The sequence below is a fragment of the Bidens hawaiensis genome, unplaced genomic scaffold (genome assembly GCF_021521415.1).
Source record: "Bidens hawaiensis isolate Kalapana, Puna unplaced genomic scaffold, B.hawaiensis_p1.1 tig00014036_1, whole genome shotgun sequence".
NCBI lineage: Eukaryota > Viridiplantae > Streptophyta > Magnoliopsida > Asterales > Asteraceae > Bidens > Bidens hawaiensis.
Window position 1 is genome coordinate 258,846 of NW_027492207.1, and position 72,089 is coordinate 330,934.

At 39.4% G+C, this 72,089-nt stretch overlaps 3 protein-coding genes and 1 pseudogene across 3 annotated transcripts in view; 2 read left to right on the forward strand and 2 right to left on the reverse strand.

The window, feature by feature from the left end:
- Window positions 1–20,248: 20,248 nt before the first annotated feature.
- Window positions 20,249–33,903, reverse strand: LOC143545775 (uncharacterized; annotated as a pseudogene).
- Window positions 33,904–34,078: 175 nt separating this feature from the next.
- On the forward strand, window positions 34,079–34,991 carry LOC143545776 (uncharacterized). The gene is made up of 3 exons (XM_077037596.1): window positions 34,079–34,108; window positions 34,224–34,427; window positions 34,494–34,991. Exons 1-3 carry the CDS (start codon window positions 34,079–34,081, stop codon window positions 34,989–34,991), a joined length of 732 nt encoding a protein of 243 aa, XP_076893711.1.
- A 28,105-nt stretch (window positions 34,992–63,096) lies between these two features.
- LOC143545777 (uncharacterized) lies at window positions 63,097–64,662 on the forward strand. Its single transcript, XM_077037597.1, has one exon. It carries the CDS (start codon window positions 63,097–63,099, stop codon window positions 64,660–64,662), a length of 1,566 nt encoding a protein of 521 aa, XP_076893712.1.
- Window positions 64,663–71,404: 6,742 nt separating this feature from the next.
- LOC143545785 (heat stress transcription factor A-4c-like) overlaps window positions 71,405–72,089 on the reverse strand; it is a 3,963-nt gene continuing 3,278 nt past the window's right edge. The window contains exon 3 of the mRNA XM_077037606.1: window positions 71,405–72,089. This exon is cut by the window's right edge and continues 236 nt beyond it. Coding sequence (XP_076893721.1) covers window positions 71,600–72,089 — 490 coding nt within the window. The 3' untranslated portion in view covers window positions 71,405–71,599.

The following is a 72,089-nucleotide window of genomic DNA, read 5'->3' on the forward strand; positions in this document are numbered from 1 at the left end:
TGTATTTAGAATTAAGCGAAGTTGTCTCACAAGTTCGCCTGATATAGGCGAACTTGTGGAACAAGCGAAGTTAGTGACAACTTCGCCTAAACATGTTAGGCGAAGTTGTCGTATGTTATAAATGTTTAGCTGCGGCTAGGTTTTGGAGAAGGGGTTCAGTTTTGTGTAATCGATGATTGATATATCACGTGTTATCAGTTGCAATACAACGTGTTCTTTGTTTATTGTAACGTGTGTTTGATTGTGTTTAACGTGTTTCGTCTTCTACGCTCGTATCGTCTTACGTAGGGATTCCGCACCTACGTAGAACGAGATATTCCGTGTAGATCCGGCTGGGAACCTACAATTGGTATCAGAGCATTTGCTCGTGATTGTGTGGTTTGGGATTATCACACGTGTGTAGAAATCGTTCCGTTCGACTATTCGCGGGACGAGTTTACGTTAATATACCGAGTTTTTGTGTCTTACTCACCTACCACCATCAAATACAACCCATTACACCATCGCATACCTCGCAAAACGTCAAAGTCAAACCCGCAAAAACAATTGTTCATCAGGCGAAGTTGCCGCTACTGCTTGTAGGGTTTAGGCGAAGCTATAAGGTTAAGCGAAGTTATTTACAACTTCACCTACCTCACAAGTTCGCTTAACTTAAGCGAAGTTATCTACAACTTCGTCTAATCAGGCAAATTTAAAAAGGAGAAAAGTTAAGAATTCAAGCGAAGTTAAGACTTAAGCGAAGTTAAGTTTAACTTCGCCTACAGTACTGTTCAGAATAAAATTTTTTTTTTAGTTTCTTTGAGTGCTCATTTGTATTTTTCCAAAGATGACTTCTATAAATATTACGGAACTGGTGAAAATGGAGGTGGAAGCAGGTTCAGCTACTAAGGCACCGAAAATGCTTAAGGGTACCGATTTCGTGGCTTGGAAAGATCGGTTTGAGCAGTATGTTAAATATCAAGATGCTAAGTTGTGGGTGTGCATTCAAGATGGATACATTCCACCAACGGCTTTGTATGAGGGTCGTGAACAAATTAAGAAATACAATAAGATGGAAGAGGAAGAAAATAAGATGTATGAGGCTGAAAGCAAAGCTCATGCTGCGATAACAATGGCTCTTCCACAAGAGATTCTTCACACCTTCAGGAAATATAAAACCGCTAGAGAGCTATGGGAAGCACTTGAAAACCGATTTGAAGGTAATGTGGGGATACGTGCATCCAAGATTAAGCTACTCAAAACCCAATTCTCGGTGTTCAAGTATTTGAAGAATGAATCACTTGATGATATCATCACAAGATATTATCACCTGATGACCGAACTCAGCCATTATTCCATTGTTTACAAAGAAGAGGAGATCGTAGAAAAACTCCTTGATGCTCTCCCACCGAAATGGGAGATGTACACTGTCTTGATGAGAGAAGATAAAGAGTTTGCCAACATTGACTTGGAAACAGCAGTCAACAAACTACGAACTTTTGAACTTAACATGGTTCGAAAAGAGACACCAACTGATCAGGTTCAGGATCCGGGAATGTATGGTGCGAAAGTTAATTCAAGTTCAAGTTCGAAGTCAGAATCATCTGCTTACTACTCAAAGGGAGACTCGAGCTCTAACTCAACTCATGATGGTCATGTAACTCTCAACATGGATGGTGATGTGTGTTTCGTAGCTGGTGGAACAAATTCTTCTAAACCTCAAACAACAAAGGGTAGTTTTTCTTCAAGTGTTCCGAACAACAACTACTCTCAGATGCCCATGAGTATTAAATCTGCTGAACAGCAGTTTGCCCTCTATGCATCTTTCATTGCTTCTTACGAAAATTACATTAAAGGTAAAATCGTTGATCCTGCAACTTTAGACGAAGACTATGATCAGATCGATGCTGATGATCTGGAGGAGATGGATCTGCAGTGGCAGATGACAATGATAGTAAGAAGAGTTAAAAGGTTTATGAAGAAGACTGGTAGAAAGTTTGTTGGCGAAAGACCAGGGTTTAATAAGTCAAAGGTTCGGTGTTATAACTGTCAACAGAATGGACACTTTGCTAAAGAATGCACAAATGAACGAGTAGAACGTAGTCAGAACAGGACAACACAATCGAATGGGGGAAGTAATGAAAATAAGGCTATGATATCCAGACAGAACGGGGAATACAATTGGAATCTGCAAGTTGAGGAAGTGTTAAAACAGGACAATTTGGTGAACATCGAAACTGCAGGAAGTGAGAAAGTAACTGGAGAAAATCAAGCTTACATGGCAGAAGTGACAGATCAGCTTTCTGAGGTAAATCCTAAACTCCCTTGTACGAAATGTGAAAATCTGTCTGAACAATTGAAAACAATAACTGATCAGTTTGTTAGTTTGGATGCACAATTTAGAACATTAAAAGAAGATCATTATTACACTAAAACTAGAGAAAAAAAATTACACTGTAAAAATAAAAGCTAGTGAGAAAGATATCTGAAGTCTTAAAGCCAGTCTAGCTGAAAATATACAAGTAATTGATCTTAGCTATGAAGTGTTAGAAGAGAAAACCAAACTAATTGCTGAAAGGGATAAACAGATAGCTGATTACCAGGTGAAAGTGGTGGAACTAAACAGAAAGCTTGAGCAATTTAGAAATTCCCCAGTTAAAAGGGGAGGAATTGGATATTCTGAAGTTCCACCACCTTATAATCATAACTATACTTATGATCCTAGTAATCAGAAATCTGTTGATGTTGAAATTGGTCAGACAGTTCCTGTTAAAGTTACGATTAAAGATCCAGAAGTTAGTAAAAGCGAAACGAGTAAGCCTGTTTCGAATGTTAAGATTTCTGTTCCTAGTTCTGTCTCATCAAATTCGGACAAGACATCCGAGTCTAGTGAGACAAAAGAAGAGGCAGTGTTACTAAAACGTGGAGAGGAACATAAACCAACTGAAAAGAATTCTCCACTAAACCCGTATGTCCCACCATATGTTAGACAAATGGGCAGTAATGCAACCTCAACATCTAAAACAACTGTTGAGACGAAAGTTGAACACATGAGCTGTTTCAGATGCAATCAAATAGGACACCTGATAGCTGATTGCCCTCTGAATCAGAGATTCAGAGGTATGAGGCCTTCGAAAACTGAGAATAGAACTAACAGTAATTACTATAATGGTAAGAATGAAAACTCATCAAAGTTCAAATATTGGACTAATCCAGGTTTTCAAAGAAGTCGATCTCAGTTTTTCCCTGTTAACAACCAAATCATTAGTAATAATTCATTTAATTCACGAAGGTTTGGATGGCCTCATAGTCAATCTACTAGAAGGTATCCTTTTAGGACTTACAGAAATCATTCTAATACTAACTTTGGACAGCCAAAGTACGGGATGCCTTTTAACAGATTTAATCGACCCAAGACCAATAGGTCTTGGGTCCCCAGATTTTAATCCTTTGCTTTAATCGTGCAGGAACAGTTGAACAGGGCTGCAAACAATCTATGGCTTGTGGATAGCGGCTGTTCCCGGCACATGACGGGTAACAAGAATTTGTTACACGAATGGAAACCTGTTCAGGGAGGTAGAGTAAGTTTTGCTGGAGTGAGTGGTGGTAGAATTACTGGAATTGGGACAGTGACTAATGGTAAAATGAAGTTAGAAAAGGTGAATTTCGTTGAAGAGCTGAAGCATAATTTGTTGAGTGTGTCTCAGATCTGTGACAAAGATTACACTGTGCACTTTACCAAAAATGAAGCGATTGTACTGTATCCTGGTTTTAAGATACCAGAGGCATGGATAGTGATGAAGGCTCCAAGGGAATAGAACACATACGTAATGGATATGAGGTCGACAGAGATGGCAACAGATGAGTCATGTCTTTGTCAAAAGCAACTGAATCAGAGTCCGAGTTATGGCATCGAAGAATGGGGCATATACATCTTCGAAAATGAACTACATTGTCAAGAATGGGCTGGTACTTGGTGTTCCCTTAAAAAATTTCAACTTTGAAGACCAATGCTTATCGTGCAAAAAGGGAAAGCAACACAAGAAACATCATCACACCAAGAAGATCAATTCAATAGTCAGTACCCTAGCCTACTTCACATGGATCTCTTCGGTCCCTTGAATGTAAAAAGCCTAGGTGGAACATCGTACTGCTTGGTGATAACTGATGATTTCTCTCGATATTCTTGGGTATATTTCCTGAAGACAAAAGATGAAACGGTTCAGTTGGTAATTAAGTTGATTACCAAGGTTGAGAACATCGTGGGGAGAAAGGTTAAATACATCAGGAGTGACAATGGGACAGAGTTCAAAAACTACCAGATGGAGATGTTCTGCCTACAGAAAGGGATAGACCACCAGTACAGCGCCCCGTATACTCCGCAACAAAATGGGGTGGCTGAGAGGAAGAACAGGACGCTAATTGAAGGAGCCAGAACAATGTTGGCTGATGCTAAACTTCCTGTGGTGTTCTGGGCTGAAGCTGTTGCAACCCCCTGTTATATCCTTAATCGAGTTTTAACTAAGTTGATGAGAGAAGTGCTACGCAGATTCTTTATGATGAGGAAGAAAGTTTTGTGCAACGACCGCAGTACGATGAATGTCAAAAATGAAGCAATCGTGCTGTATCCTGGTTTCAAGATACCAGAGGAATGGATAGTAATGAAGGCTCCAAGGGAAAAGAATACATATGTTATGGACATGAGGTCGACTAAGATGGCAACAGAAGAATTATGTCTTCTGTCAAAAGCAACTGAATCGGAGTCCGAGTTATGGCATCGAAGAATGGGGCATATTCATCTTCGAAAAATGAACTAGATTGTCCAGAATGGGCTGGTGCTGGGTGTTCCCTTGAAAAATTTCAACTTTGAAGACCAATGCTTATCGTGCAAAAAGGGAAAGCAACACAAGAAATCTCATCACACCAAGAAGGTTAATTCAATAGTCAGTACCCTAGACCTACTTCACATGGATCTCTTCGGTCCCGTGAATGTATAAAGCCTAGGTGGAACATCATACTGCTTGGTGATAACTGATGATTTCTCTCGATATTCTTGGGTATATTTTCTGAAGACAAAGGATGAAACGGTTCAGTTGGTAATGAATTTGATTACCAAGGTTGAGAATATTATGGGGAAAAAGGTTAAATACATCAGGAGTGACAATGGGACAGAGTTCAAAAACTACCAGATGGAGATGTTCTGCCTACAGAAAGGGATAGACCACCAGTACAGCGCCCCGTATACTCCGCAACAAAATGGGGTGGCTGAGAGGAAGAACAGGACGCTAATTGAAGGAGCCAGAACAATGTTGGCTGATGCTAAACTTCCTGTGGTGTTCTGGGCTGAAGCTGTTGCAACCCCCTGTTATATCCTTAATCGAGTTTTAACTAAGTTGATGAGAGAAGTGCTACGCAGATTCTTTATGATGAGGAAGAAAGTTTTGTGCAACGACCGCAGTACGATGAATGTCAAAAATGAAGCAATCGTGCTGTATCCTGGTTTCAAGATACCAGAGGAATGGATAGTAATGAAGGCTCCAAGGGAAAAGAATACATATGTTATGGACATGAGGTCGACTAAGATGGCAACAGAAGAATCATGTCTTCTTTCAAAAGCAACTGAATCGGAGTCCGAGTTATGGCATCGAAGAATGGGGCATATTCATCTTCGAAAAATGAACTAGATTGTCAAGAATGGGCTGGTGCTGGGTGTTCCCTTGAAAAATTTCAACTTTGAAGACCAATGCTTATCGTGCAAAAAGGGAAAGCAACACAAGAAATCTCATCACACCAAGAAGGTTAATTCAATAGTCAGTACCCTAGACCTACTTCACATGGATCTCTTCGGTCCCGTGAATGTATAAAGCCTAGGTGGAACATCATACTGCTTGGTGATAACTGATGATTTCTCTCGATATTCTTGGGTATATTTTCTGAAGACAAAGGATGAAACGGTTCAGTTGGTAATGAATTTGATTACCAAGGTTGAGAATATTATGGGGAAAAAGGTTAAATACATCAGGAGTGACAATGGGACAGAGTTCAAAAACTACCAGATGGAGATGTTCTGCCTACAGAAAGGGATAGACCACCAGTACAGCGCTCCGTATACTCCGCAACAAAATGGGGTGGCTGAGAGGAAGAACAGAACGCTAATTGAAGGAGCCAGAACCATGCTGGCTGATTCTAAACTTCCTGTGGTGTTCTGGGCTGAAGCTGTTGCAACAGCCTGTTATATCCTTAATAGAGTTTTAACTGTTAAAAGATTGAATAAAACATGTTATGAACTTATGCATGGTATAAAGCCTAACTTGAGTGGTCTCGAACCATTCGGGTCCCCGTGTTCGATATTAAAGACGAACTCAAAATTTGGTGAGATAGCCGACGAAGGTATTTTAGTCGGATATGTTGTTGGGACACCCAACAGACGAGTCTTTAATCTATCGACCAGCAAGGTTGAGGTGGTGTGTAACACTGACATCACAAGTTACAAATCACCAAAACCAAGCACGGGACCCGCTGGGGCTTTCGACTATGATAGGCTTTTTAAATCTTTTAATTTGCCTTACTTGGATTGTGCAGAAGTTGATGAGAGAATAGCTATGAAGATGCTTTATGATGAGGAAGAAAATTTTATGCAACGACCGCAGTACGATGAATGTCAACCTTCCTCGTCAAATTCTGTCGATACCCCTGCTACTTCTACAGAAGAGGAATTCTTCAATCCTTTCCATTCTCAACAACAATCACCCATTGATGAACTATCTTCGAACCTGCAAGTCAGTTTGGTTCCGACTACGAGTGTTCACAAAAATCACCCTTTGGAGAACGTGATAGGTGATCTGTCCGACGGTGTACAAACAAGACGAAGCTTGAATGAGCACACTTGTGTTTACGCAAGCATTAAAGATACAGGCATCATTAACGAATGCTTGTACACCTGCTTCATCAGCCAGATTGAACCAAAGAACTATCAAATGGCTCTCAAGGACAGCTCGTGGGTCGAAGCCATGCAAGAAGAGTTAGCCCAGTTCAAGAAGATGGAGGTATGGAATTTGGTTGCAAAACCGAAGAATGTACATGTGATTGGCACCAAATGGGTTTTCAAATGTAAGAGAGATGAGAAAGGAATAATCATAAGGAACAAGGCAAGGCTGGTTGTAAAAGGTTTTAATCAGCAAGAAGGGATCGACTACAATGAAGTGTTTGCTCCTGTGGCGAGATTGGAAGCGATTCGATTGTTTTTGGCATTTGCTGCACACAAGGAGATGAAGGTGTTCCAGTTAGACGTGAAAAGTGCGTTTCTTAACGGTAAAGTCGATGAGGTTGTGTACGTTGAGCAACCTCCGGGTTTTCCTAACCCAGACTTTCCTGATCACGTGTACAAGCTAAGTAAAGCGCTATATGGGCTACATCAGGCCCCTCGTGCCTGGTACGCGACTCTATCCGATTACTTGCTTGAGAATGAATTTGAAAGGGGAAAGATCGATAGCACACTGTTCGTTAAGAGAAAAGGAAGGGACTTTCTTCTGGTTCAAGTCTACGTGGACGACATCATCTTTGCTGCATCAAAAGTCGCCATGTGTCAGGAATTTGAAGCCGTCATGAAAAAGAAGTTTGAAAAGAGTGCTATGGGTGAACTAACTTTCTTTTTAGGACTGCAGGTTGATCAGAAGAAAGATGGCATGTTCATTCATCAGACTAAATATGTCCAAGACGTTCTCAAACGCTTCAAGATGGAGGACAGCACTCCATTTGATACTCCAGTTTGCGTCAACCATAAACTGGGTGCTGATTCAGACAGTGATGCAGACGTGGACCCCACCCAATATCGGGCAATAATAGGTTCTTTAATGTACTTAACTACATCTAGACCTGATATTATGTTTGCAGTTTGTCTTTGTGCTCGTTTTCAGGCAAACCCAAAGGAATCTCACATGAAAGGTGTGAAGAGGATATTGCGTTATATCAAAGACAAGCCTAAGCTAGGGTTGTGGTACACGAAAGGGGGAGGCTTGGAGTTAGTCGCCTACACAGATTCTGATTATGGAGGATGCAATCAGAATCGGAAGTCAACAACAGGTGGATGTCAGTTTCTTGGAGGCAGATTAGTGTCATGGCAGTGCAAGAAGCAGACCTCAGTCGCCATTTCTACCTGTGAAGCAGAATACATGGCAGCATCGAACTGCTGCTCCCAGGTTCTTTGGATACAACAGCAATTGCGCGATTACGGTCTGAATTTCACTCATACTCCTATTTGCATAGATAACACTGCTGCTATCTCAGTAACTAACAATCCCGTAAAGCATAGCAAAACAAACACATTGACATCCGTCATCATTTTATACGGATTGTGCTGAGAAGAAATTGATAGTGCTCGAAAAAGTTGATTTGTTAGATAATTTCGCTGATTTGTTTACTAAAGCGTTTGACAAAACTCGTTTTCAAAACCTTGTTGAGCTAAATGGGATGATAAATCCCGAGTAACCATGTTTTTCGTTTTTACTTTCAAAAAAAAAACGTCACTATCGCTTAGAATTATGTCGGTTGCTTCAGTTTGAAGGACATATCTTCGGATATGTTTGGTCCTCATTTCTACCTGTAGAGTATGAGGATTGCCATTAACCAGATGACTGAAAGTGACCGGGGCGGTTTATGATGTGTTTTTATTCTTTCGCTGAAAATTAGTCGTTCATACTTAGTTAGAAGGACACATACTCGTATGTGGTCGGTCCAGCTGATCCATTGGATCTTCAGGATAGCCGTTTACCTGAAGACTTCGACTTGATCGGGGCGATAGAAGTTAAAAATTTTTTAATAGGGAGATGAAATAATTTTTCAAGTCTACTGCTTCGTAAGAAGTAGCTATACAATGTTTAAAAGAAAATTGATCCAACCTTGGAAAGTGATGGACAAACTGATTCTGTGTGCTTAACTAGTGAAGTTATTAGACCTAAAAGACTTTAGAACAGTCATTGTATGTCATGGTAGCTTTTTATGGTGCGTAAAAGTAGAAGTGATACTAACTAAATCTCCTCGATTTTACGTGGAAACTCCTTAAGAGCTGTGCATGTCTCCATATATATCTTTCCGAATGATAGGCAGAAAAGCGATTACCCAGTCATACACGAGCCCGTGAGTGTTCTGAGTCCCGAGAAGATGGTGTGTCAAGAAACTGCAGTGATCCAGATTCGGGACTTGCAGTAGTTTACTTGAAGCTGTGTAAATCTTATTATTTAAAAAAAAATAAAAAAAAATTATTATGTGTTACTAAGACATACTAGAGCTTATAATGTTAATACTTCTCAATCAAGATGCAAGAAAGAGAACGGGAAGAAGACTCTACAGATCGGCGTGTACTTACAATTTAATCAGACACTACGGGTCGAGGTTAACTCGGGGTGACTTGGGGAAAGCCAAATACGCTTTGAGAATAGATAGGAGGCATCACAATCTCTGATGTGTTGCCCATTTAAGTTTTGAGCTTAATTGAACCTAACCCGTATCACAGAAGCGATGAAAACCATTTTAAGTTATTTACCTGCTTACAACCTGTTTCTTTATGTCATAATACAGCTGAACATGGATCTATGTGACAATCACTTAATTAGTATGATTCCTGTTCGGATCTTTTCTAAAACATGTTGGTCCCCGACTAGACTGAAATTTGATCCCGTGTACTTTATTTTTAAAATTTATTTTTTATGTAGTTGTATGATTTTATACCTGGTTACTTGGTTCTTGATCGGATCAGTTAACTCTTTAAAGGAAGTTTTAAAAGTTAATGGCATAATGTTCAATTTATAAGGGTTTGTTTGGTAAAGTTTCATATTGAGCGAAGTTGAGGAAAGAGGCGAAGTTGTTTAAACAGGCGAAGTTATGGGACAGGCGAAGTTAACCCTAACTTCGCATGTATAACCTTGACCCTATATAAAGAAATTTTTGGTCAAAGCTCAGTATTATTTTTCAAAACCCGGCGAACTTATTCTCAGTTAACCCTAAGCGAAGTTACTCTTTGAATCAATCTGTGTTATTTTTCTCGATTTCAACTCGTGTTAAAGGTGTGTAGGGTTGTTGTATCTTATAATCTATGTTAATGGCGTTAATCAAAGGTCGTTTCGACCCGATTTGTGACCCCGTTCTTTCAAAACATCCAACACCCGCTTTTCAAACTTGTTTTAACGTAGTCGTATTCAACTTGATCGTGTTGATCTCCGTCAAAACATGTTTGGTTGAGTCCGCAATCTCCAAATTGACCAAATTCACTTCGTTTGATCGTCTAAACTGTTGCCGATTCATATTCTGGCGAAGTTACAGTTTAGGCGAAGTTATCCTTAACTTCGCCTAAGGTTTAACTTCGCCTGATATTTAATTATTTAACAGTATATGAGGCGAAGTTCAAGTTAAGGCGAAGTTATTACCAACTTCGCTCCACCCCTAACTTCGCCTATACAGAATAAATCATAACTTCGCACATGGTAACGGGCGAACTTGTGATTTGAATCGACGATTCTCTAACTTAGACTGTTTTTGTTGCAGAAATGGCAGCTGTAGCTGGAGCAGGTGGTGCAGGTGGTGACGAAGGAGGAGATAACAATCGGCAGTTTTTCCCGGGGCATAACATGTACATAACTTTGGACCCGGATGCGAGCGGTGTTGATGATTTCCGCGAGATCATCACGTTTCTTATCCGCTCGCGTATCTTCCACGCTATTACCACAACACTGCCTATATCTTTGCCAAACATAGAAGATTTCTGGCAGACAGTGGAGTATGATTGTCGAGTCGAGCCCCCGGTTATGCGTGCAACGGTTAACAATCAGATAGTGCAGTTCTCATCTGAGCAGATCAGGGTAGCTTTGCAGTTTGGGGATGAAACGAGAGACGATCCTACAGACTTCGTGGCTCCATTCATAGATGGTGCTTTTCTGAGAATGGGATATTCTGGTCCATTGGGAGATACTCAAAGACGAAAGGGATTCTTGTTAGACCAATGGCGATTTCTTATGCACGTGTTGATCGTGTGTATGTCAGGGAGAAAGGCTGGTACAGATGGAATGGGTGCGACCATGCAGTCGGCAATGACATCACTGACTTACAATAAGCGTTATAGCTTTAGTCAGATGGTGTTCTACGAGATAGACCGTCAAAGACGAGCGGTGGCGCTTGAGAGATTTCTGATGTATCCAAGATTCCTTCAAATGATCTTGAATCACGTTGCTCCCACGTTACCTCAGCGCCGCCCAATTAGATATGTGGAGAGTGTAAGCAAGAGAATCTTCGCCCCGTGCAGATCATCAAGTGCAAGAAGTAAACCTGAGCTCCGTCCTCGACATACTCCATTATTTGGGTATTTGATCAATCCAGAGTATGTTGCAGCTCGTGGGGACGAGTTTCGGGATCCGGCACCACAACAGGCTGGAGCACCTCAACCACCACCTGAGGTACAACAAGCTTTACCTGCTGCTCCTGTTGTGGCACCGGAGGAAAATGTAAACCTTGAAGCTGCTTTTGGCGGTCAAGGTTTCTTCGATATGGAACGTGTTGATCCTGAGGAAGAGGTGCAAGTCTCGGTTGCACGGGTTATTAGTGTGGATGTTGCTATGGCAGCTACGACGGAGGCTGGTTCTGATTCTTCAGATGATGATGTGGCTGAAGCTAGACGGATATTAGTTACACAAGAAAGGATTCATGGGAAGAGGAAGAGAGACAACGATGACAGTGATTCGGACTTTGAGGAAGATTTACATCAGTTGGTCCGTAGATCGAGAAGGGAAATGGCAGGTGCAGGTTCGGGAGCTGGTGAGAGCTCAAGGGTGGTTCGTTTCACTCCACCCGCACTGTCTGGTATGACTATAGTCTCTACACCATTGCCAGTTACAGGGCCAATCGCCACGGATGTTCCTGTGGTGACTACCTCATCTTCCTTCGGCATCCCACCCACTACATTCCAGCTCTCGGCTCCGGAGATTGTGTCCTTGCCACCTCCAACTCTTACTCCATCGGAGGTCGTAGCAAGGTTTGTTGAGTCGACAGTTGTTGCTACTGCAGAGTTGTCAGTTACGATACCTCCTGCGGTTATGTTTCCACCTGTTTCTGAGGTGCCGGTTACATTGGGAATCCCTCCTCCGTACGCTCAAGACATATCACATCTGAGGTTTGATTTCGATGCAACCTTATCCGACTCGGAAAGAATAGCAGCGCTTGAAAGGGTCGTGGCAGAACAATCAAGAGTAAATCTTATCCAGACTCATGCTATTCAGCGCCTCGTTGCGGAGAATCAGATTCAGTCGTCCCTCCTGATCGAGCATGGTAAAATAATTGATGCATTGAAACAGTTCTTGGCATCTCAGGGGGAGACGAGCTGTAAGGGTGACGAGCTGAGGACAAAAAAGAGCAACGATCGAGACGATGATCCCAATGCATCGAAAGGTGCAGGTGGAGAGTTGCCAAGAACTGAACAAGCTCTTGGGACTTCCACATCTCAGGGGGAGTCAACGAGTGCAGCTGGCGGTTCAGGGGGTGATGATGTGGTGGTTGTGGATGCTGAGGAGGTGTTAGATGATGTTATAGGTGATGAGGATGTGTTACCGCTGGAGGAGATAGAGAAGATAGGGGCTGAGATCGTGATTGATAGCGAAGTCGAAGAGGGAGAGATTGTGGAGGACAATGTTGAACATGAAATTCCAGAGGTTGAAAAGTCAGATTTGGGTCAAGATACGGGATGTGATGAGACAGAATGGGAGGAGCAGCCAAGATGGAAAGAAGGCTACGCTCAGTGGTTCGTAAAGACTAAGAAACCGGCGGTCCCTACTATGTTCAAGAAAAGTTACAACATCAGGGGTTATGCTGAATCGAAAAAGGGGATTATATGCTGGTTATATGATGAGCAGTTGAGGCTTTTTGTGATTAAACGGTATGATGGGGTTCAGTATTTCAAGAGGTTGTTGAGATCGTTGAATACGTTGCCTGAGTGTGAAGTGAAGGACTTAGCCAGGTTGGGGTTGATAAACAGGAGTGATGATAACATGGCTAGGATCATTGGAAAGATAGTCTGGAAGGAAAGCATAAAGGAGAAAAAGTTCGAGCTGTTGAAACCACAGAAAGGAAAGCTCGTTGAAGACAAAGACAGAGGAATGAGAGCAGATGGCAAGCCTTTGATGATAATGAAGTATAAGCCGATCCGGTGTCTAAAAGAAGTGCCGATGAAACAAATGCCCAAGGATGTGCTCAAAGATCTGAAATGGTGGTACGTTGATTGTGAAACAGTTGAAGCAGTAATGGAAGATGAAGATGAACAAGAGCTGATGAGAGTATATGATCCTATGCATTTAGTAAATTTGTCTCAAGCTGATCTGCAGGTGCTGAACGAGAAAAAGATATTTTACATTCCTGCTTGGAAAGAAGAAGCAAAGAAATATCAAAGAGTAGTTTCAGTTTGTGTACGAGAAGGCGTTCATGCTTGAAGACGAAAGATACAAGATTTTTGGGATTACGAGACACGTGTTTGAAGATAGAGATATGAAGCTACTGCCAAGGGGGAGTCTGTTGGTACATGATGTCAGTAGTTCAGTATCGAGTGTCTGTAATCAAGTTAGTATGTTTTGTATTTAGAATTAAGCGAAGTTGTCTCACAAGTTCGCCTGATATAGGCGAACTTGTGGAACAAGCGAAGTTAGTGACAACTTCGCCTAAACATGTTAGGCGAAGTTGTCGTATGTTATAAATGTTTAGCTGCGGCTAGGTTTTGGAGAAGGGGTTCAGTTTTGTGTAATCGGTGATTGATATATCACGTGTTATCAGTTGCAATACAACGTGTTCTTTGTTTATTGTAACGTGTGTTTGATTGTGTTTAACGTGTTTCGTCTTCTACGCCCGTATCGTCTTACGTAGGGATTCCGCACCTACGTAGAACGAGATATTCCGTGTAGATCCGGCTGGGAACCTACACACTGTCCAAGGGTCTTTCCCGTTGCTATCTCGCACCTATAGTACGAGTATAACCTTTTGTTAGTCGGATATACAATCCGGCTTAAGACCTTTAGTCTTGTTTTATAATCTTTACCTCGATTATATAGTTTCTTTACTTTAAAACATTTAGTTAAAAAGTATGTCTTTTTTTTCTTTTATAATAAACCTTCAGTTTACTATTTCTTTTAAAACCCTACGTTTCTTCTTCTTTAAGAAACGTTTTCTTTTCTTTTCTTTATTATTTAAGAATATTACTTAAATAATATCTATAACAAAAAATTATATAAATATCACATTTATACATATACTTATACTCATATTACTTTCTTTTCTTTTCTTTGTTATAATTTCTTTTATTTTATCGAGGTATCGAGTATTTTCTTGACTTTGGGTTTTAAACCTTTACAATATTTTATCATTATTTTATTCGGGCATTATGCCTACCTTGGTTGGCTTATAACACCCTAAGGAAATCGAGCAGCACTTCGACGTCGTCTCGTTTTCTCGAACTTTTTGATCAACACTTTTGCACGCTTATCGAGGTACACCAAAACTTCGTTTCTTGATTAGAACACTTTACGAGGCGGGTCGTTGGAATGTCGGGATGGCAACACCTTCTTCGTTGATACGTCTTTGATATGTGGCACGAACTTCGATAAACGTTGGTATTTTGGCACGGTTTACGAGGAATCGAGGGCACGAACTTCGAGGTAATCGAGGGTATACTTTTATGGGTCTAGAGAGATGTTTTAGAGAGAGAAATGTATGTGAAATGGAGTGTGAAGAATGAGATGATCTTGTTATAGACAAAACCAGAGACATCATCGCGATACGCGATGGCTATTGACAAGCTTGTCGCGTATCGCGACGTAGCCCATCGCAGTCTGCCACATGGCAGGCGTTGTGCCACGTGTTGGCACATGGCGACATGTGGTGGACGTGCTGCCACCTGGTGACATGTGGCGAACGTTGTGCCACGTGTGGACACGTGGCACGCCACGTGCTTCATGTGTCAGACAACCCATCGCGATACGCGATGGGTTTCTCTTCTAATCCATCACGTATCGCGATGGGTCAGGAAACCTGAATTTTCATTTTTTAACCCTAAAGTTTAGAATTTGATATTTTTGGTCCCTTGACTTTGGAAACTTGGTATTTTTGACCCAATATTTTCATGGGGTTACAACAGAAATCAACCTACTTCTTGTAGACTCATCGCATTTTGTTTTAAGTCTGAAACGGTAACAAATGTAATGAAAACCAACTGAATGACAATGTTTTTTTTTTGTTTTAGCTCCGGTAACATAACGAACATGACGGAAACCAATCGAATTTGCGTACAAGTATCGTCTCAACGCCCATGATCAACAACGCTCGCGTCTTTCAGCGTACGGGTTTTACCGGCCGACGCCACCCATTAGTCCACCTCATTTTTTATGTATTTTTTGTTTTTAGTTACGATATCATAACACACGAAACCGAAACCGATCGAATTTGCGCCGACTTATCGTCTCAATGCCCGGGACCAACAACACTTGGGTTTTACAAACCTGTCTGGCGCAATGCTCCAGGTAAAACTCTAGTTAACAATAAAGAAATAATAAAACTCAAAAGGTGGCTATAAAAACCAAAGAGATTAGAGTCCTTGCAGACGGACTTTTCATTCAGATTAACGCTATTTCGGACATAATTATTTCGGACGCACCAAAGATAGTCTAAGTGTTAAAAAAAACAAAGTTAGACTAACCATATCAAAGAACACTATTTCATATCGTTAAATATATGCCACATTTGGGTTGTTGAAAAGATCACATACGATATCTCAAGACTCAGAATATGCAAGTTGTCCACATATAAGAGGGATTGTCTGTAGAGGTTTTAACAATGATGGCATTAATAGTTATAGAACTTGGTATCAACGTTACGTTTTTTTAGTTTCGTTACTGTAACGAACACAATTTAAACTGATTGAATTTGTGTTGACTCAACGCCACAAAGCCCCAGACTAATAACGCCGAAGTTTTACCGACCTTTTTATTTTAGTTCAATACCGTGACGAACGTAACCGAGACCGATTGAATTAACGACGACTCACCGTTGCAACGCCCGGGACCAACAACGATATGGTTTTACTGTCCTTTTGTTTTAGCTATGTTACCACAAGAAACATAACCTGGACCGGCTAAATTCATGTCGACACACCACCACAATGCGCCACATTCTAAATGTATAAAGTTTATCTCAAATGTTGTATAGTAATGTGTCTTTCCTCTATACATAGACTTAAGTCGTAGATCTATGCGGCTAATATGACTTAATTATGAGTATATTACGAGTCGTTCTAGTAAATAAAAATAAAAAGCTAAATACATAAAAAGGTAAAAAGCCATATATTGTATAACATATTATTTTAAGCTTTTGGTTGCTATCACGTGTTTCTACAACTAACTTGATTCTCTGCAAATATATTTTGAGGATGGACCACCTAGCGTACAACACACATATTTCACAGCTCTCAAAGGGTTGTAGGTACTAAACATGCTAGAATTGCTCAATCGTCCATCTATTCACAATAATTTTGGCCTAAAATGTTTTAACCATTTTGAGTCTTGGCTTCCATTACCGTAACAAACCGGTTTAAAACTCAAAACCGGTTTGGGTTGAAACCGGTTCGGTTTGGTCAACAAAAGTTAAAATCGGTTTTAGATCGGTTACGGTTCGGGTTGAAACTGGTTTCTTGACCAGGTTATAATCGGTTTCGGTTAGGGTTTTGATCGATTTCGGTTCGGTTTTTGGCCGGTTTTAAACCGGTTTTGGTGGAGAAAATTACAAACCGGTTCCAAACCAACGGTTTCAATCGGTTACAAACCGGTTTCTATATAATCGGTTTCAAACCGATTTGGTTTCGGTTCGTTTTTCGGGTTGGTTCGATTAATCGGTTTATTTAACCACCTGAACTAGTTCAGTGACCATTTATGTAATTACTCAAAAGATAAAAGTGAATAACCTATGGGTCGTTCTCTCTCTCTCAATATAACTATACGATGAGTCTCTAGATCTATTCTTATTATTATTATTCTCTACCTTTGTATTTCAAACTCATACTCTCAAAACTCTCTTCCTCTAAACATAACCTCTTAGATCTCTCTATACAGTTTACACAACCATGAGCCTCCAACTACCAAGCAACATCTCGTCGTGTAGTATGGGTCAGGCAGAATCAGTTAGCTCTGGTTATCGATCAAGCTTACATCCATATATATTCGAACCAAATTTCGGCTGATTAACGTATCAATAGATCCAAGTCAGCTTCGCTTACTAGATCTAGCTCAGATCAAGATATATTCAAACCAAACCAAATTTATAGTTTTTTAACAATTTTTAAAATATGGTTTAACTAAATTTCTAGGTTTACATATCAAAGAGTTAAAAAGTTTACATTTTTCTTTACTTATTTAAATTTTTTTAAAAAAATTAAAACTTGTTTTTCTTTTAAATGAACTTTCTTTAGAACTGTAAAGAGGTTTTTGTTCTAAAGAAAATAATTAATTTTCTTAACCATTTTAAGAAACATGAAGGGTTATTGTTATATTGTTAAAAACATGAATGGTCATTTGTTAGAAATTTCGAATATAACAGTTTCTCCGTCAATATTTGTTCATATATTCAAATCCTTTTCTTCATAACACATCAACTGTGAAAACCCTGGTTTCTATTCATTCATCCCTCTCAAAACATTACTAATAATCTTCAAAATGTCTTCAAGTTCTAAACAATCTTCTTCACTTGCAGCACCAAATGATCCTTTTGATGAAGGTTATAATCAAGAACATGTTAATAATCAAGAACCCGCTGTTAATAATTAAGAACCCGTTGTTAATCAAGAACCTATGATTAATTAAGACTTCCCTCTTCCCCTTTTTCCCCTGTTTATATATACAAATGTGAAAACCCTAGTTGCATTATCATCTGAATTAATATTCACAACCCCATATCAGTCATTTCATATCATTTCTTTCTTCAACTGTCTGTATTGTTCAATTTTTTTCATTTCAAAACCCATTACATCTTATAGCCCAATTATGGTTATGGAAAAAGGTGGTAGTAGTAACAATCGAGAAATAGACCCGACTGACATATAGGGCATGTTATCCGCATAGAGACTAAAAGTCGTAGAGAGTCCTATAAGTTCAAGTTATGTGGTTTCTTGATTTCTAATGCATATCCCAAAAAGGTTTTCTTGGCAGCTGACGCCGGTGGGGACAGTGTGGTTATGAATGAAGCCATTAATGAGGCCGAGGTTGTGGGCGTTAAGGGTTTGGCGGCTAACGCTAATGGTGGCGGTGTGGTTGGTGACGGTGTGGCCGCTAACGCGAGTGTTGAAGCTGCTGTGGTTAATGTTGGGCAGGAGGACTGGGCCCATTGAATAGGGAAGATGAGTTTATTCCAGACAATTCCGAGTTTTTCACCATTGATGAGTTGATTGCTGCAGAAGCTTTGTTGCTCTTGGCAACCCCAAGGTGAAGTGAAGGTAGTGAAGGTGACTGACAACTCTTTTACATAAATATAGATAATACAAATTAAAACTTTAGTATGATATTAGTGTTGTAGGCTATTTTGTTTTGTCCAATTTGCAGTTTTGTGTAAATGTTGTTTTGTTTAGAATGATGTAATCAAAGGTAATAACACTAGTGTGGGTGTGCATTTTGGAACATTGTTTGTGTAAATGTTGATTTTTAGAAGAGTGTTTTTTTTTACAATACTAAATTAAAGTATGGGGAATTATGGGGTGTAATTCTCAAAAAGATCCAAATGAATAGAGAGAAAAAAAAAGATGTAAAAAGTCATCAAATTTTCAAAATAGCACAACGAATTTGTATTGAGGCGACGCTTTGAACTATAACCGACGGGATTGTAGAACCAATTAAAACGTGACACTTGGCATGAGTCTGACAAAACCGACCATATTTTTGAAAATATGGGGGTTTTCGTCCAAATCTAATATTTAAATCCTTTTGTAAAAAACAGTCTCTCAAGACGGTGTTTTTTATGTTTCTTATCTGGTTCGTTCAAATTGTGATTATACCTAACTTCTTCTCCATCTTCATCCACATCTTCATCTTCGTCACATTCATATTCATATTCATCATCTTTATCTTCGGTGGCCGGAAAGACTACCACCGGCGTGGTTCCTCAGCCGCTTAAGATGAATATGACTCAGAATGCTTACAACCGAGGGCAATGCTTGAATGTACACGCCCCTTAACTTTTTGAATTTACTATCTTGTACTACTACAAGTAGTCTGTCCGTCGCTGTAAATTCATGACTCCGAAACTTAAATATTTCGAGTGGCAGGGGAGTGATGTCTCGAAGTTGACGGGCAATCTCCCTATTCTTGAGACGGTGGTCATAGACTACAATGGTTATTGCCGCCAAGAGAAAGAGAGGACGACGTTTGATGATTTTCTGATGTTGTTTAATCCCTTACGCAATGCCAGATCGCTTACTCTATTCTCGCATGTTGTCCATATGCTCACACTATTTCCATTGAATGAATCTTCACCACCGTTTCCCAAGTTGCAGCGTTTGAAGTTGGATCTTGTAGCTTTTCGCAATCAAGGATTTTTTCAACGCCTGTGCGGGTCATTGATGGATTTGTTAGAGCTTGTTCCGGATTTGAAAGCTTACTTGCTACCCAAGTCGCAAGATGCCGTCTATAAAGTAATGGTGCCAGAAGACCTCGCTGCTAAAACAATAAAGATGCTAGAGGAGGAGTTTTATTTCTTTCTTATGAACCTACCTAAACCTTAAGTATTCAAGTGTTAACTTATTTCTTTTTGCTTCATGTTTAGCTATTTCATGAATAATAATATTGTGATGTCTACTATATTATCTACGAGCCCGAAAGATGTTTCTTTGATCTCAACCTCATGTGGCTACGTTCATTAATTAACATGTCTTATCGTGTCTTAAAAATGTATCCAGATGAAACCCTACATAGAAGACAACTCTTACCGATACTTGCAGAAGGGAACACAGCGATTACTGATAAGGAGATATATGGACAAAGCTCCATGACAACATTACTTGAAACCTGAATTGTATTCATAATCGGATCGGTCATTGAACCGGCCTACGCAGACCGATTTTAAAATTAGACGATGTCATAAATAATTTAAAAATAAGTAATATAGATATGTTACTTTATAGTTAGATCACATATGCATATTTACACAAAAATTGAAGTCCAAGAATAAAAAAAATTAGCAATCTTTCAATTTCCATTGTCGATAATGGTCAAACTTTTGACTTTTCACCCGAGTCTAACTCAGACGCAAAAGCTAAAGTTGACCGAAGCAACTTATATGATGTACTTGACATGAATGACATCATAGGAATTGGGTTCTTCGAATAACTCATTTTATTAGTTAAAAAGTCAACTTTGACCTCGTTGACCACATTGACCGTTGGACCGGACCACGAACCCTCACCAACCACTGTCGCTTATCCGAGGCTTTTCAACTCGGTTGCTGATTCTAAACAAATATCCACTATTTGAGTTATCCAAACCAGGTTTTTTACCAAACGACAGAAAATAATACCACGAGGGACTACGGAGGGCATTTTGGTCATTTGACTAATGTCTTCAGAATCATGTACCACCACTCACAAGGGGGGCTTTCATTTTCTCTTCAGATTCTTGAACTAGAAGGGGCATTTTGGTAATTTCCTTGATCTCGGAATCTACCTTAGGAGATGAGTCGGATTCTAAACCAGTTTTTTTACCAAATGAAAGAAAATTTATACCATGAGGGACTACCGTGGGCGTTTTGGTCATTTTTTCAGAATCATGTATCACCGCGGGCCCTTTCGGTTTTTCTTTGGAATCTTGATTTAGCAGGGGCATTTTGGTAATTTCCTTGACCGCAAAATCTACCTTTGGTGTAACATCAACAAATTTCGGTACTAAGCAAGATTTTGCTTCTACTTTTTTAGAACCCGAATTTGAAGAAGTTTTTTTCGGGCTTTGACTTGTTTGACTCGTTTAAGGAGTCTTTGTTCGGTAGTACCTGAAACAGATAATAAAAGAGCATTAACTTCATATATAGTATTCTTCAAAATATAATATTTACACTTCTAAAACACGATTATCATATTTACGAACTTCACAGTGAATAAAAATAAAATATATTCATTTTTTATTGCATAAACAGATAATGTTCTCTTTGCTAATTCAATAAAACAAATTGTTGCATATAAATAACTTTTATTTTATTTACTATAAAATGGATCATATATGATAATTTTACTGTTTTGAAAGGGTAAATATGATACATATAACAAATTTTTACAAGAAAATATAAATTTTACTTTCATTAGTTAATAGTTACTTACAAAAAAAATAAAAAAATTAGTTACCTCATGAGAAAACATACAATCTGTACCTCGATTGCACGACCCTTTTGTTTGATAATTATTGCATGGATATTTGGAGAGATCGTGATCGTATGGGCAATCGTCACCTTTCATGCATGCTTGTCGAGCAAAATGACAACATGGCTGCAGAATCAATCACAAAAATAGGTTAGTTACTCAAAGATGCTAGACAGAATTACAAATTTTGTCCTTTAAACATATGCAGTTTATTTACAGGCGGTGTTCTTTACATGTCATGTTTGTTTGATTTTCGTCCTTTTGACTAACTGACATCCAAAAACCCCGTTAAGTCTTGGCATGTGAGGGCATTTAAGTCTTTTTACACATACTATTAAGTACATATAATTAAAAATCAAATCAAATATATTATTAGAAAAGAAACTAAATAAAATATGTTAAACAAAAACCCCGTTAAGTCATGGCATGTTTGGATTTAACTGAGTTTTTTGATGACAGTCAGTCATCATCATCATTGTACTCAGTATATCCCACCAATAGCAAAGCTATGGTAGGGTCTGAGGAGGATAAGATGTAGGAAGCCTTACCTCTACCCCATAGGGATAGAGAGGCTGCTTCCGGTGAAACCCTCGGCTCAATAGTAGTTTTGCATCAAGCCTTAGACATAAGACACATAACATTCAACCATCGGGACACAGACCGATTAGTGCATGTACCCTTGTCTTTTGGCTATCAACGCCACCACATGATGCCTGATTAACCTTCCGCCACTTTTAACGTTATTTTCACGAGATTAGTAAAATAACGTCAAAATTAGTGCAAATTCATTTTTGCCCACCCGATGGTTCACACATATATACATTATATACGCGCACCGCAAGCATGACGATTATGTAAGAAGTAAAGGTTTTTAAAAAATATCAACCAGTGATTAGGAAAAAAAAACTCAATATTTAGGTTTCTTCTTTATCTTCTAGTTAGCAGCAATTTAGTCTATCGTAATTATTGTAACTAACCTCTCCCTATATATACATACACACAGAGTGAGAATACATACACACACAGAGTGAGAGCATGGTTACCGAAGCTCCTCTTTTGAAGGATCATAGAGCTTGAAAAAAAGTAGAATCTCATTCTTAGTTTTCACAAGTGGATGACAGTCAGTGTAAAGGACAAAAAGTCAAAAAACGAATGTATTTTGTCATATAAAGGACCTGATTCATAAATCGCATATACTTAAAGGACAATTTGTAATTCTGTCCAGATACTAAGATAAGATATTTGTTAACAAGACAATACTACCTTGGATTTTGTCAAGGGGATCGTATCATGTGAGAATTTACACTTCTAGCCCTGTAATTAATAATTAGATTTGTAGTGTTATATAAATACTAGACGAGTGCCCGCGCGATGCAGCGGGAAATACAAGCCTTAATAATCACGTAAGAGATTTTTGGATGCTCATCGTTCCATTTGAAACCGTGGATCAAGAATTCTTATTTTAAACTCAATTTAATAGCGAAGTACAAATGAAACCGACATCTAACCATTGTTAATGGTTAATTTGTATTTGTTGGGTTTTATTTTTCAACGGTTTGGTTTCAGTTTTCGATGACAAAAAACGGTTTGGCTCACGGCTTAGTTTAAAACCATCAAAACCGGACCATAAACGCCTATACGTAAGATATTTTTTTAACTGAAAACAAACTATGACAATATCATACTCAAATTAAAGAGAATTAAATACTCGTTTTTATGGTGCAATTTTTTAAAAAAAATATTAACGTATGAAAAATTTATGACCGTTTAAAAGTTGAGGGGGAATTTGGGTTAAAAATGAAATTATAAATAATATATAGTTAAAAGATGGGGGATCAAAGTTGTAACTATTCTTTAAATTTCCAAATGTTTATTAAAGTTGAGGGGGCAATATTGTAAATAATTTGAAGAAATATGAAAGAAACGTTAAATTTAGTGTTAGAATTACTACTATACCCCTATTTTAAGTTATACCATGTGTTTAAAAATTTTAAATTACTTAAAATTAAGTGTCTTAATTTGTCCATGGGTGGTGCATTATATATAGTATAGATAAGTATCAGATAAATAAATATTAATTATGAAAATGAAGAAGAAAATAATAAAAATTATAAATTAACCTCATGGCATCTTCCGTTCATATAGTGTCAATCTCTTGACACCAAGTTTCCTGTTCTTTTCGGCTCGTTTAAGTTTAGTTGGATTAATTCATATAATGGGAAATAAACTTAACAGATAAATATAACTAACTTTCCCATTTTACCCCCATTGTCAAGCGCAGTCTTGTGAAATCGTCAGGTATAATGTTTGCTAATTGATCTTTTTGACGCGACCTGATATTCTCTAAATTCGTTTGTTTATTGTTTCAGGCGCGCTGGCGATTTCTTCATCAACTGTTTCTCCCGCACCTTCTTGTGTCACATCTTCTCTGGCGGCCCTTTTTGCCCGTTTGCCAGTGATGACAAGTGTTGGCAGCTTGTCGGAAGCGGCGCCTGCTGTACAGATGCTGAGTTTGCCAATGATGGCGGGTGTGGTTGGCCTGTCTGAGGCCGAAACCATTGTGACGACTGTTCGTGCATCAACTGGGTCAATTACTGCGCGAGAACCGTGCCCTTCATGAAGAGAAAATTGATGCTGGTGTTCGCATGAGGGAGATGGAACAATTGGTGAAGGATGCTGAGGCCGGCGCCTGGAAAGCGGTTAAAGAATCGTCTGATCATCGCCAACCTTTGAGCGATGTCGAGGCGAAGTTGGCGAAGGCTGAGGCAGAACTGGCAGAATCTACCCGTGAGCGTGCCGCCCGCTATAAGGATTTTGAGACTGCGTGCAAGAAGTCTAACGCTGATCTTGCGGATGCACGCAGTCGCGTTGTTGCTGCCAATGAGGCTTCCGCTCGGCTCGAGAGTGAAAACGCTGCTTTTCGCAAGCGTATTGAAGAGTTGGAGGCGGAAGCTGCGCTGAGGAAGGCGGATGCCGGCAAGCTGGCTGACGCTCTGGTTTCCAATGAGGAGACCAATAAATTTTTGACTTCTGAGCGTGCTGCTGCCGCTGCTGACCGCGATTGGCTATTGAAGCATGCCATTTGCAAGGTATTCTTCCCCTTTTTTGCTTGTTTTCTTGTTTATTCTGCTGATATTTTTCTTTATGCAGGTTGCTCAACGCATCATTAGCGATGATGATTTGACGTGTTGCGTTGGAGCCCTTGTCAATGCTTCTCAACAGCTTGGCCACAAGGCTAGTTTTCAGGATGTTGTTATGCATTTGCATGACAACCTCCCGCTTGAGGCCTATGCCTTTCACGCCATTGATGTGGAAAAGGAGTATACTGCCGCTGAGACGGAATATGATTCTCTTACGTTTCCTATTCTTTCCGAAGTTACTCAGTATGCTAAGGAGGATAATGGCGTGCAGCTGTTGAGGAATTTACTTGAGCCTTCTCAGGCTGGTCCTTCCGCCTCTCCCGTTAGCGGCCAAGGAGATAACGCTGTTGTTGCATCTGGGAAGAGTGTCAACGACGTAGATTAGGCTATCTTCTTGATCTGTATAGTTGTACCTTTTTGTTTTCTTTGTTGTTTTTTTTATTTGCGGGCGTAAGCGCTTGCTTGTAATTGTTTGTATATAAATGAAATCTTTCTTTTAAGTTGTGAAATGCGGAGTATCGTTTTCATTCAAATTCGGCCCTTGGCCTGTTTTTACAATTGGAATCGATTTACATATAACATCTTCGCAATTGTGCTGCGTTCCATGTTCTAGGAATCGTTGAGCCATCGAGATGCATTAGAGTGTAGGCGCCTTTTCCCAATACTTCCTTAATTTGATATGGAGCTTCCCAAGACGGCGCCAATTTGCCTTGTGCATGTGCTCTTGATGCCTCGTTGTTGCGAAGGACGTAATCTCCGGTATTGAACTCACATATTTTCACTTTCGTGTTGTAATACTTCTGTAGCTGGCGCTTGTTGTTTTGTTCTCTTATTGCGGCTAACTCTCGACGTTCTTCGAGAAGCATTAAGTCTAAGCGCCTTTCTGCGTCGTTGTCCTTTGGTAATGTGATTCTTGGTGAAGGAACACCGACTTCGGCGGGGATCATTGCCTCGGTACCATAAGTTAGGCTGAACGGCGTTTCTGCATTACTTGTATTTTTATGCGTTCTTATGGCCCATAGTACGTGAGGTAGTTGATTGACCCATCCTGATTTGTGGTTTGCTAACCTTTTCTTGATTCCGCCAACGATTGTTCTGTTGGCGCGTTCGACTTCGCCATTCCTTTGTGGGTGAGCAACAGAAGTGAATGTCTGTGTGACATTGAGTTCCTTTAACCATCTTTGGATGTGCTGGTCGGCGAACTGTGTTCCATTGTCACTTAGCAAATTCATGGGTTATCCAAAGCGACAGATTATGAATTCCCATATGAATTTTTTGACGTTGGCCGCGTTGATTGATGCCACCGGCTTCGCTTCTATCCACTTTGTGAAGTAATCAATTGCCACAATCTGGAACTTCACACGCCATGGCTTCTCTGGAAATGGCCATGTTATGTCGATTGCCCATTTTTGAAATGGCCAAGAGGCTGTTACTGGTATCATGGCATTTTTCGGGCGCAAGGTGTTTGGTGCATGGCGTTGGCAGGCGCTGCATCGTCTCAACTCTATTTCGGCATCTACATGCATGCCTGGCCAATAATACCCTGTGCTCATGATTTTGGCGACTACCATTCTTGGGCCTGCATGTACTCCACATATTCCCTCATGGATTTCTCTCAACAGATAACTTGCGTCTTGTGGATCTATGCATCTGAGAAGTGGGCCCAAGTACGATCACCTGTACAGAATATCACCTTGGTTGTGTAGTTCAGCGCTTTGTGGCGGATCTTCCGCGCTTCTTCTTTGTTTTGCGGCAAAATACCTCTTGCGAGGTAATTGATGATTGGTGTCATCCAACTTTCTTCTGCCTCTGAACATACGAAAACTTCTTTGTTCATTATTGAAGGCGTTGTCAGGACTTCGATGCGGACATCTTTTGCGAGGTGTTCAAAACCAACCAAAGCCAGTTTGCTTAAAGCGTCAGCCTGTTTGTTCTCACTTCTATTGATGTGTTTTACCTTGCATGTGGTAAAAGCTGCCATTAGTACTTTGGCTTGCGCTAAGTATGACGCCATCTTGTCGTCTTTTGCATCGTATGATCCTTCGATTTGATTTGCCACTAGCATTGAATCAACGTGTGCCTCTAAATGGCGGGCCTCCAATTTTTTAGCAATCCTTAACCCTGCCAACAGTGCTTCGTACTCCGCCTCATTGTTTGTGCTCCTTAATTCTATGCGTATCGCGTACGTGAAGTGTTGGCCTTGGGGGTTGGTTATTCTTAAGCCTGCGCCCGCGCCTTCGTCATTAGAGGCTCCATCTGTGAACAGCTTCCAAACTTCGTCTTTTTGTTGATCGACGGGAATTTCGATCTCTCTTTTGCATTCTTCCTCTTTTTCTTGCGGAATTTCCGCGATGAAGTCTGCCAAGACTTTCCCTGTGATTGCCGGCCTTGGCTTGTACTCAATGGCGTGTTCCCCTAATTCTATTTCCCATTTTGCAAGCCTCCTAGACAATTCTGGTTTGCTTAGCACATTTTGTAAGCAGAAGTTAGTGAGAACATGTATTGGGTGACCTTGAAAGTATCTTCTTAAACGGCGCGCTGTTTGAACCAAAGATAGGACCAATTTTTCCAAGGTGGAATATCTTGTTTCTGTGTCCACAAGAGTGCGACTTATGTAGTAAATGGGCATCTGAGCGCCATCTCTTTCCACCATCAAGACAGCGCTGACGGTTCTTTCTGATGCCGCTAAGTATACTATCAGCGGCTCTCCAACCTTGGGGGCTGTTAGCGTTGGTAGTTCCGTTAGGCGCGTCTTAATTTCTTGAAATGATTTCTCTGCTTCTTTTGTCCACCGAAACTGAGATCTCTTGTGGCAGTTCCTCAAGGTTGACACGAATGGGAAAGATTTTTCAGCATGGCTTGACAAAAATCTGTTCAGCGCGACTAGCCGGTCATTGAGTGTTTGCACTTGCTTGATAGACTTTGGTGAAGGCATTTTCAACACAGCCTCTAGTTTTTTTGGGTTGGCTCTGAAGCCGCCATTTGTCACTACTACTCCCAGGAATTTTCCCTCTTCCATTCCGAAGGAACATTTTCCTGGGTTAAGCTTCATGCTGATTGACCTTAGCGTTTTGAAGGTTTCTTCGATGTCTTTCAACATTGTTACCTCCGTTTTGATTTTAACGACTAAGTAGTCCATGTATACCTCCAGGTTTCTTCCGATTTGAGATTGAAATCTCTGTCCATCAATCGCTGGTATGTAGACCCGGCGTTCTTGAGACCGAACGACATCATCTTATAGCAATATGTTCCGCTGTTTGTTCGAAACGCCGTTTTGTCTTGGTCTCTTAACGCCATGTGGATCTGATGGCACCCTTTGTATGCGTCTAAAAAGCATTTAAACTGAAATGATACCAATGCGTCTACCTTGAGGTAGATTTCTGGCAATGGGTAACAGTCTTTTGGGCATGCTTTGTTAAGGTCTTTGAAGTCAATACACATACGCCATTGGCCATTTGCCTTGGGTACCATTACCGGGTTGGCTACCCATGTTTGGTATTGAATTTCTCGGATTATGCCTGCCTCAATTAATTGCTGGACTTGTTCATCACAAGCTTTTGCTTGTTCTGGTCCCATCTTTCTTCTTTTCTATACAACCGGGACGAAAGTTTGGTTAACTTTTAATTCATGTTCTGCTTTGCTTCTTGGGACCCCTGTCATGTCCGCTGGAGGCCAAGCGAAAACATCAATGTTCTTGACTAACAAGCTTTTGAGCGCCGCGCGCGCTCTTTCAGAGATGGTTGGTCCAGTGGTTATGCTTTGTTCTGGGAATTCTTTGTTGAGCGCCCATTTTTCCACTTCTTCAGTTTTGCTTGTTTTCAGCATCTTCTGTGGCGGTGTTTTTCTTTCCGCCATGTTGCATTCTTTGTTGGCGTGGATCATTGTTATTCCTGTTGGTGTTGGCACCCCCAATATTCCATGTGTTGTTGCGAAGTAGCATTGAAATCGCCGATAGCCTTTCTTCCCAAGATTATATCATACTGTGGGTGAGGAGTCTCCATCACCAGGAAATCGACGTCTTCTGTTCGTGAGTGGAGTCTGTCACTTAACTCGACTAGGAATGTCAGCTGTCCCTGCGGGTATTCAATGCTTTGGTTGAAACCCGCGATTGGGGCGTTGACAGCTGTCAACCGACGCTTGTCCTTTTCTTCTAACAAGTCGAAACACTGGCGGTACATGATGTTGGGTGTTACCCCCGCGTCGACAAAGAAACGCGGTGTCCTGTATTGACCAAATACGGCTGTAATCACTAGGGGTGCTTTCTTGTTTGCCCTTCCTCTTACTTTTGGGAAGATGACTTGTTCTTCCTTCCATGTCGCCCACTTTGTTTCTCTTCTCTTCTTTGTTTGGACGTTGCCTGATATCATGTTGGCATGAAGATCTTTGATTTTCTTTTCTGGTCTTTTGCCATCTCTTGGGGGTGGGCGTCTGTATTTTCCTTTGATGTTTCTGACCAGATGATCCAATTTGCCGTTTTTTACGCATTCTTCGATTGCGTCTTTCAAGTTGATACACTGGTTCGTTGTGTGGCCATGTTGTTCATGAAAGTCACAATAACTTTTCATGTCTGTATGTGGCCCCTGTTTGACTGGTGTCGGCTTTTTTAGTTGGATCCCTTCACTGTACATGATATGGGTTGCGCTTTTTGTCAGCGGGGTCCATCTGGATGCATTTGTTTGGGGTGCATTCATCTGACCCTTTTGTCTAGCTTTGAAAGGTTCAAATGCGACAGATTCTCTGTCGCTGTTTAACCTTGACCATACGGAAGAGATTCGTTTGCCCTGGCGGGCTCTATTGATGTCATTTCTGGCGTCATTCTTTGCCAGTTCTTTCCCCAAGCTTTTCTTCATCCGCGCGTACCTTTTGGCCGCGGTCATAACATCGTCCCATCGTTGCGGCATGCCATTTATGCCCGTAAGGTTACGAATAAGGTTGTCACACTTTACGTTTTGGCGAAATGCTGCCCGCAACAGTTCTTCACTTACGCCGTCAATGTTCAGGCCTTCTTGGTTAAATCTGGTGATGAAGTCTTCTAGTGTTTCGTTCTCTCTTCTGATGACATTCAGGATGTCTGCAGGATCACTGATGTGTCGCCGCTGCTGGCTAAACTGTTAAATGAACTTTTTCGCTAGGTCTTCTCAGCTTGTAATCTGGCCATCTGGCAATCTTTCAAACCATGCTCTGGCGGCTCCAACTAGTGTTAGCGTAAAAATGTGGCACCATAACGGCATGGTCCACCCTGATACTAGCCCGGCAGTTGTGGAGGTTTGCAAATGGTCGTCTGGATCTGAGATACCATCATATTGGCCTACCGTTGGCGGGATTTTGGGATTTTCTGGTAGCTCTGCTTCGGCTATTCTTGCCACAAACTTTGATTTTCCTGCCGACGTTGTTGGTCGGTATGGTTTGGAAAAATCGACCGCCGCTTCTGGTGTTATTTTACTAGCTTTTTAGTGTCTAACCCTTTCCAGCTTTCTTCGTAGTCTGGGTCGTCTAGGCGTGAATCAGCCTTGAGGTTCGACCGCTGTGACTTCTCTCCTGCTTTGCTATTTTGCTTGGCAGGAAACGCTTTGGCGAATGGTGTTTTTGCACCAATCGGCGTTGATTTTTCTTCAGACTCTTCTTCTTCGTTGCTACTAGAGGCTGTATCAAACACTGATCTAGGTTTCACAACGGACGTCATTTTTTCTTGTACTTTGTCTTTCAGTTTTTGTTGTTATGCTTCGAGCCACGCCATGATGTCTGGCGGCATAGTTGTTTTGGAACGTGCTTTTGTTTTTTGTTTATCTGTGACAGTAGGGTGGACGGTGGAGGCGTTAAGGATACCACTTGTACCTTCCACGTCCAGATTTTCGATGTTTCCTTCTAGGTTGGCCGTCTGGCCAACCTCTTTTGGTGTGGTTTTGCCACTCATCTGAGTCAAGAACGGAGTGAGTTACTGTTCTAGCTATATGCACGGATGGCGCCAATGAAGAAACGCTGATCCACCCCTCAAGGTCTAACACGTTAGTCCGAGGGTTATGGTCAAATATTCTACACGTTGGGTTATAAAACCTTCTTGGCGCAGACAAGTGTAACCTGCAAAACAGAACACCGTGAGCTCGTTACGAGAAATGGGGGGGGATTCTCTCGTAACCACCCTCCGGCGTGAGAATCAATACTTGATAGTACGAGATAATGTAATTTGATAGTGATAGTAGGAGAAAGTATATCATTTACCATTTGGAGGTTCATTGGTATTTATAGCAAGAGGAGAGAGAGTGTGACCAACCACTCTGTCAGGTTTTCCACCAATAATATTCTCCACCCGTGCGGTCGTGGTGGTTGGTGGAAGTTGGTGGGCATCATGGCCTTTCGACAAGAACGTGGTTGTACTGTTTGTACCGTCCTTTATGTGTTGTCCAATCCCCATTGGCTTGGTGTTTATCCCTATGTGGGTTACCATCTTTTTGTCTCATGCTGGTGGGACCTTTGTATTGCTCTTCCCGAGGTGTCAGGAAAAGTTTTATATTTGGACTACACTCTTTGCGCCATGCACTACTCCTGGCGTTAGTGATATCCTGGCGCCTAGTGTTCCACCCTGCGTATGAAGTTAGTGATACTTTGTCAAATGATGGGTTTCATACCCTATAGTATCATAGATGCATTAAGGATAAAACCGTAAAAGTGTCATTATATATATATATATATATATATAAAGCAAAAAACTGCCATAAACATTAATACCAATTATATATTTTTCACATGAAATGAATAAGAAAAGTAACGCAAAACAAGGGGTTAGGCACGTGTACCTACAAATCGAAGCTTGTGGTTTCGAGTCCCGGATTAGAAAATTTTGTTTTTTTTGGTAACTTATTAATGAGGATTGATTTTTTTTTCTTTTATAATGATTGAATATATTTTATGGGTCAAGTTATTATACAAAGAGAAATAAAAATAAGAAAGATGAGAAGTCATAATTAACTGACATGTGTCAAGTAGGGACCAAAGGAAAAATAGTATAAAAGTAATATTACGCATTTTCTCTCTCCACATGCAAGTCACATGTTAATTCCCTTATCATTTTTAAACGTGTATAACTTTTTCATATGATATTTTTTTTTAAATAAAATTCACCATAATAACAAGCGTTTTTTTTACCTTTAATATGAGTATAATTTTGTTATATAAGAATAAAAAAATAATTTACATCATTGTGTCTTTTTACTTACCATTGTGTCTTTTTTCGTCATTGTGTCTTTCTGTTTATTATTGTGTTTTTCCGCCATTGGGTCTTTCAACTGATCATTGTGTTTTTTTTAAATACTAATAACACCGTTATGTAATAATATATATATATATATAATGAAAAATACCAACAAATTATCAAATACATAAAACACAATGATGAATGCATATTCCACAATAACATGAAACGTAAAACACAATAATGAGTACATATAATATAACAACACAATGGCCTTAAAGTAAGACACGATGGTAAATATATATAACACAATGACCTTAAACGTAAGACACGATGATAAATACATATAACACAATGACCTTAAACGTAAGACACCATGGTAAATACATGTAACACAATGACCTTAAACATAAGACACAATAATGGATACATATACCACAATGACCTTAAACGTAAGACACAATAATGGATACATATAACACAATGACCTTAAACGTAAGACACAATGGAATCTACATATTACACAATGACTTGAACGTAATACACAACCAACATAAAGCAAATGTGGAGCACAAAGACACAGTAACAAACGAAAGACACAATGACGTAATCTTTGTTTTAATTTTTATCTTTAATATGAGTATCAATTGAAAAACACAATGACCAAAATATATAACACAATGCATAGATTAACCCAATTAAAAAACACAATAGACAACCAAATAACACAATACAAAAAAAACCCACCAACTTTTATTTTATTTTTATATAACAATATGATATTCATATTAAAGATAAAAAACGCACATTATTATGGTAAAAAAAAATCTAAAAAAAACGTCGTATGAAAAAGTTATACACTTTAAAATGATTGATGAATTAACATGTGTTTTGCATGTGGAGAGAGAGAGTCATCGTAAGTGGTTATTACCTTCATGCCCTTTTTATCAAATTTTATTTTCAAAGTAATCTCTACCATCCAAATCTAAGATCAATGGGTTATATTACTTCTCATTTTTCTCATTTTTGTTGTCCTTTATATTTTAACTTTACCCTATATTTTACATATAATTATGTTTTAAAAATTAACTTTATATTTTTTCCGCATATAACGTTTTATAAACACACAAACTTTTAGAAGCATAAGAAAACATTAGATACATCATCTTTATTATTATTATTATTATTATTATTATTATTATTATTATCACTTTTAAGTTCATTTTTAAATAAATATCAATAAATTCATACTTAAATTAAAAGTAACCTTTTTCTTTGCTTTTCGTTCCTGGGTCAAAACCCGCTTCTTTTTCTTTTCATTAAGCGTATTTTGTTTGGAAAAAAATACAGTTACTTAAGTACTTAACCGATGACAACCAACTAGAAAAAAAAAACAACATAAAAATGCAAAATGAATGAAAATTAGTACCTTGTTCGTAGTAGCATCAACAACTTCTTGATAAGCATTCTCACCGAGCAATGCTACATTTTTATGACAGGTTGTCGGGTCAACAGACGTCTTTGACTTTTTGTTTCTACTCTCTTCTTCAGTACAAGGTCCCTGCCTCTTTCTAGTATTTTGGGCACCAGTATCCTGTCATGCACGGATATAGAAGCCGAAAATAACCATGTCAAACGGTATATCTAGTAATCATGTAATATATTATTTTAATAAAATATTGTTGTTGCAATAGTTATCAGGAAGTTGATACCAGCAGCCTCTGTTAGTTATTACGAACGAACAAAATAATATAAAATAATTAAACAAATTAATCAATATGATAGCTTACAACCCTAGAGCTCTATTTACTAAAATACTTGCTGGATGCATAACTTGTTTGGTTGTTCGGTTGTTCCCTAAGTTTATTCAAAATCAAATATTTACCGGAATAAAAAAACGTATCTAATAATTAAAATAATATATGTCATAATAGTTATCACAACTAATATGTAACTTATCAAACCCACCACCACCACCACCACCACCACCACCCAAAAAAAAACTATTTTAGTGATCAAAGTTGACACATTAACTATTTTAGTGATCCGAGTCAACCCAACCCAAAGTCAAACCATATTCGCATCTCTGTGTAATGCGAAAAAAATAAAAACTTTACGGTTGAGAACTTGAATAAATTTGTTAAAAGGATCCAAACCTTCACTACATCCAGCTTCTTGATTGCTTGCATTACAAACAATAAAGCAGTTGGGACTTATTCAAGCAGTTGGGAGTGTTTTCCCTAGGGTTGAGCATCGGTTTGTTGTAGACACATCCATGAAAACTTGAGGCAAACTTGGAGGGGAGATTTGTATAAAGGCTTGTTTTATAGGGCAGCATCGGCCACTTCTGTCCCATACTTCAACATGGAAATGGAGGAGATTAAGAAAACAAATGTTGATATATTCTTTGGCTTAGTGACATCCCGGCAGCAAGACGGTTAAGATCACATTTTTCAGGCAGGGCAAAAAGTGATATGCTGTTGAACAACCTTTGTGAATCTTTCACAAGCAACTTGTTGGAGCAAGAGACAAGCCGATCATTACATGTTTGGAGTATATTAGAGAGTATTTGACCATGAGGATTGTGAATGTCAAGAAGATGCAAGCCACTGCCAGGGGCCCATTAACACCGCAAGAAACAAAAGCATGGGATGAAATCCAAACAGAAGCAAGCAAATGGTCGGTTATGATGGTTGACGAAGTGACTTACCAGGTTTCATTATTTACCTTATTATGATATTACAACCAAACATTTGTTAATATGCAATTATGTTCATAGGTTAAAAGTTTGAGAAGCCAATGTGTGGTGAATATGGAGGATAGGACATGCACATGCAGGAGATGGTACTTGACAGGTATGCCATGCAAACATGTGGTGGCAGCCCTATATGACATGATAGAAAATAACATGCCTGTCGGTCCATTGGATAAGTGGGTTGATGAAGCTTACTGGTTAGACACTTGGAAGAAGGTGTATAACCACCAAATCAAGCTCATACCAGGCCCTGATATATGGACACCCTTAAAATGCCCAACAATATTAACTCCACCTAAACATCATACTCAGATTGGCAGACCGAAGAAGAGCAGGAAGAAGGCACTAGATGAGAAGAAGAAATTGGCAGCTAGCAAGAAGAGGAAGATGAAGATTAAAGAGGTTCAAGAAGTGTTTTCTACAGGAGGCAGACTTACTAGGATGGGGCATGAAAAGAGTTGTGGAAGATGTGGAGGTTTCGGACAAAACATCAGAACTTGCAGGGCATCAAGTCAACCATAATGATGTCAACAAGGTGTGTTTGAGTAAGATTGATGATGTGTTTTTGAGACAATTTAAAGCTGGTACCATGTGTGTGTTAACATGGTTTGTGTTTGAAACAATTTAAGACTTGTGGCATGTATGTTTGATTTGGGATATGATGGTTTGTATGTTATTTTGACAGTTTGTGTTTAATGCTTTTAAAACTTGTAGTATGTACTCAAATCATGCAAACATTACAATACATTTAATCATGTCAATTTGAAGTAACGCATTACAATACATTTCAAATGCAAACCAAGTACAATGCTACTTCCAATGACAATCATCATTTGACCAGTCAGAGTCCCACACTGGATCGTCTTCATATGGATCATGATAGTAATCTTCCTCTGGCTCACTGGTGTAGTCGAAAGCTGCTTTCAAAACCTCAGGGTCATAATCATCACCTGGATCCATTTCATGTTCTTAACTTGGTCTAAATATTCATCTTCTTGCACCAAATAAGCCATCAACTCATCTTCTCCCAGTTAACATTCTTTGTCTTCCATTTGATTTACTTCATTGTCAAACTGCACTACATCCTTCATTTTCAAACAGCCATCAACATTCTCAATTTCATCCTTCTCAGTTTCATCATGGCTACAACATGACTGATAATGTGGAACATAAATTTAAAGTAAATAGATGAAACAAGAAACTCTAAACATTTAACATAAACTAGAATAACAACAACAACGAAGATTATATTATCCCATACCACAAATACAATGTTAACAACTAATCAATAAACACAAACATAAACAAAGAACAAAAACCAACTAATTCCTAGCAACATCTTCAAGCGTGTTACTTCTTTGGTTTTCATTCTTGCAAACTCATCTTTCTTGTTTATCATCTTCATCATTGCTTGAATCACCTTTTCACAACTAGGGCATGTGGGATCATCAGCCCATTTTAGCCATCCACAACTCCCCTTCTGTAATGGACTTAATATATCAACAAATAAACAACCTAACCAATTATAACATCAATGTCACATTTAATAGAATCAATTACCCCTAAAATTGACCTAATCTAATTAACAAAATCAACAACGATTAACAGACAAGAACCCTAATTCGTGAGAAATTAAACACTTACACAGCACAAGAATCGACGACCATCGGTCCTGGATATCCGGTAACATGTCCCTGCTCCACATGGGCATCTCACACAAGAGTCGTCTACATGGGAAGGCTTGGAAGGTGACCCCCGAGGAGTATTGACTTGACATCGGGTGTTAATCGATGATTATTAGATGAACGAAGATGATCGCCTGAGATACGGATGAAGATGAAGAACACGATCGAGAGGAAAGAGGGGGAAAGTGGGTAGGCTATGTTATAATAATGATAGAAGGGTAACATAGTAAATTCACAAATTTTTAACGAGTCAACGGTATGTTGACTAACGGTGGGAGTCAAAAAAAACCCGCCCGAGAAATACAGGTGCGCAACGTGCGCAAATTCTTTTTCAGTGGTTATTCCATCTCGCGACAATATTCCAGGGAGGCAAACGGTAATTTTCTTCGTTTTAAAAGAATAAATATATTTTTGGTTTGGTGAAACTTGATTACTTATGAATAAATGATATATAATCATTAATGTACAATTAAGAATGAGTGTTATAGATAATTAGAAATGAATATGATATGCACTAAAATGTGGATGAAGTTATACATTAGTTACATTTGAAAATTACATTTCTTGAAAAAGAGCTTTTCCAACACTATACAAATATTTCATGAGATTAATTATATAACTTTAAATTTATTTCATTCTCTTGTTAGTAATTCTTCAAAGAAAACTGATACAATTATTTAACAATAACAATTTACCAAATCACATTTTCTCTCAACATTTAGGAAATTAATTAGTTCATGTTATTAAGTTACACGATTTCAAGAATCTCATATGATAAAACTTGTTCTTTTTTCGAAAGACGGATGTTATTAGGAAAAGAAATGAGGAGCACGTACTAGTTAACCCGAACCAAAGAGAACCAACCAAAGATAATCATTTATGTTATGAGATTAATTATAAATCCAACTTTAATTTAATTCTGTACCATTTTTAATATTCTTCCACCTTCTCTCCTTCGTTTCATATACAATATTAAACTTGAAATATGTCGCATTAATTGTTCAAAATGTAATCTCTAGTAACTGCATTTCCTTTTGTACTATAACTCTTTAATAATATAAAGACATAATTTGACTTTTTAGCAAACTCATTTAGTTACCAATAAATATATTTCTCAGTATATATTTGGAGTCAAGGCTTACAGCTCACACATATTATTTGTTTTTAAATTGTGAAAATACTTAAAGGTATCGACTTAAGTATACATTTTTTTTACCTTAATTCACAGTCAGTCGACTCGTATCATTCTTTCGATCAAAAGCCCTAAAATATTAGTTTAAAATTCGAAAAAACATTTAACGACGTTAAGTGATTTATCGGAGGTTCACTGAGAAAAAAATAGTCGAAAGATTATACCTCTGGCAAGAATTTTTAAAGATAGGATAACTATTGACCAATACACATAATAAGAGATTATTTATTTCTAATTTGCCTTAATTTAATACCAATCTGGGAATGAAACATAATATTATTATGTTCCACAATGATTTTAAAAGATGGTCAATCCTTTTTTTACACGGCCAACGAATTCTACAAATGAGTTACTGGCTAAGTTCAACGCATTGGGATACACTCGTCTTTTGATCCGGGAAAAACTCTCACCTAAGACCAACGCCCGTAAACACACGCCCGAAGGCACGACAGTGTCCCATGGTCAATCTAAAAAGTTTAACATAAAATTTTGAAAATGAAAACAAATTAAAATTTGAAGATTATGAGAAAAAAGACAATTTTAGTTAATATATCTTATAGATTAATTTTTTTAACGGTCATTTGAATCACCGATAGACCACTAATCTACCCAATCATCACCATTCTTCCGGTACCGAAGACCACCGAATATTATAAACGCCGACCAATTTAAACAATTTTAACATAAAATTTTAAAAGCGAAAACAAAATAAAATTTGAAGATTATGAGAAAAAAATTCAATCCTAATTGTTATAATTTGAAGATTAGTTTTTTTGAACGACCATTTAGATTGCTGATAGTTCACTGATCCACCCGATTATCTACATTATTTGAGTATTAGAAACCACTATTAAAAGAAAACCTATCGTAGATAAAAAAAAATAAAAAAACCCTCTCACCCAATCTAGAAACTCTACTTTGAAGATTAAAAAAAAGTTTAAATATATTTATATACACTTTCCATATATTTACTAATTAATTTATTTGTACTTTAGACAAGACCAAAACCATTAATTAAACATGTCTAAGAACCATGAATGGAGCAATTAATAATTTAATAGTATCTTAAATGCAGACATCATATTCATCACCTTTTTTGCTATATATACCACATTTTTTCATCATTTCTTGAAAGTTGCAGACACAAAAATGGGGACAACAAAAACCCTTAAAACATGTTTTCTTTAATGGGTATTTGCTGCTGGTTTGTCTGCTGCTGCTCCCTACGTAAATCCAGGCTCTCCTCCTCCCACTGGTAAAAATTTAGAACATGTGAATGATGAAATATATTTTTTTTTTAAGTTTGTGCTTATATATATATAATTTGTTGCACCCTTTTGTTGATTCTTGATTTGTGGGATCCAAAATTCATTTTTTGCCAATGGTCCACCAATTGATCATAAAAGTTTTACAGATTTTGAGTGATGAATTTTGCAAAATTTGTTTTTGAATGAATTTATGATTTATAGGAGTCATCGACTCACTATATAAAAAAAGTATGTTGATTTAAGGGTTCTCGATTTTAAGGTTTAACTTCTTTTAATTTTCAATTTTAACATGAAGATTAAAGAATGAACACACTTTTAAAAGTTTTCTTTTCAATAAAACTCACCTTAACACTAATTTCTAATTTGAGTAATTGAGTACCTTTTAATAATCGTACAAAACATTACGTGTGTTATGTTTCTAAACAAAAAATATTTTTTTACAATTAATGTTATAAATTATTTTAGACCCTGAAAAGGTAGAACTGGTGCACGTTTTATAAAATTTGTTTTTTAAGAATTTAATATGCACTTTTGCTTATTTTTGAAAAATTTATATATATTTGAGTGATGAATCTTATAAATTGATGGTTTTAAGAATTCAATGCACCTTTTTTTTTGCTTTTTTTTGAACCGCTATTTTTTTTCCTGCTGATCCTTGATTTAGAGCATTTCAATTCTTTCTTTATCTTCAAATACAAAATTATATCAAAAATCAATATGTTTTCTTTATTTTAATTAATTAATATTTGTTTATACTTTTATCACTCACAATTACTTTCAACAAATATTAAAAAGTTATATGGAGTGAACAGTGACTTTTAAAATATACAAAAAAACACTTTATTTTCTCTTTTATCCACTCAAAAATCACAACACCATAAATCATTCTTTATATTAAGAAAACACTACTCATAAAATATGATGAATAAGATGTGAATGTTGTGGGTTATTTACAATTTCTTACCAAAATCCACCGCTAGCTCATGGAAATGATCTACCCATACGTAAAAGTTTTCAAATTAGAGTTGCAAAATATGTAGACCGTATATAATTTGATAGAATTTATTATAAGTTCTTTTTTCTTTTTGATTATTAATTTATGGTGTTATTTATAACAATTTTTTTTCTTCTTCGGTTTCACCTCCAGAAGATGCAAATAATCCACCTCACCATCACGGGTATCACCATCACCATCATCATGAGCAAAACCCGACTACTAACTGCATAAGGCCGCCAGCATCACCACCACCACCACCATCACCACCTCCACCATCACCGACACCACCCACCAACTGTGGACCACCACCACCCCCACCACCACCAACTAATTGTGGAACACCACCACCATCACCAGCATCACCATCACCACCGCCACCATCATCACCACCACCACCGTCACCAACACTACCACCACCACCACCTGTTTATGGTGACCCCACCCCACCACCACCTACTAATTATGGAACACCACCACCGTCACCAGCATCACCATCACCATCACCATCACCACCACCACCACCACCGTCACCAACACTACCACCACCACCACCTGTTTATGGTGACCCCACCCCACCACCACCCTATGAATATCACTTCTACCCCCCACCTCCTACAATCACCCCACCCTCTACATGTACCCCACCTTCCCCCGCTCCCGCCAACCCACCATCCATCAGTCCTAGTCCCATCGAGCCACCATCCATAAGTCCTAGTCCCATCGACCTAGTCCTAGTCCCATCGACCCACCGCCACAAGACAAGCCCAAAACCCCACGGGCACAAACTCCACCTACCCCTTCAACACCATCTTTCCCAAACATACCATTCTTTGGCGGCACTTGCGAGTAAGTCATTTCAATTATCTTAAAAATTATACGTAAAAGATCCATGCATGTTATACCCTGAATGATGTCCCTAAAAACATACAATATACAACTTTAAGTAACTTTCTAGTAAATTAAATATATTGATATAACCTATGCACATATTGTAGTTATAAATTATAATACAGTGTTGGCACTTAGAAGTGTGAAAAAAATACAATTTTATATTAAGCACACCTTCTTCCATCTTAGTTTCACTGGTTTCTTATCGTAATCTTATCTTAGTTTCACTGGTTTCTTATCGTAATCTTTTTGAAACGGGCATTGAATCCTCCCCATCAAGCATATTTAACTGTTTTCTATTTGAATCATCCGGTTATCTGTTTGGCCGGTGAACCTGTTAAAACGGACCGAGTTGTCAAATTGGATCTCTAATTTCTTTTCTTCAATTTAAGATTTATATTTTATGAGTCATTTATTACTCGAGAAGTTTTAGTATTTTATTAAAATTGCAAATTCATCATAAAAATTTTTATATTTGGTTTTATATATATATATATATATATATATATATATAATTTGTTTATTATTTAGTATTTCATGCAATTCTTAAATCCGGCACAATCGGACCCACCAATGAACCAGTAAGACGACTGGTTCACTGTCTGGTCCATTCTGAAAACATCTTGTGCTAACAAAAGTTACAATTTACCTTTTGGTTTTCCGTCAACGGATAGAAAAAGATCTATAAATCTTACACATGAAAGAACAAATTCTAATCGTTTCATACTATATTTTTATAGTTTCTGGAAGAAACACCCACGCTTGATCTCGGATCTCTTCAACTGGTGGTGGAACACGTTTGGTCGAGCCATGGGCGGACTGGCAACATTCCAGGGCTGGGGCCAAACATGAATTTCTATGATGCTATTTTAAACACCAGAACCGATGGCATTGGTGCACTTTACCGTGAAGGAACCGCTGCTTTGATAAACTCAATGGTCAACACGAACTACCCGTTCACAACAACCGGTGTCATAGACAGTTTCATAATGGGACTAGCCTCAAACGAGGCAGCAGCGGCTCAAGCCCAACGTTTCAAGCTAGCCAACGAGGGTCGCTTACAAGCGCCAAGAGTGTGATTATCATCTGCATTGACGTTTGTCTATTTAGTTAAGCTTTTATTTGTTGTTGTGCACCATGAATGGGATTATGATTGTTGTTGACTTCTGTTGACCATGGTCAAAGTGTTTAATTATGAAATAATGTTAAGTAACAGAGTTTAAAGCCTTAAAGTTGTGATTAACATAGAGAATTTCTTAAATTGGGATTAATGTTGATCAATAGGCTAAAGTTTGAATTATTAAAATCTAATATCCATAAAAATTCAAAGAGTTTAGTGCTATTTTCGTCCTTATGGTTTGGCAAATAATGCGAATTTAGTCCAGAAAATTTATTTTTTTCATATGGACCATCCACGTTTCCCAAATCTTGCCAATTATATCCAATCACCAACCCCGTTAAATTTAATCGTTAAGTCAGAGTTAGGCATGTCTTTTCACTCTTTCTTTATTATAATACTTATTTCAGATAACTGCGGTTTTCGTCCTTGTGGTTTTTCCAAATCTGCGGTTTTAGTCCAGTAATTTCCCATTTGCAATTTTCGTCCGTGTAGTTTCATTTCATTTGCAGTTAAACCCGAATTATTAACCTCGTTAATTCTGGTCGTTCACACATCTGCGTGCCCCTCACGTGATGACCAGTTTTATCGTTTTTCTCCCCAAATAAACCTCAGTCCTATTTCGCAAGCCCCCTCACGTGAGGGGCATGGGATGCATTTGAGGAAAATGGAAAAAAGATGGAACAAAACTACCCATCACGTGAATGGCACACTATGGGTTTAGCAACCAGACTTAACGGAATTAGTGAATTAGGGTTTAATTGAAAGTTAAACGAAACCATAGGGAAGGAAATTGCAAATTTGAAACTACTTGACCAAACACAGATTTGGACAAACCACAGGGACGAAAACCGCAGTTCACTGAAACAAGTATTATAATAAAGAAAAAGTAAAAAGACATGTCTACCCCTAACTTAACGATTAAATTTAACGGGGTTGGTGATTTGAATGTAATTAGCAAGAACTGAGAAACATGGATGGGTCATGCAAAAAATAAACTTGTTGGACTAAAATCGTATTATTTGTCAAACCATAAGAACGGAATTGACACTTTACTCAAATTCAAATGTTTGGAAAGATAAGTTGTGGGTTTTGTTAGCCAAAATTAAAGGAAAATCACATAAACATCATTATTTAGTTTTTGAAAGTATGAACAGTTTATTCATTTTACTCGATTGATTTGAAAGTAACATGATTTTAGCCATTAAAATAGACATTTGCACGGTTTTGGTATTAAAAATAAAAAAACTGTGCAATTACATTATTATTATATATATTAAAAAGGAGATTTTCTCCCCCCCTCACACAAACACTATTCATTTTACTATTTAATTTAATAATATTTTATTATATTTTATTTTCTTATTAATTAACTTTACTATATATTTGTTATCTATATTTATATGTATTCTAACTTTTATAAAAAAATACATAGAGATTTATACACTATCATTTGGTTTTTATTACCTTTACTTACTTTTTTTTCAACTAATTAAAAATTTTAACAAACAAAAATTTTAAACTTTAAACTTGGGTAAGTGTCGGTTTTACATGTTTTATTTGTCGGTTAAATTAATTTTTTTGTAACTTTGCTTTCGTATTTCTTATAGTTTGTCTTACAATGATTAAAAGGTTTATCATGATTTAAAAATATCCCGTCATCAGATGTTTTTATATCCACGTTTCAACGTTTCCGCCTTTAAAATATATTTTTTTCTTACAAACTCATGTTTACGAATTTATGTTTGTGCTGCCGATACTAACAAAATTTGCATCGGTTCACAACTATAGCGTTCCGGTTTTTTGGTTTACATATGATAATTTGTTGTATTTTGGTATCGAATGGTTTATTTCTTTTGTTTAGTTTCAATGTTGTAACATGATACATGATGAATTCGCGTAAACTCGCAACGCATTCGTGGTTTAACGTTTTTAGGTATGTTTTTTTCTCGATTCAATGGTCACGTCGCGAAGCGCGGGCCTAAATCCTAGTTTATTTTACTATTCAATTTAATAATATTTTATTATATTTTATTTTCTTATTAATTAACTCAAAATCCTCTTACCAAAACACTATTCAACTTAATAATATTTTATTTTCTTATTAATTAACTTTACTATATATTTGTTATCTATATTTATATGTATTCTAACTTTTATAAAAAATACATAGAGATTTATACACTATCACATTTGATTTTTATTACCTTTACTTACTTTTTTTTCAACTAATTAAAAATTTAACAAACAAAAATTTTAAACTTTAAACTTGGGTAAGTGTCGGTTTTACATGTTTTATTTGTTGGTTAAATTATTTTTTTTATAACTTTGCTTTCGTATTTCTTATAGTTGGTCTTACAATGATCAAAAGGTTTATCATGATTTAAAAATATCCCGCCATCAGATGTTTTTATATCCACGCTTCGACGTTTCCGCCTTTAAAATATGTTTTTTTCTTACAAACTCATGTTTACGAATTTATGTTTGTGCTACCGATACTAACAAAATTTGCATCGGTTCACAACTATAGCGTTCTGGTTTTTTTGGTTTACATATGATAATTTGTTGTATTTTGGTATTGAAGGGTTTATTTCTTTTGTTTAGTTTCAATGTTGTAACATGATACATGATGAATTCGCGTAAACTCGTAACGCATTCGTGGTTTAACGTTTTTACGTATGTTTTTTTCTCGATTCAATGGTCCCGTCGCGAAGGACGGACCTAAATCCTAGTTTTCATCTTAAATTTGAGTATTGAAAGTTAAGGTGGTCAGGTCGTTCAGTGAGTTCATGGTCAAGTACGGCGGGGACACTGTCGCATGTCCATCGGGTTGGGCATCAGGTTAAAGATTGGAGTTTCAGTGAAGAGGTATGCACCCGCCTTAACATCGAGCGGGGCGGGTCAACCCACAAGATATAGACAAGAGGCTTGAAATCAAGATGTCATGAAGGCACAAAGCCAAAACCTATGTGCATGGCGCATATCACATATGCTCACGCATCACATATGCTCACGCGTATCACATGCTCACGCACCATATATGCTCACGCATATCACATCAGCGCGTGGCGCATCTGCGCGTGGCGCATATCACATATGCTCACGCATCATATATGCTCACGCATATCACATCTGCGCGTGGCGCATATCACATATGCTCACGCATATTACATATGCTTGCGCATATCACATCTGCGCATGAAACATCTGCGCGTGAGAATAAAGAGAAGACCTCGCGCATCCTCAGGATAGGCGCATATCACACATGCACATAATCAACCTCGTCCTTATCCAAATCAGGATAAGGACAACCTTGATTGTGCTCATCAGACAACCTTCCAGAAGGTATCCTTTAAGGAATAAAGAATATGCTGATGTTGACAGCTGCCAATGAAAGGTGGACAACTCAGCAAAACCCATGTGCTACCACGTGATTGCACATGGGTCAGGTGAAATACCTTGGTCAGAGAATAATCAATGAAAGAGCACCAGGTGTCCTAAGGACACGTGGCGCGAAGCAATAGGAGGAGGCCAAAAAGGCCCTAATGGGATCTGAGCCCAATCATTGGAAACCCTAACACTATAAATACCACACCACCTCCACAAGGGGAGGTAAGCAAGAAAATACACTCTAAATCCTTACTCAATCTCAGATTATTATTATTCTCCTACAATCTCTTATTCTCACACCGGAGGGTTACCCCAAAGAGGACCCCTCTGTCCCTTTCTGAGGGGTAAGTTCACGGTGCTGTTCGTTTTGTAGGTGGAAGAATTCATACTCCGGAGAACCATCGGTGATATAGCATATTCATACCCGAGGAAAGTTGATCGTCTACCAGTGAGCCGATCCACGTTTCTTCATTGGCGTCATCACCTGTTACAACGGCAACAAAATCACTATCTCATCAGTTCTCTCTGAAAAACTTCCCCATGGTTTCTGGTGTTCGAAACAGCGATCAAGTTCTGGAGGATATTGAGCTTGAGGATGTTAATGAGGGACAGCAGTTTCTGAGGGCGCCGCGTGATATTGCGTGCACCACCAGTAACCATCCCTTCATCACAACACCTCATAGACAGACTGAAACTCCTCCAGACGATCTCACGTTCCAAAATCTGACTGGTGCAAAACAAAAAGGACCAATGGGTCCAGAAGTTGAAACCAATGACCCTAAAGAATGGCTTATAAACGAACAACGACGTTTAATGGACAAATACAATGAGCTGGTCAAACACAAAAAGTTAGCCGAGTTAACACAAAGGCTCGCATTTGATATGCAAACCATTCAGGGAACAACAAAAAGGGCGCGCGCGCCGGAAGATGGTCACTCTGTTCACACCGAACACGCTGATTTTAGTGATGAAGAAGTGCACAGCATGAGGAAGACGCGAGATACTCATGCAGGAGACTCACAGCTCCGCGCGCACATGAACATAGCGCCTGGAGCCAAAGCCGATATGGATCTGTACACACCGTACAACCCACCAGTGAGAGGGCAAGTGGACGTAACCACACCATATAGGCCAGCCATCTTGGTGAAGCATTCAAAATTCACTGAGCGCATCGCGAAGGCTCCCATTCAACACAAAACCAAGATGCCAAGTGGTCTAGGCAAGTACGATGGCACAACAGATCCAGACGATTTCTTACAAGGTTTTTACAACACTGGAAACCTAGAAAGCTGGACGATGCCAACATGGTGTCACATGTTTGCTCGCTGCCTCACGGGCGCAGCGCGTGTCTGGTTCGAAAGCTTGCCGACTGGACAAATCGATGGGTTCGAAGAGCTATTGGAGAAGTTCCAGGCTCACTTCGTACAGCAGCGCAGACACACGCGCGACCCCGATGACATCATGCACTTCGTGCGCAGGAATGATGAAACAATTGAAGACTACATAACTCGTTTCAATCAGGAATCTCTTGCAATCGGAGGTATCACTGAACAGCTCTTGCGCGTGGCCTTTATACAAGGTGCGCGCAGTGATCAACTCCGCAGAGCTCTCGTGAGCAGAGATGGCATGCCAACCACTTGGGCTAAGCTTATGGAAGCATCGCGAGTCTTCGCGCGAAATAAAAAACAAATTGCCCAAGATAGAGCAAGAGATAGAGGGCATCAAACAGAAGCACCACGCAACAATGAAAGGAGGGGCAAACAAAACTCCGTATGGTCCAGGTTGCAACAAACCAGTTTTTCTCCCGCAGAAAAGCAGGCGCAACCAAGTTCACCCCAGCCCCAAAAAGACATTCGTAATCGCGGAGAAAGTGACAAGAGGGAAGGCGACAGAGAGCCTAACAGACCTCTACCAAGAATATGGACTCCCCTCACTAAAACGCCTTCACAAGTGTTAAGCACAGAGAATGTCCAGTTTAAAAGCCCCAAGCCATTACTCCATAAGAGACCACCAAACAGTGGCAAGTATTGTGAGTTTCACAAGTCCACAGGGCACAACACCGATGCATGCCACCATTTGAAGGATGCGATTGAAAGGGATGTGAAATCAGGCAAGTTGGCTCACCTGGTGAAAAACCCAAGACCAGAGAATGAACAACCAGATGGAGCCTCAGCCAGTAAAAAATTCAAAAGAATCTGGGTAGCCGAGGGAGGAAGGCAAGGGCAAAGATCGAGAAAGAGAAGCGTGCAAGTCCAAGGAGACTGGCGCGAGCAGCAAGTAATCTTCCCAAGAATCAGAGGAGGCCCGTCTATCAGCAGTCCTCTAGTCATCACTACACACATTGCTCATTATGAGGTGTCAAAAGTCCTGGTGGACACCGGCAGTGAATCAGACATCATGTATGAGCAATGTTTCAGGAAGTTGGATCCAGCAGACCAAGCAAGGCTCGAAATTGTGAATGCACCAATCTCGGGTGTCTCAAATGAAATTATTCACCCCCTAGGTCAGAACAATTTGAACTAACTATGGGGGATGAGAAACACAAGCAAGCTGAAATTGTCAACTTCTTGGTCTTGCCCACCACTTCATGCCATAATATGATCTTGGGTAGGGGAACGATTGCCCAATTCAACGCCATACCGTCACCAGCGCACGGCGCGTTGGGGTTCCCAACACCAACAGGTGTAACATTTGTATACCGAGATCATTTATGCGCAGTGACAAGTATACCGCGGGAAGGGAGAATGAAACTTCCAATGGCAAACAACGCGCCAGAGGAATGGATTCTCAACCCAAAATTCCCAGAGCAAACAATCACAATTGGAGCTACGATATCAGACGACACAAGGTTGAGAATGAAAAGATTGCTCACAACATATATGTCGGTCTTCGCGTGGCAACATTCTGATATGACTGGGGTTTCGCGAGACCTGGCGCAACATTCTCTCAACACGTTCAAGTCTGTAGAGCCAATTGCTCAAAAGAAGAGAGTCATGGGGGATGAGAAGGCAAAGGCCATGAATGAGCAAGTAGAAGATCTACTGCGCGCAAATATCATCCGCCCAATACGATACCAAACATGGGTAGCCAATCCTGTGATGGTAAAGAAGAGCAACGGGTCATGGAGGATGTGCATTGATTTCAAGGACCTCAACAAAGCATGTCCAAAAGATTGTTACCCCCTCCCAAACATTGACGCGAAGGTGGACTCTGTGGCGCCATTTAAGCTCAAATGTTTCCTGGACGCCTATAAGGGCTATCACCAAATTCAAATGGCACCACAAGATGAGGACAAGACTGCCTTCAGAACTGACAAGGGTGTTTTCTGTTACACAAAAATGCCCTTTGGTTTGAAGAATGCAGGAGCCACTTACCAAAGACTCATGGACGCGGTTTTCAACGAGCAAATTGAAAGAAACCTAGAAGTCTACGTGGATGATTTGGTGATTAAAAGCAGGGAGGAAAAACAAATGCTCAAAGACATCGAAGAAACCCTTTGGCGCCTAAAGGAAGTAAACATGAAGCTCAACCCAAGCAAATGCACATTCGGCGTAGAAGAAGGGAAATTTCTCGGTGTAATGGTCACCAAAGATGGTTTCAAGGTGAACCCAGAGAAGGTGGAGGCTATCCTTGACATGCCCTCACCATCCACCATGAAAGAAGTTCAAAAGTTGAATGGTAGATTGGTATCAATTAACAGGTTCCTAGCGAACCATGCAAGCAAATCTACCCCATTCGTCAACACATTGAGAAATTGCTTAAAGAAAAGCCAATTCAAGTGGACGCCCGAGGCCGAGCAAGCTTTCAGTGAGATAAAAGAATGTCTGATAAATCTGCCTGCGCTCACAGCTCCACTACCTGGCGAAACTCTAACATTGTACCTGTCAGCAGGAGAGTGCGCCATCGGCGCAATGTTGTTGGTGGATCGCAAGGGAATCCAAACACCAATCTATTATGTAAGTCGGGTGCTGACAGATCCTGAGACGCGCTACTCCATCATGGAAAAGTTAGTTTTATCACTAACGCATGCGTCACGCAAGCTTCACAGATATTTCAATGGTCATCCTATTGAAGTCCTGACTGGTTACAACATCCAGCAAGTCTTGCGGCGTCCCGCGCTCTCAGGAAGGCTAACAAAATGGGCGCTGGAATTAGGAGAGCACACGATCGCCTATAAGCCCCGTCCAGAATAAAGGGACAAGTCTTAGCTGATTTCATCGCAAAAATCCCTGAAGGAAAAAATTGAAGAGGCTCAGCGCGAGGTAGACCCTCCGCAAGCCAATAATGAAGAAAATGTTTGGAGATTATTCACTGATGGAGCTTCAAACAACGAAGGGTCCGGCGCAGGCCTCAAACTGGTGGATCCAGAAAGTCATGAGTATACTTACGCAATCAGGTTGGATTTCAAGAGCACCAACAATGAAGCTGAGTATGAAGCCCTGCTGGCTGGTCTGCGCATCGCGCACAAGTTCGGAGTTAAAAAGCTAGAGGCTCATGTCGATTCATACTTGGTAGCAGCACAGGTCAATGGCCTTTATGATGCCAAGGAGAACACTATGCCTCTGTATTTAGAGCAGGCAAAGAAGCTCACCGAGCAATTTGACTTCTTCAGAATCATACATATTCCGCGCAGTGAAAACAAGTCCGCCGACGCGCTGAGCAAGATGGCATCAACCAGCTTCGATCACTTTGGCAATGATGTCAGGGTGGAAGTAATGAGCAACCCGTCGGTGGGAGCGAAGTCTGTCCTTGTAATTCATACAACACCTTCATCATGGATAACTCCATTAATGGAATTCTTGAAGGAGGGAAAGGTACCGGACGATCGCGCACAGGCGAGGAAGATAAGACACAAGTCGCAGAACTACGAACTGCTTGATGGTACGTTATATCGACGCTCTTATCTTGGACCGCTCATGAAATGCCTGGATGCCGAGGAAGCAAGCTATGTGATCAGAGAGATACACGAAGGAATCTGTGGAATACATGCTGGCCCGCGCATGGTGGTTGCTAAGGCAATGAACGCAGGTTACTATTGGCCAGGCATGTACTTGGACGCGTTAAAAGAGATCCAAAAATGCAAAGCGTGTCAGAGTTATGCGCCAAACACCATGCGGCCAAAGAACAACCTGATTCCAGTGACCTCCGCATGGCCTTTCCACAAATGGGCAATCGATATTGTAGGTCCCCTACCACAAGCGCAAGGGCGAGTAAAGTTTTTGGTAGTGGCAGTAGACTATTTCACAAAATGGGTTGAAGCCAAGCCACTAGCAAATATCACAGCCGAGGCAATGAAGCAATTCATTTGGAGCCACATCATATGCCGTTTTGGCCTGCCAATGGAAATTGTGAGCGACAATGGCAAACAATTCACTGACAGGAAGATATCTAGCTGGCTCAAGGAATTGCGCATCAACCAAGTCTTCACTTCAGTATACCACCCTCAAGGGAATGGCCAAGTGGAGCGCACGAACCAAAGCCTGCTGAATGGGCTGAAGAAAAGGTTGGAGGGAGAATCCCATTCATGGGTTGAGGAGCTACCTAATGTCCTGTGGGCGCACAGGACATTAAGCAAAACCAGCAATGGCGAATCCCCGTTCAGCCTAACCTATGGAACGGAGGCTATGATTCCAGCAGAGATTGGATGCCCATCCCATAGAGTGCTCATGATGAGTAAGATGGATAACGAGCGCGAAAGGAGGTTGGATCTCAACTTACTTGAAGGGCGCAGAGAGGCGGCTATCATCAGTGAAGCCAAATACAAGAAAAAACTAAAAAAATATTACAATCAGCGCGTGAAAGAATGCCACTTCAAGAATAACGATTTTGTCCTTCGGAACAATGAAGCTAGCCGCGCGATACCCCCGGGAAAGATGTCTCCCAACTGGGAGGGACCTTATCAAGTCTCGGAAGAATTGGGAAAAGGCGCATACGCTTTAAAAGATTTGAATGGAAAGAAGATCCCGCGCGCATGGAACGCAGCACAGCTTAGAAAATGTTTCATGTAAAAATTGTCAAGTTTGTAATCAAGGCTTTTTAAGCCATTATGAATAATGATACGCGCTGTCTTTTCTTAATATGTGTTCTATTACCTTTTGCATACATGTTTCATACTTCCCTTTATTAATTTTGAGCAATATGACAACATTGTATTGATATCAAAACTAAAAATAAAACGAAGTAAAACATACATGCGCGAGCTTCAAGCTCAAACGCGTTAACGAGTTTTAACTCTAAAACGCCAGGGCCTTAGCCCAATAATATGAGCCTTAGCTCAGGGCCTTAGCCCAATAATACGAGCCTTAGCTCAAATTACTCACAACATCCATCCTACATGCTGCGCAGCTAGACCATAAAAATACCTAAGCACAGCTAAGGCAAAGCACATGCCAAAACATAGTTGTTAAGGTCTCAGGTCGAGGTCGCGCATGGGATTGTAATGGATACCAGAGTAACACATACTGACACGTAAAGGCTAAAAAACTCATTCATAATTTCCTATAATAAATGCGCGATAATGTCGCGCAAAAGAGGAATAATGAAATGCCAAGGCACGTGTCAGCATATTCAGAATATTGCAAAATAACTTGAAATATGACAAGGATTAAGTAAAATAATTTCCTTACAACCTTGTTCAAGTTTCAACGTGCAAGCATATCTTATATTCAACAAGCAAACACATGCAATATAAAGAGATGAATTGGGAATGCGCAAGATGCGAATAAGGGGAAAACAAAATTTCATTCCAAAACATAGAAGTTTACAAATTTACAAAATGATGAGATAAAAACTACAAACAAAAAAAAACATGAAGGGCTTCTCAAGTCTCTATATCAACATCAGCCTCTTCATTGTCCTCATCATTACCCCCTCCCTCAGCATCTGGCGCAGCCCGCTCCTCGTCATCTCCAAACTTACCATAATCAAGCTGTTCGTTTTGAATGGAGTCATCTTCTATCACGATAGTGTCAGGAGTAGGTCCTTTGGCCACGCCAGAGACGCTAGCAGAGGCAGCATTGCCCGCGCCATCATCGCTGCCACCAGCCCCTTCACACTCGTCAAGTAATTTCTTTAGCGCGCCGAGATCGGGCTGGTCAGCAAGCGAGGCTATCTGCAAGTCACAAGGAAAAGTATGAGTACAAAAGACTAGGAAAATAAGTCAAGGTAAACTTATTAAGGTTAAAATACCTGCACAAGGATGGGAATGGGAGTATTCAAATACTTCTCCCCCACCTCGGCCATGTCAGCGCAGACAACGTCGAGCTGATAAGGGTAGTCGGATGGGTTCTTCTTCAGCATGCTATATTCACAGCCATCCTTAAACCCTTCAGCTCGACCGACCAAGCGCGACGCAGCGTTGCAATCTATCACAAGGGTCTGAAACTCGTCTGAGTATTTCATCGCATAAGCGCAACGAGTCATACCCTGTGAAACTAGCCATTGGCGATCCTGCGCGAGGGAAGAAACAGACGTCTCAAGAGCAGGAATCTGAGAGTTTAACAACTCAACAGTTTCCTTGGTCTGTTTTAGCTCTTCTCTGTCGGACGCTGCTGCCGCCAAGGCCTCATTCCTTTCCGCTTGCGCAGCATCGAGCTCTTCTTGGCCAGACGCTGCTGCCGCCAGGGCTTCATCCTTTTCTGCCCGCGCAGCTTCAAGCTCTTTCTTCAGGCGCGCAACCTCACTCTCTAATAAAGATTTGTCAGTAATAGCCTGCACAAGAGTTTGATCACGCGCCTCTGCCTCTAGCTCCAAATCACGCGCTCGCCGCGCGTACCTGGCTGCATCCGCCTCTGCCGCCTGCAGCTTCTCCCGCGCAGCCTACAGCTCATGCCCGCGCTTCACAAAGGCAGCGTTGGCACTTGCTCGGTTCTCGCTGAGTTCTGCTTGGAGTTTCTCAGCTCTCTCTCGAGCGTCAGAAAGATTCCAAGCAGAAACCTTAGCCTCTTGCTTGGCCTTCACAAGAGCATCACGCACTTTTATATAATCATTGCGAAGCTCTTGGGAGGCAGCAAAGAACGCAGACCCAGCAAGAAAATGGTCGTTGAGCAAGTCTACGCGGGCGCGGTCCTCCTGAAACCTCCTTTCAGCCGGAGGCACAGAGTGAGCCCAGAAGTCTTCACACACACCCATGGACTGAAATGAGCTATCCTCAGTAATATTCCATCTCGGGCGGTATATGTGATCGGCTTCCTGCAAACACAAAGCAACGTTCTAGTCATCTAAACACTAATATGGAAGTCCGCACCGCGGAGCAAAACGAACTTATACCTGCGGAGAGCAAGCAGAAAAGTCAGCGCCAGCCCCACGAGAGGGCTGCGCCACGAAATCTCGTGGCGCTACAGGGCTTGCGCGGCCGCCATCGGAGTCTTTAAAATTGACCTCCTCATCATCCTCTGTAACAGGTCTTTTCTCCTGCGACTTGGAAAAATCAAAACCAGTCTCGCGAGGAGGGCTGCGCGCAGGAGGAGGTGAGGGAGGTCTCGACGCCGCTAGATCAGCGCGTAAAATAGTCTCCTGCTCCTTAGTAATCCCAATGAGAGGAGATTCAGTGCTTGTAGGAGCAGGAGCAGAACTAACGGCGCCGGCGCCGGCGCCAGCAGTGCCACCGGCAGCTTGTGTGCCAGCTATAATTCATATGAAAAAACCAAAGAGAAATGATTCATGACTTGATCTAAAGGAAAAAGTCAGAAAATCAAAGCGCAATATATACCTTGGCGCACCGCCGTCCGCGAGTTGAGCATCGCCATGAAGTCCATTTTTCCCCTCTTCGAGGGTAAAACAGGGGACTTCAAAGCAACCTTCGGCGCAGCCTCGGTACCTTGCTGCGCCTGAGGTTGATCCACCAAGGTCGCCGGCTCTACAAACATTTTGAGTGAGCAAAGATTCATTAATAACTCTATCGGAATCACGCTCATAAAACCACAAAATATAAACAAAGTATACCTGTGGGAGAAGATGAAACAGCAGGCGCAACGCCGCTTCCCTTGTCCGCTGCGCGAAGAGATGAGGTGGCGGCACCATACCTCGTGTGGACAGGAGGACTGCCCACACCTCGAGGCAAAGAAGACGAGGAAAACTTGAAGGTAAACCCCTTGGTTTTCTCAAGTCCCTTCGCTTGAGTAGGAGGATCCTGAGCAACAGGGGCATCATTTTTCTTCTGTTTTTTACTGGCCCCTGCGCCAGTTTTCTCTTTAGCTTTGCGCTTGAGTTGTGGCACCTCAGCTTCCTCCTCCACCTCCTCTTCCGCAAGCTCAAGCTCATAATTCTCGAGCGCATCTACAATACGTGCAACAGAAATGTTAACTAAATTTGGTATTCTAAAGGCATAAGCATAAGTACAAAGGCTTACCAGGCGCATCGCTGTCAAAGCAAAATCCCAAATCAACAGGGATGAACATATCATCGAAGCGATCGGGGAAAGCAACTTCCCCAGCGCCCAGCGCGACAGAGCCACCCTCCATATGCTCATCATAGGCGGCGTGGACGTATTCCTTGCTTACTGCATAATACAAGACAAATGATATCAGCAAAACGAATTATATTCGCGCAGAAATAATGCAATGAGCTAATAACTCACATAAGCCATCAACTTGAATGACAGGCTCAGTCGCGCTGTCGGTCCACCTCTTGCTCATACCAACCCCCACCAGCGCCTCCTCGCAAATATTCTTGGCGGGGGATGGTTCAGCATTCAACTTATTAACCCATGCGCCAGTTGGGTTTTTAAGAACATTTTCATCCGCGGCCGCAGAAGTGATCGCGCGCATGGTCATGCGGATGGGAATCACACCAGCCTTAATATAAAAAAATTTCTCAGACCAGTCATGAAGGCTTTTGAAGGAAACAGTGCAGCACTTAACCTTCTGACTGCGAGGTATGAATGAAAACCAAGAATCTTGGATTTTTGGCTTGTAAAAATATTGAAAGCGCCGAGGGGTGGGCTCCTCGCGCTGAGCTTTGCACATGAACTCAAAATGAGTCATGCGCACTAGTCCACAAGGATGGACTTGGGATATGTGAATCCCATGAAACTGAAGCAACGCACCCATAAACCTTGTCATCGGGAGACGAAGGTTACAGTGAGTGAAAAAATGACAGTATAAGGAGATATAGCCGGTGGGCGGATCTGCCGCCGTTTGCCCGGCCGCCGGGAGCATACAGCCGTACTTAGGGAGAAAACCCTGAGAGGCGATGAGACTGTCAAAATCAGACTGTTTCAGTTTGCAGGGAATCTCATCCCATCTCTTCACTGTTTTGCTTTTCCCCACCTCCTCCGACGAGGCCTCGGCAGCCCGTTTTCCCTTGCCGGTCTTCTTCAAAGTGGACATGACTAATGATTTTACATGGCGTTTGCTCGGGGAGATTGTGGTGTCTGGGTTATCAGACATACAACTGTGAATCAAACAGCGGTTACTTCAAGAACGGAAATCTGGAAGCAAAAGACAGGCTCTTAATCGGAATGAAAATGGAAGGAAAGAAAAAGCTCTGAAATAACAATGAAGATGAAGAATAACAACTCAAAAGGCTTGCTTTTATAGGCCCATGAGAGAGAAAGAAACAGGTATGATCAGAGTTCATGCGCCCCCACTCGCAGGTGCAGGCCAACACGAGCGCGACACGTGTTCCTGACACTGTGTGAGGAGACATGAAAGGCAACTGTAGCACCTCGAGCACACGAAAACTCTGACACATGTCTCCATCTCTGACGCATGTCAGCACCAACCAACCACGTACATGGACGATTCATTTCAACCAAAAGGATAGAATTTCGCGCAACGATGAGAAATAAAAAAGAAAAAGACAAACCCTATTAAAAAAGCAAACTATTAAGTCTAATATCTATCTTACCTCGCTCGCGCGAGACAAGACACACATTAGACTGGGGGGGCTTGAAGAGGTATGCACCCGCCTTAATATCGAGCGGGGCGGGTCAACCCACAAGATATAGACAAGAGACTTGAAATCAAGATGTCATGAAGGCACAAAGCCAAAACCTATGCGCATGGCGCATATCACATATGCTCACGCATATCATATATGCTCACGCATCACATATGCTCACGCATCACATATGCTCACGCATCACATATGCTCACGCGTATCACATGCTCACGCACCATATATGCTCACGCATATCACATCTGCGTGTGGCGCATCTGCGCGTGGCGCATATCACATATGCTCACACATCATATATGCTCACGCATATCACATCTGCGCGTGGCACATATCACATATGCTCACGCATATTACATATGCTTGCGCATATCACATCTGCGCGTGAGAATAAAGAGAAGACCTCGCGCATCCTCAGGATAGGCGCATATCACACATGCACATAATCAACCTCGTCCTTATCCAAATCAGGATAAGGACAACCTTGATTGTGCTCATCAGACAACCTTCCAGAAGGTATCCTTTAAGGAATAAAGAATATGCTGATGTTGACAGCTGCCAATGAAAGGTGGACAACTCAGCAAAACCCATGTGCTACCACGTGATTGCACATGGGTCAGGTGAAATACCTTGGTCAGAGAATAATCAATGAAAGAGCACCAGGTGTCCTAAGGACACGTGGCGCGAAGCAATAGGAGGAGGCCAAAAAGGCCCTAATGGGATCTGAGCCCAATCATTGGAAACCCTAACACTATAAATACCACATCACCTCCACAAGGGGAGGTAAGCAAGAAAATACACTCTATATCCTTACTCAATCTCAGATTATTATTATTCTCCTACAATCTCTTATTCTCACACCGGAGGGTTACCCCAAAGAGGACCCCTCTGTCCCTTTCTGAGGGTTAAGTTCACGGTGCTGTTCGTTTTGTAGGTGGAAGAATTCATACTCCGGAGAACCATCGGTGATATAGCATACTCATATACGAGGAAAGTTGATCGTCTACCAGTGAGCCGATCCACGTTTCTTCAGTCGGTGATGACATTCACCGACGGAATTGCGACAAACCCGTCTAGTCCAGTTATCTAGTGGTGTTACCATTCCCCAACATTCAAATATCGGCTTCATTCACGGATATAATTTTGTTAGTATAATGGACGTGGGTAACTTTCTTTACGATGGATAACCAATGGAATACCGACATCACTCCTCTAGACAAACCTTACCAACGTATTACCGAGGGATCATGTTGCTAGTTTTTTATGGCCAGATCCGTCGTTGGTAATCTTTCTGTAATTTAATTATTCAAATAAAAATCAGAATTTTTAAAAACTTCCCAACAATAAAATTCAAAAAAATCTACAACATAAAGTTTTTTCTTAAACATGGTTACAAATTCCTGATTTTTTCAATTTACCTTCAAAAGCTACAATACGAACCAAGTTTAATTACTCATGACAAACTTTAATAATTTTGTTTGATCATTCTTCTAACGAGGATTTTTTACTTACTAAGAAATTGCATCCGTCAGAAGTATGATCAGACAAAATTAGCGCATCTTCGTTTTCTATATCTTCATATGTGCCTTCAACATCTTCTTCCTTCCCTCTAGGATCCTCCTCGTCATCCGAATGGACTTCGACTACATCTTCTATGGTACGTGGAATGTTTTGGGTGTCCTGATTCACTCTTGCAACTTTTGAATGGCTTAACCTTTCATTGTTTTAATAAAAATGCTTAAAATGATACAAAAAAATGATCAAGTAATATCATACGTATGCATAACCATATATTTCAAAAATTAAAGAAATTTTAGGAGTTGAAGAAAAAGTTAAATAACAAAGTAAACAACTTGTTTCAAGTTTCAAATTGTGAACAAGATAGCTAATACAGTTTTTTTTAAACCATATATAAATCAACATAGTATAAATCCTAGAGCATTTTCAGTCCATTTTCTATTCAAATCTATATAATTACATAAAAAATTATTACATAATTTTTAATTAAACTGTATTTTTTATATTTTTATCATTAATTTTTTTCTCTTCTCCACTCACAACTAGTTTCGAAAAATATCAAAAAAATTTACGGTGTATTTATTTTAAATTTTATACCTAAAGTTAACTTTTCTACATAATATTTCTCTTTCATCTACTCACAACACTCGTAACCATGTCCCTGCCGTGTAGCTCAGTTGGTTAAGGGGGCGTGAGACTTGGAACAATAAGTTAGAGGTCATGGGTTCAAAACCGATCCTAGGCGCTAATCGCCTTGCTGCTGAGTGAGGCTGATTTACCTTTCACGTGATGGGCCTGGGACGGTCCAGCGTGGGCCGGTTAGCGTGTCTAAAACAACACGTTTTGAAACAACAACACTCGTAACCATATCATATAATTTACAAACTCACTCACATATTATATACTAGGTTATAACCCGTGTATTACACAGGATGAGGTACCAAACATTTTAAAATTAAGAATAATTTGTAATAAGTACATACAAATTATATATATATATACATATATATATATATATATTAAAGTAAACTTTTATTATATATAACACAAACCGAGCTACATCTGAATAATAAGTAAGCGAGCAACAAGTTGCGCCGCTATCCCCTTTTAAATCACAAAGCATATTCTACTAAATTATATTAAACATTGTTTCATTTACACTTGCATATTATTCTACTTGAGCATCCATGTACTTTTAACCACTCATTTAAAACTTAAAATAGTAGAGATTTATAACTGCAATGATGCAACTAAACCATGATACCCTTCAGGCTTCAACTGTAATCAAATTTACATTGTCGAATCATCAATGCTCATTTTAAGTATATATATTAAAGTCTAGCTATAGATATCATTTGCATATTAAGCATTCTCAAACGGGCTTGGCTCTGCAAATTATTAAAAATTGATTACTTGGATTGCTCCTTTTTTTTACATTTAATTGCCTCCATCATATTCCAATACTTTACATTTATAAACCAAAGTTAGGTTCCTTTAGTTTCTCCTAAGGCTCTTCAACACCATATCTTCTCATCACCTACAATTGTTATAGAAATTAAGGCATAGGCTTTAGGTTCATATACTTGAATATAAACTATAAAGGAGTAAATGTATGAAAATACCTGTTAACGCGAAATAGGCAATGCCATGCTCAAATGGTCTAAAATCGCATTACCAATCCCAAGATTGCCTTCATTGTTTCGAGTCTATGGGGTTGACTTTGTGAGGCATTGCTGATGACATTGTTTCACCAGCATTAGCATTAGAACCTACAAAACACAAGTGTTTGCAATGCCAAGAGCAATAGTAACTGTTAAGAATTATTTACTTATGAAAACTATCACAAAATACAAATTGAAAGTGCATCATATATCTTTATCAAAAACAAGTAAGATGTTATTAAATTGGATGAATGAATGAAAAAGTTCAAACCCTTTCAAAAAGGAAAAAGAGTGAAAAATTTTAGCCATGTAGTCATAAGACTCAAACTGCAGTGACTCCTCATGTAAAGTCATAGAAACTAAGTTAAGATATACATACCCAAAAAAACTCAGAAGCAGAGAACCCTCCTTACCTGGAATCTCCAAAATTGAATAAAATAAATTATTAAGTCTATTTCCATGAGAATTGCATATCATTTAGATGCCCATAGAGAACAAAAGTTTATACTAATACAAGATGTCCTAAATTTTATGTACAACTTGTAACTTCATAAGTTCAGTTCTATATAAAGTAATAACAAAACCTAAAAAGAAAAGGGAAATGCAAAGAAAACTATACCCACATACAAGAATACGTCAAACAACAAATACATCATTTAGCTAGTAATGAATTCTCAAGATGGAACTTGCCTAAGAAAGATCATTGTCCACCTAAAACTTTTCATTGAGATTTGATCTTGCCTTAGTTGATTACATTGCAAATCACTAAATGATATATTAGGGATACCTTGAGTTTATGCTTTTTAGCTTATACTCAAGAAAGTAAAATGGATAATCCATCAAGATAGGTAAAAAAAGACAGGTCAAACACGTTGAAAGTCGATGGAATTGTAGTTTTAGTGTATAAATCCTCCTAAATCATTTTGTTCACTAAATTAGATTATAGCTTAGTAATATAATTCTTGCAGTCAAACTATTCGATTTACGGAAAAAAAAAATATTAGTTTTAAGTGTTTAGCCAATCCAACCCACAAATTTTGACCCAGCCCATCTGACCCACCCATTTTTGCCACTTCTAATTAGGAGAATGAAATAATTACTTTGAAAATCCCTCCAAACCAGAATCTGCAGAGAATAACAAAAAACCAATAGTTAAGTATCAAATTCTGGCATAACTTATTATGAATCTTATCATGGCCAAACTGGTAATTATGACACCTTTCTCCAACACGATTATTTAGGCATCGTATAATAAATGGATTTGACGTTTGAGCTTCTTCAGCCCAACATTTCTGAAACCTACACTCAGTTACGACTTATCATTTTAGCTAACCTCCTAAAGAATGGATAAAAATATTTAAATCACAAACTTTTTACTCAATGGATCACTCCGGTCACACATATCTAACACCCAGGCGTCTTTTCTTTATAGTTTTTCGATAGCCCTCCTGCATAAGAGGAGTCATCCATCCAAAATATATTCCTACCACAACAATGATACACCAATTATTCTTAATATTTTGAACGTGTTTCAGCCGGAATGTCTTGTTGCGATCTTTAATAAAGAAGTAAACTGTAGATATATCTATGATTGGAATTTGGAACTATAAATGAAAAATTAACAGGAGATGGATTATCAGTAATAGATGACGACGAATAAGCAAAGCAAAAACTGAAGATATCCGGCACAATCGATGGTGACGATTTAATATAGGGTTTCGCATTCAAATAACTGCGATATAGGCTGAGAATTATCCTTCACGTTTTGTTAACCGTTTAATCGTTCAATTGCAGGTTGTGGGAAGGAAGCTTGGAAATATAGAATTGCAAAAACCGTAATACGTAACTGACTAAATCCTAATTGTGGTGAGGCCATGTGTCAAATTTAGGTGAAGTGAAAACAAAAGAAGAGGTTGGCTGACCTGTCTAGACAAAAGCTTGTTTTATTATAATAGTAGATTATATTTATGGAGAAAGCTCTTAACTATCCTATATGCTTCCATATATATGGTTCCATTTGTAAAACGGTTTATAAGTTTAATTCACATTAATAAAACTACAAATTGATAAAAGTAACGAGGCTTAATAAAATAAGAAGGAAATTAATTCAATAAAATATATATTTTGTATTTAGTTCATGGGATACCATTTCTTGTTGAGAGAAAAAAAATGTGACACCCACTCATAATAACCAACTAACTAACTACATAACCTACTACACCAACCTCCATTAAAACATGGTTTATCAACACTCTATTCTTCCATCATCATTCTTTCAAATTGCTTCAACCACAAGCAACCCACCTACCTACAAACATGACCACCAAATCTTCTGTTAGTACCTTCACATACAAGAAACTCTTTACCACCCCATGCAAAAGCTTCACTCGCCTCTTTAAATCCAAAAACACAATCTTTATAAGAAGAAATCATTCTCGCATAACAAAGCCCACAACGACGTCGGTTAAGAAGCGGAGTTTCTGTTGTTTAACGTCGTTTTGTGGGTCGTTACGGCAGGCAGAAGACATGGATAGGGTAATGGAGCTCAAGAGCTTTTCGGATGCCGGGTATGTGCAGAAAGCACCATGCCCATCTCCTCTTACACCAGCATATATCAAGATGGGAAGGAATGGTATGGAATACATGCACTACACATTTTTTTTTTGTATTTTGCATACATAAACGTGCATAGAATTGTATATTTGGGTGTAGAAGTGTTAAATGGGTCGTGTCGGTGGGTTGGTGAGTTTAATTTGATATGGACCCAAAAATTAAACGTAAACCTGGACGCGAAAATCGTGTCAGACATGATAAACCCGAAATGTGCATGACTTTTTACAATTTGACATGAATACGACGAGTTTAGTTAACCCACTTTAGACTAAAGGTGCACAAACCTGACCCACTTTAGACTAGAGGTGCACAAACCAATTTAAAATTTACAATCGGTTTGGGTTGAAACCAGTTCGGTTAAGTCAACAAAAGTCAAAACCGGTTTATGATCGGTTTCGGTTCGGGTTGAAACCGGTTTCTTGACCAAGTTGTGATCGGTTCGGGTTGAAACCAGTTTTTTGACCAAGTTGTGATCGGTTTGGTTCGGGTTGAAACCAGTTTCTTGACCAAGTTGTGATCGGTTCGGTTAGGGTTGAAACCAGTTTCTTGACCAAGTTGTGATCGGTTCGGTTCGGGTTGAAACCAGTTTCTTGACCAAGTTATGATCGGTTCGGTTCGGGTTTTGACTGGTTTTTCCTTGGTTTTGGCCGGTTTTGGTTCGGTTAACCGGTTTGAACCGGTTTTTGGGAAGAAAATTACAAACCAGTTCCAAACCTACGGTTTCTATTGGTTCCAAACCGATTTCTACATAGTCGGTTTCAAACTGGTTCGGTTTTCGGGTTGGTTTGATTAACTGGTTTATTTGTCCACCTCTAATTTAGACTAGACCGAAACATTCGAATTTTGTGTTAGGTTTGTGTCATTTCAGAAATTCATACCCCCTACTTTATGAAATGTATGTTGGGAATTTCAGTGCAAGGCGTTACTTGGCGTGCAAGGTTAAGTAACATGATTTAAGGAGTGGATAATTGTAAACAATTAAATGTGCTAATAGAAGCTACGTAAAACAAAGATTCTGGCGAGCAACTAGTGTAAGAACCCTGTTGTGTGATTTCTTCTGAGGGTTTATTTTGTTTGTTGAAGAAGGAGTCTGAGAAACACAAAAAAGGAATAGCCTGCAAAAGTGAAAAAGAAAAGGTTTTCATATTTGTCTGGACAGGAGCTACGTAAAATAAAAAGAAAAGAATTAAATATTTCTTTAATAATTGAATTCGTGATCAGGAAGGCTCCAAAAGGCAAATTTGATATTTCAAGTTAAATTGAAATAGAACACAAGAGTTTGAGTCTGTAACCGAAAGGTGTGTTCGGATCAGATTTGGAACCGGGTTTTGTTGTGTAGGCTGGAAAAATTGAACCAGTTACACCAAAGGATTTTTTAAAATCTTATGGTCGTAGAACCAAGATGGGTGACGCGAACCAAGCGAAAAAGGAGACGATCTCCGGGTCGTTTCAGTGTCCGCGTTGGACGAAAACAAACTACACGATTTGGAGTATGCATATAGAAGTTATTTTTTGGATTCATGGAGTTTGGGATGTGATTGACCCGGGCTCTAATGACGCGAAGCAAAATAACATCGCGAAGGCGCTTCTGTTCCAGTCAATTCCCGAGGAACAGATCCTTCAAATCGGTAATTTTAAATTGGCAAAAGAGATGTGGGATGCCATAAAGTCAAGAAATATGGGCACGGAACGTGTGAAGGATACTAGACTTCATATGTTAATACGTGAATTTGACGGTATGATGATGAAAGAAACCGAAACCATTGACGAGTATGCCTCGAGAATAACCGCAATCTCTTATAAATCAGCCACACTTGGGCAACCGTATGAAGAAAGGAAGTTAATTCAAAAATTCTTCACAAGCCTGCAGAGCCGGTTTATCCAAGTTGTAGCATCCCTCGAGCAAGTGTTAGACCTTAAAACAGTTGGTTTTGAGGATGTTGTCGGGAGGTTAAAGACTTATGAGGAGCGTATCAAAGGACACGTGTTGCGTTCTGAAGAAGGTAAACTTTTGTTTAATAATTCTGAATCCTCTTCGAGTTCGAATCAGTTTTCACGCGAATCGAGTAGGGGGCACGGGAAAGGTTCGAATCGAGGACGTGGTAGTGGACGTGGTGGTGGACGTGGGATTCAGAACCGTGGTTCACAAGGAGGGTCCAACGAAGGGGATAAACGAAAAGGTAAAAAGGATTACTCGGAAGTTCAATGCTTTCGTTGTGATAAATTTGGTCACTTCGTTTCGAGGTGTCCGGTACGAAGGAAAGAGAGACAAGCACATTTGGCCGAAGCAAAAGAAAAAGACTCGTCCCTCTATATGGTGCAGTGCGTTCAAGAAAAAGTGTACTTGAATGAACAGAAGGTTATACCAAAAAATTACGAGAGTGGTTCGAACGAACAAGACTTGTGGTATTTGAATAACGGTGCGAGCAACCATATGACGGGTAATTTATCTTTTTTCTCTGAGTTAAATAAGCGTGTTGGTGGCAAAGTTAAATTTAGAGATGGGTCTTATGTTGATATTTGCGGGAAAGGGTCGATATTGCTAGTCGATAAAACGTGGGAGCAACAATTATTGACCGACATTTATTATATTCCTAGTTTACAAAGTAATATTATTAGTCTTGGGCAAGCAACAGAAAGTGTTTGTGATATTCGTATGAAAGATGATTACTTGTTGATGTATGATGATCAAGGAAAATTGTTGATGCGGGTTACTCGATCCAAGAATCGTCTTTATACGATTAAATTAAACACGGGGAAACCCGTGTGTTTACAAGCCCGGATTGATAACGAGAATTGGCTTTGGCACGCGAGACTAGGACACCTAAATTTCGAGTCTATGAAACAAATGGTGAAAAATAATATGGTCATTGGAATGCTAAAAGTTGATCAAGAAAATCAAATTTGTGACTCGTGCTTAGTCGGGAAGCAAACGTTCCGAAGTCGGCGACTTTCAGAGCAACCCTAGCATTGGAACTAATCCATGAAGATTTATGCGGGCCCATTACTCCTAGTACCATAGCCGGAAATAGGTACGTGTTCGTCTTGATAGATGATTTTTCACGTTTCATGTGGACTTTTCTGTTGAAAGAAAAAAGTGAAGCGTTTGATACCTTCAAGAGATTTAAAGTCATGGTGGAAGCGGAAAATAGTAAGAAAATCAAGACGTTTCGAACCGATCGAGGGGGAGAATTTTCTTCGCGTGATTTCAATCGGTTCTCAGAAAACGAGGGGTTTATTCGGCATTTAACTGCTCCATATACACCTCAACAAAACGGTGTTGTCGAAAGGCGGAACCACACGATATTGGATATGACTTGGAGCATATTAAAAGCGAGACAAGTTCCGAATTATATGTGGGGTGAAGCGGTGAGACATTCAACCAACGTGATTAATAAAATTCCAACTCGAGCGTTAAAAGACAAAACACCGTATGAGATGTTAAAGCGAAAGAAACTGGATCTTAAATTTCTTAAAGTTTTTGGATGTGTTGCGTATTCAAAAATAGTTGCGAGAAATATTAAGAAGTTAGACGATCGTTCGACTCGTTTAGTTTATCTCGAAAGCGAGAAAGGTTCGGCGGCGTATCGTTTATACAATCCATCGACTAGAAAAATTGTTGTGAGTCGAGCGGGTGACACGGTGTTTGATGAAAAGCAAAGTTGGAATTGGGGTAAAAGTACCGAAACAATCGATGAGGATGATCGAGCACCTGGCATGTTTTGGGTTAACTTTGGTGATGAAATTGTCACACCCTCAAAATCCACTAACGCAGTTTTACCGTCAAAGGGTGTGAACTGGCAGGATCGGAATCATCAGTTATAATCAAACCATAAAAACGTTTAAATGAAAATAAGTGCGGAAGCGTAAAACCATAGAAACAATGTTACGTCACGCAGGACGATTTAAAAACCAATGATAACAGTTAAAAGTAAGTTTGCATAGTTAAAAGTTTTTCAAGCAATGCATGTTCCTAAATCGCGCGCCCCGCCTCGGCTACCTGAGAATAACATACTAAAAGTGTCAACACAAGGTTGGTGAGTTCACAAGTTATATAAAAATAAATCGTTTAGCGTTTGCGTTCAGCGTTTTGCGTTACAGCGTTACAGCGTTTTGCGTTACAGCGTTTTGCGTTACAGATAGTGTTATGTCAAATTATATATCGATAGGTAGCTAGTCTATACAACAAGTATTACTAAGTGTTCGACACCGAAGCTGACTCGTTTAATAAGTGCCTTGTCACCAGGTCCTCCAGACCATGGTACGTGTTAGCCAAAATTACACCCGCTCGACCTCCAGTCGAGTTTAGCGTTGGGTGGGGTTTGTCAAACCCAGTAGTACTACTCAACAGTGACTCGCTATTCAAAATATTAACCGGTTCGATGTGTAGGACTTCAAATGTTTCGTTTGCCACTTAGCCTTTACAAGTGATATATAATTTATAACAAAATCTTAAATGCGTTGTGGAGTATGTTATCTCCCCCAAGTGAAAAGCGTTTGAAAACAGTTTAAAGAGGGGAAAGTGAAACTCACTGTTTGCGAAGAATTTCCCAAAATAAATCACCAAGATGCGCGTCACCGAAAAAACTCTCTCTAACGTTCTAAAATAACAAAGAGATTTTTCTAAGTGTCGGAATATTATCGAGTCTCTAGACCCGGCACATAATACCTATGCACATAACATGTTTCGTGTTTCGTTTGTGAATCGTGTGTGACTTTAACAAGTGTTTTTGTGACACATTACATGTGTAAGCAATCATATAGGTGTCATGTATTCATAACGTACGTTACTAGCAATTATTCCCCGTAAGGGCATTTTGGTCAACAAATGACAATTAACTAGCCATTATTCCCCATGAGGGCAATTTGGTCAAATCATGGCAATCAATTAGAAATTATTCCCCACAAGGGTATTTTGGTCAAAACATAACAATTATATAACAAGTATCATGTTTCATGCATTTTTACACAACTCAGCAGCTAGTTTCACCGAGACAGAAATCCTACTAGAAAGATTGTACTATTTCACCGATCATAGCATCTCAATTAATTTACCAAAAATCATCACAGAAGCACATATGTCTTAGGTTTCCAGAACATATTTTATTACATTTTTATTCCTCACAGTTTTCTCACAATCATCAAATCATTACATCAAACTCATAACAGTCAAATTCATGCGCAACAGAATGTTATTTGCAATTCCCGTTAAACGAAAAATCCAATAAATTCAAGACCACTTGGATTAGGTTTCTAACTCAATGAGTCAACTTCCAGAAGTGGAACCAACTCAATTGGTCTCGTAGTTCATGAGATATAACATTTACAACATAACCTAACAGCAGGTCTAACAGCTCAGCTTTGCACAACGTTTTTGTAAAATCATAAAAGTTAACCTTTACTTGTCCAAAAATTACAAATTCATATTTTATAGAAACTAGACTCAACCTAGTTTACTGTAGTACCAATAATCTCAACCAATTTTCACGTTTACACTTCGTTACAGTCACTTAAACATCATATACACATTCTGTCCAGAAACTGTTTGCATCCAAACTCAACATAATAACAATCTATGAACTATCATGCATTCATATAACCCTCAAGACTCCATAAACACCATCCATGCACATCAATTACATATTACATACTTGATTAGGGTTTGTGTTTGAACTCAAATCAAAGACACAACGATTAACGTGTAACAATATAAATTCTAGTTATCAAATCATCATTCAATCAACAACAATCATATTAGTTATACACACACACATAAATCGGCAGCTTAGGGTTTGTAATTAACCCAACAAACATCAAAATCAAGCAACAAGAATGTATAGGATAATCAATTATACCTTCCTAGCACCTAGTTCTTCAATCAAACACTTGATTTGAGGGTTGTATGTGAGTGTATAGTGGACGGCAGCCGTGAGGGGATGGGGTTTGGGTTCCGATCGGCAGCTAGGGTGTAGAATAATATCAAGTTAGGGTTTAGTTAATGGTGTATTTATAAACATAACAAGTTACACTCAAGTCCCTCTACTTTCAATTGTTGTTTTTCTAACTTAACTAACTAGTTTACATCTTGAGTTAATGTTCATAACCATGTTATCACGTAACACATAAGTCTAACAGATAATTATCACATAATTACTGTTTTGACGTTTTTCGTTTATTCATCAATCGTTTGCGTCAACTCGTTTGCGTTTCGGTGCAAATCCCGAAAGACTACACATGTAGTAAGTGTTAAGCGTCATTTAAACCCTAGTTTAAATGTAATGAAGTGTGCAATAGAGATTCAATGATCTTAAGTTTGAATTGACGGAGTTGAGTTAACGAAGTTAACCTGAAATTGACGATTGTCACAGAAATTGACACCGGAGAAGGAACCATTAATACCGAAAACATCGGGTCGAGCTCTGAGTCGAACTCTACGAGTTCAAGTGGTGACGTGGGTGAAGAAGACAATGAAGAACCGATAGTCGAAAATGCTCCAACAAGCCCAGCTAGTACAAGCAACACAATTACACCTGAGCCGACTGTTCGGAGATCTTCTCGAGCCACGGTTACCCCGGTACATTTTAATGATTATGTCTTGAATTCGAGTATAATTGATAAAGATTTGCTATTGCTTGCGGATGATGAACCGGTTTGTTTTGATGATGCAAAATCGAAACCGGAGTGGATGAAAGCAATGCGTATCGAGATTGACTCGATAAATAAAAATAATACATGGACGTTGACCGAGTTACCACGTGGTGCAAAGGCGATTGGTTTAAAGTGGGTTTTCAAGGTTAAAAGAAACGCGGATGGCTCGCTTAATAAACACAAGGCGAGACTCGTGGCAAAGGGTTATGTTCAGCAACCTGGAGTCGATTTTGACGAGGTTTTCGCACCGGTGGCTAGACTCGAAACTGTTCGTTTATTGTTATCTCTTGCAGCGAATGGAGGTTGGGAATTGCATCATCTTGATGTCAAATCCGCGTTCCTACATGGCGAGTTAAAAGAACAAGTTTTTGTTTCTCAACCGCTTGGTTTTGTTAAAAAGGGAGAAGAACACAAAGTATACAAATTATCCAAAGCGTTGTACGGCTTAAGGCAAGCTCCGAGGGCGTGGAATACAAAGTTGAACGGTATTTTGTTAAATATGAAGTTTCACCGGTGCATAGAAGAACAAGCGGTATACCGAAAGAAATTTGGAACCGATCTTTTAGTAGTCGGTGTGTACGTTGACGACTTGATCGTGACGGGTTCAAATTTAAACTTAATAATGGAGTTTAAGCGCGAGATGGCTTTAAACTTTGAGATGTCAGATTTGGGAAAACTAACTTATTATCTCGGAATTGAAGTTTCACAAAGCAAAGATGGGATAAAAATTAAGCAAGAAACGTATGCGAATAAAATTTTAGCTGAAGCGGGTATGGAGATTTGCAATCTTGCTCAAATTCCATTGGATCCGAGTATAAAAGTTTCTAAATTTGAAGATGAAGAAGATTTTGATGCTACGAGATATCGAAAGATTGTCGGGTGTCTCCGGTACCTGTTACAAACTCGTCCCGACTTGGCGTATTCGGTCGGAGTCGTAAGCCGGTACATGCAAACCCCGAAGCAATCTCATGCAACTCTTATAAAGCAAATTCTTCGTTATATTCAAGGTACTCTCAGTTTTGGTATTTCTTACACTCGTGGGACGTGTTAGTTGGTTATAGTGATAGTAGCCATAACATTGACCAAGACGATGGCAGAAGCACTACTGAACACGTATTTTATCTTGGGTCTTCACCAATTACTTGGTGTTTTCAGAAACAGTGTACGGTTGCACTCTCATCGTGTGAAGCAGAGTACATGGCGGCAAGCGCAGCAGCGTGTCAGGCAGTTTGGCTAAGAGACTTGATAAGTGAGTTATTCGACAAGGAAATTCCAGCAGTGGTGTTACGTATCGATAATACATCAGCAATAGCACTCGTGAAGAATCCGGTTTTCCATGGAAGGACCAAACACATTAAATCTCGGTTTCACTACATTCGAGAATGTGTTGATCGTGAAGAAGTGTCGTGCATGTTAGTGGTGTTAAGCAATGTGCCGATATCTTGACGAAGGCTCTTAGGAGAATCAAATTCAAGGAGATGCGGGAATTACTTGGAGTTGAAGACTTGTCGGTTTCGAGTTCGAAATTCCGGGGGTGATTGTTGGGAATTTCGGTTCAAGGCGTTACTTGGCGTGCAAGGTTAAGTAAAATGATTTAAGTAAACAATTAAATATGCTTAGATTTAATTGTTAGTATAATTATCATGTCCTATTATTTAGCAATCCTAGTTGTAGTCTAATTGTGATAGGTTAGATTATAAATACCCGTGCTTTGAGGTTAGAGATTGTAATCATGTAATCAGGTAATTGAGTTTTGTGAAGTTTCTCAATAATAATATTCGTGTTTGGGGGAGTCTGAGTTCGTGTTCAATACCTGGTACCAATTCCATTAATGTACATGTCATAACAATTTGCTTATGAATATTCTCGCAATCTCACCTTATATGTGGAAAACTCGGTTAATGCAAAACACTCTTAAACAAGGGTGTTCAAGATCTGATTTTGACGAAAATTTTGGCCAAATCACTAACTATTGTTTTCTGAAAACGCCAAATCAGATCGGCCAAGTTAAGTGTGTTGGGCGGCCAGATTTAGATTTAGTGTTTTGACGGTTTGAACCCGCTATCATTTTTTAACTGTTGTAATTAAATGAATATGATGATACATATAAATAACTCCATATTTAAAAAAATGAATGAAAAAGGTTGAATAGACTGAACCGTTGAGTGGACTGTTAAACTCTCAAACCCGAACCATAGATAAAACCATACACATCTTAAACCGTTTGTTTTGTTTTGTTTTGTTTTGGTTTGAGCTGTTGCCTGTTTATTCAGTTTGTTGGAAGAGACAAAACACCCTAAATCTTCAAACTTCATAGTTCCTACTATCTCAAAACTCTTTTCACACATTTAAAATTCAACTAAATCCATCAAGTCTACTTATGTGCATAAGCTTATTTTGATATACGTTTGCAGTGACAATCGAAGAAGAAGACGACAGCGATGTTGAAGATGGTTGCCAGAAGTTTGAGAGATATTTGGTGAAAATAGTAGCCGAAGAAGGGAACATGAAGGACTTGGTGGATGTTGAAGAGCTTCTATATTGCTGGAAGAACCTCAAGAATCCGGTTTTCATGAATTTGGTGTCTAGGTTTTACGGGGAGCTTTGTAAACATATGTTTTCTAGCAACGTCGATAATGTTGACGATGATGATCTTCGTAACCTAATATAACCCAACTCGTACATCTTCGACGACAACTATCATTTTTAAATCCAAATGGATCATGCATGTGTATTAACCTCAACTATAAGTTCAAATCTTCACCACAATATCTATGGTTATATGTTTATATAGTTGATTCAAGATTAAATATTTGAACCATTTACATTGTTTTGGTTGAACCGTAGTAACAGACTAACGGTTCGGTTAATGTTGTTTATTAAAACCAAGCGAACCAGACCGTGAAATAACAACTAAATAGGTCAAATGCACCATTTAAGCCTCTCTCTATGCTCACTCTGAAGTCACTTTTGCCACTATAAAACTTCATGTTCATATCGAATCATGAACCAACACTAACACTAATGTAAACTGAACACAACCTTATACCACACCCCACCAATAAACCAAAAACACAAAGCTTAAAACCAGTGACTAATATTCAACAGCATTCGACAAACTTACACGACACGAGTTTGAACCATAAGCCCTCCACGAAGCTTAGCATCTATAGTCATCTTACATCAAGCTTACCCGAAGGACTAAGATTCCCCATTTTTTCTGTAATCTTATTTAAATTATTAGCACTCCACAACTGTTATTTAATTACATCACGTCTCACCGACTGCACCTCCTGAGCGTCACCACCACCCGGTGTTTCTGTCAAAAACTGTTCCCAAAACACATCATTTGCACCCGCCTTTACCGCCACTTCTTTACCACCACCATCACCACCACCGACATCAGGCTCTGCATTCACATCAATCCCCGAAGTTTTCGATTTGACCCGAGAATCTTCAATAATATTAACATCATTCACAATATCCACCCAAAACTTCAAAGACAGATCCAACTTTTTCACCAGCGCGTTAATTTCCAAATTCTCGGTTTCTTCATCGGCTTCGGCTTGTAAGTAGTTAGATATTAATAATCTTCTCTTTCTGCTGTCGGATTCAATGTGTTGCATTCGTGAGGACGAGTGTTTTTCTAGAAATTGAGCAAGGAATGACATCATTTTCTTGTGGGTTAACTGTATGGTGTTTACTCGTTCGCGTAAAAAGGATAATTTATGTTCGTTTTCTTTATTT

Bases quoted from the DNA above. Each gene is read 5' to 3' on its own strand.
- LOC143545776 (XM_077037596.1), top strand. From the start codon at position 34,079: ATGGAAATGGAGGAGATTAAGAAAACAAAT. The intron at 34,109-34,223 runs GTTGATATATTC...ATCTTTCACAAG, and splicing joins AGGAGATTAAGAAAACAAAT to CAACTTGTTGGAGCAAGAGA. The intron at 34,428-34,493 runs GTTTCATTATTT...TTATGTTCATAG, and splicing joins TTGACGAAGTGACTTACCAG to GTTAAAAGTTTGAGAAGCCA.
- LOC143545777 (XM_077037597.1), top strand. From the start codon at position 63,097: ATGGGTGACGCGAACCAAGCGAAAAAGGAGACGATCTCCGGGTCGTTT.